At 50.5% G+C, this 60948-nt stretch overlaps 2 protein-coding genes across 3 annotated transcripts; both read left to right on the forward strand.

Annotated features, from left to right (window-relative positions):
- Nucleotides 1-9225: 9225 nt before the first annotated feature.
- On the forward strand, nt 9226-10985 carry TNNI2 (troponin I2, fast skeletal type). Its single transcript, XM_071428425.1, has 5 exons — nt 9226-9263; nt 9548-9676; nt 10075-10164; nt 10310-10486; nt 10793-10985. The coding sequence occupies exons 2-5, from the start codon at nt 9554-9556 to the stop codon at nt 10889-10891; spliced, it is 489 nt and encodes a 162-aa protein (XP_071284526.1). The 5' UTR covers nt 9226-9263; nt 9548-9553; the 3' UTR covers nt 10892-10985.
- Nucleotides 10986-11733: 748 nt separating this feature from the next.
- LSP1 (lymphocyte specific protein 1) lies at nt 11734-60130 on the forward strand. 2 transcript variants are annotated; one of them, XM_071427743.1, is made up of 11 exons: nt 11734-11884; nt 36325-36477; nt 38595-38684; nt 42224-42407; nt 43353-43481; nt 46439-46482; nt 46654-46735; nt 47088-47228; nt 48022-48102; nt 48976-49090; nt 58762-60130. In XM_071427743.1, exons 1-10 carry the CDS (start codon nt 11805-11807, stop codon nt 49063-49065), a joined length of 1074 nt encoding a protein of 357 aa, XP_071283844.1. In that variant the 5' UTR covers nt 11734-11804; the 3' UTR covers nt 49066-49090; nt 58762-60130. The 2 variants fall into 2 exon arrangements, with proteins under 2 accessions (XP_071283844.1, XP_071283845.1); XM_071427744.1 differs by lacking the exon at nt 11734-11884 and adding an exon at nt 23400-23669.
- The last annotated feature ends 818 nt before the right edge of the window (nt 60131-60948 follow it).

The raw sequence follows: 60948 nt of genomic DNA on the forward strand, positions 1-60948 counted from the left end.
ACTGCCAAACCTGAATGAGAAGCACCTCCAGAAGAGCTTCCAGAGCCCCATCTCCTTGCAGCTGTCTTCTCCAAGGCTTTCTCAATGTGTGCAGGTAGGTGAGGCTGCCAAGGGTCTTTGCAGCTGACAGCTGTTATTTTTGTAAAATGAGGTGTCTGGGGTCACGCAGCATTTACAGAAAGCCGGTGTGCTTGGAATGGATAAATTCTGGAGAATCATTCCTTGCATGGCTACTGGTTTGTAGAGCAATTGCTGACCTTGGGGAGAGAAGAGCTTTGTGATTGATCAGTTTTTCTTGAGCTCTGTGGCCTTTTTTTTTTAAAACTAACACCATGTTCTTGCTGCTGCTTTGTCTTGGCACAGAGAGCCTGGAAGACCTTTTGAGAGCAAAGACATGTTTCATACTCCTTTGAGCACACAGAGGTCTCAGCTTGTTCTCCAGACACGTTCTGGGCCATACCCCGGTCTTAACCAGGCTTTGAGGATGTGCATACACATGAAGGATTGTGATCAGGTGTTGGGTCACTTGGGTAATACTATCCAGGGGCAAGCTGGGTGGAAATTCCAGCGGGATCACCTCCTGTACACATTAAATGCTGAAGGCCTGGGCACGGACCCGTGCCTGTCAGAGGTGTTCACTTTCCAGGGGACTGCCAACTCAGCCTGGGGTCATGGAGGAAGGGCCACACTCTGGAAGAGTCCAAGGCAGAAGTGAGAAAAGCTCCTCAGAGGAGTGAGGTTTGTACCCAGGGCTGTGCTGGGAACCGAGTGATCCTAACCCTGGCAATGCCCACAGACTCTCCATCACTGGAGACTGAAGCCCCTGTGTGCTACCATGGTCAGAAGGGATTTCATCCAGAGGAGTTTCCTGGTTTTTGCCCTCTCCCTCAAGCCTCTCTTCACCCTTTTGTGTTTTCATTTTGAAATGCCACTCTTCCTCCAGGCTCCAGCTTGCAGTGAGCTGCAAACTCTTCTGGAAGCCCACACCAAAGAGTGTCCCTTTGGAGTGGAAGGGATCATTAAAATGCCTTGTTTCTCTTCAAGGCATTCAAGTTTATATTGAAAGCAGCCATGTGTGAGTACTTCTGTGTGTCCATAGGGAGTTGTTCTGTTCCACAGGCACTTGTCCAAAGTTGGTGAGTACAAAAGTGAAGTGAATGAAGAGAAGGGTGGGGATGTGGTGTTCATAGTCCTGCAACGTGGCAAGATACCCTGGTCACTCTTGTTATCACCCTCAGGAGGCAATGACTGTTTCAGCAAGATTGGTCTGCATGTCTCCTTGCTTGTGCAGCTGCGGAGATGAGTTTTTGTGGTCTCACCAGTCCTTTTTTTAATACTGTTTGGCAGATGGAAGAGGCTGAGAGCAGAGGGGCAGTCCACAACATGGGGTCCCTAATGCAGGCCCACAGATCCAGTCCCACCCCTGCTCCTCCCCTGCCTTCTCCAGGCCTCTCCTTTCAAGGCCAAGCTCTCCTTTCACTGGTCCCTCTTTTTGCTGCTGTTGTGAGCCCAATTTCAGCCCCCTGCACCACATGCCAGCTCCAAGAAATCCCTCAGGAGGAAGAAGGAAAAGCCACATGCCAAGGAACCCACTTTTCAGAAACTTGTGTGCTGCCCCTTCACAGGACCCATCATCACTCAGGTAACTGACTGCAGCCCCCTGGGGCACATCAACAATGGGCAGGGCTGTGCCTGTACAGCAGTGACAGCTTCAGCAGTGACAGCTTCAGCAGTGACAGCTTCCCTGACATGAGTTGACTGCTCAGCGATGGCAGCCTGAGTGTCATCCCCTACCTCTGCCACAGAGGGGGTTCTGCTCACACCTCAGGGCTGACATCTGGGCTCTGCTGCATGGGCACTGTCATGGAATGGGGCAGTCCTGGTTGTGGGACATCAAAGTCTCACTGGAAAAAGGGAATTGTGTCTTCATCCACTGCTGGGATGGCTTCTCCCAGGGTCCTGTGTGCATCATTGTGTAGCTGATGGTCAAACACAGCATGAAGCAGCTGTCAGCTTATGAATTTGTGATGTATCTGCTGAACATGAAGAGTGTCATCAGGACCTGCTGGTGGGTTTGGAGCCTAAGGGCATCAACATCATGTGCCTGAAGCACTCCCTGTCAAGGAAGACAGCATGGAGCTAAACAGACAGGGTGGCTGTGTTGGTTGGCAGCTGCCCTGTACAGGAACAGCCAAAAACCTTAATCCCATTGCATGGGCAAATGAGGTGACTGCAGCTGTGGGATGTAGGACAGCACTGGCACAAAGATGTGAAAGTGATGGTAGAGTTCCTGGGTGTTGGTGTCAGCAGAAGCAGAGAAATGGGGCCACATTTTAGGGACACACTGCAGGGGAGTGGGTATGTCCTGGGCAGGATGGGAGCCATGTGCTTTGCTTTGGTGCGATGGGATTTTGGGAAAGCAAAGGGCAGCCGAATACAGATTTCCCCAGTGATCTTGCCTGAACTTTTACTGTGATCACCATTGCTGCTGAGTAGCATGCTTGTGTTTTCTAACAGTGTAATTCTTGGAAATAAGGCACAGCATCATTTGGTGTCATAGTGCCTTTCCATTTGATCCTTGTGGGATGCTGAAGAGGAGGCAAGGTGTAAAGTGTAGGAGAATGTCACGAGGAACAGCTTGCATGGATTCATCAGCCTCATCCTTCCAACACATGGTGATTCCATGGAAGAACCTGGCCCAAAAAAGCTGCACCTGAGTCTCTAAAACATTGTGCAGAAGCTCCTGTGTATGACAGGTCTTCTCTCTGTCTGACCTCACAGGATGGTGGAAGTGCTCTGGGAATGGTGGCCCACACCCATGGTGCATTCCTCTAGCTCAGGTGGGGGGAAATGAGGGAAAGGAACAAGGTCAGATGCTCCACAGGAAAGTACCCAAGTATGAACAGTGCATCCATTCCTGGCCCCTGCCTAATTACCTCACTAATACCTAATATTCAGAGGCAAACACCTCTTTGAAGGATGTGCCTGGAGCTCCCTTATGCCTTCATTGAGCTTTTTTGCAAGAAACTTGTTCTTTCATCACTCAAACACTTAAATAATTCCTTTGGAAACTTCTGTCTTTCCTAACGTTAACCATGGCTTCAAACTTTGTTTTTCTGTTCTTCCTTCTCCTCATTGGGTTTCTTCCTCATGCCATTTAAGTCTGCTGCTTCTTTCTTTTTCTGGGAGAGCTGCCTTACAGCTTAACCCCTGTGCAAGGCAGCTCCATGGAAAGCCTTCTGCAGACTTGCAGACTCGACCTTCTGCTCATGTTATTACCACACCTCACCATCCACCCCTCCTGTATGCTACAAACACTCCTGTTGGCCGGTATTTTGGTCATGGGATTCTTTCTTTGAACTCCATTCTTCCACTATATCAGGCCAACGCTTTCCTGTCACAAGGTGATAACCACACCCTTGAAATTCTGAGCAGATCTCTTTTGCTGTGCTGCATGCCTGGACTCCAGGAGGCCCAGGTTGCCTTCCTCTCACAGAGCTGAAGGAAACTCCCTGCCTGTGGGGAATTTTGAATGGAGAACTCCCCCAGTTTGATTCCTCCACCAAGAGCTGAGCAGCTCTCTGGAGGACGGATGGGCCAACAGAGGCCAGAATGTGTAGCAGCAGCATTTCAAAGGGACATTTCCCAAGAGGGATATGTGGGTCCAAGCAGACCCAGCCTTGCCCACGATGGGGGTTTTTCCAGGCAAACTCCTGAGAAACACCAGCCCCATACCAAGGACTTGCTCGTCCTTCAGCAGCACCTGCAGCACTACTTGTGTGGTGCTGAGCATGGTGAAACAGGAAGCCTGCAGCAAGGGATTTGCCACTATCTCTATAATGTCTGGGAGGTGCCTGCAAAATACTGTCAGGGCCATGTCTGAATCAGCCTAAAAAGCCCCGGCTGGAAGAGGAGGGAGCGCCTGGCCTGGGGGAGGAGAGCAGGAGCTGTTTGGGTCCCTGTCTCCATGGGATCCCCTACACACACGCTCTACATATGCTGTGACAAGGGCTGAGGAATATTTCCAGCCACGTTTCCACCTGCTTCTCCTTCAGATCCATGGAGATATGGGTCTGGGTCATCCCACAGAGGGGATTACCCTTCTTGCTGTCAGCATGGGGCTGCTCCCCCATGCTTTGCTGCCTCTGCCCAGCCCCTGGCTGGATTTGAGGCTTGAGGCTGCCTGCAGCAGATCCACAGCTCGTTTTTTTTTAAAAAAAACCTGAATTGTGTTGAAATATTTCACACAGGGAAGAGCTACAGGTATTTACTGTGTGAGGGAAATAATTGAGGTTTAAAAAGCGTGCTAGTGCTGGATGGCTTATTAAGGGATTGCTCTTGCCTATGCTGTTGGCAGTGGATATTTGGGGTGCAAGCTCTTTCCTGTCTTCCTTCCTGAAGGGCAGAGTTGCTCCCAAGCCCTTGAAGGCAAATTGAGTCATGCCCTTGTCCATGGATAAGCCACTCTGTGTATCCAAGGGGAAATTTTAATTAGAGGCCTTGCAGATGGATGGCTGTGTGCAGGGAGCCTGGGCACCCCACAGATTTGAAGCCATACCTATTTTGACTGGTTTTGGCAGGAGAAGGGAGAGGAAGGCTCCCTACTTGGCACTTCTGAGGAAAAACACCTCCCTGGCTCCTCCAGATCCCACGGGTAGAAGATGTTTTCCTCCTCCTCCTCCCCACCCCTCCTTCCCTGGGGGCTGCCCTCTCCTGTTCTCCTGCTGGCCTGGCCTGCCCCAGCCAAGGGAGGTGCACAGTGGACTCTTGCACATCATTGGTCTGAGAAGGTCTCCATGCCCTTAAAGAGAAGGTGGATTTTCTGCTGAGCCACCCGAGAAGCCCTTTTATACCTCCTTACTCAGCCAGCTGCCTGTGGCTCGTCTGTCCATCCGTCCAGCCAGCACTACTCTGATTTCCTCCAGACTTGGGTGAGTCTTTTTGTGTATCTCCTTACGACCCAGCTTGCTCTTAGGGAGTGATGGGGGAGCAGATTTACTTACCAGAGTATTAAGGAGATAAATACTAGGTGGGGGTGGCCTGTGGGAGAAACAGGAGTGCGAATAACACTTTCTCCATCCTTTGCTTATTGGAGAGGGTCTGTGCATTGGAAAGGTTTGCTCTGTCTCTTCCAGTGAGCTTTTCTCTTTGTGATTTCATGCTTTCCCCTGCCTTGGCCGGTTTTCTCAGCTTGATTGGCGAGGGCAAGTGGTGCCTAGCGCTGACCTCCGCGGGGCCATAGGATTCAGGATCCTTGCCTGCTGTGACTCGGCTATGCTCGCTACTCACACCCCTTCCTCCAGCTCCCTACCCGGCCCTTGCAGTGCCTTCCTGCCCAAAAACACCCTCGGACAGGCACCCACATCCAAATTTATGATGTCCCCCCTGCAGAGCAGGTGATTCAAAGCCCACATCGTGGGCAGCGAGCTGCAGCCTGGCGCTGTCCCCTGGCTCCCCGGCGCCGCTGCGGCCGGAGCGGGAGCGTGTGCGGGACAGGGATGGGTGTCAGTGAACATAGACCGTGTTCCTGTGTGTGCGGGACAGGGATGGGTGTCAGCGAGCACAGTCCGCGTTCCTGTGTGTGCGGGACAGGCAGGGATGGGTGTCAGTGAACACAGCCCGCGCTCCTGTGTGTGCGGGACAGGCAGGGATGGGTGTCAGCGAGCACAGCCCGCGTTCCTGTGTGTGCGGGACAGGCAGGGATGGGTGTCAGCGAGCACAGCCCGCGTTCCTGTGTGTGCGGGGCAGGCAGGGATGGGTGTCAGCGAGCACAGCCCGCGTTCCTGTGTGTGCGGGGCAGGCAGGGATGGGTGTCAGCGAGCACAGCCCGCGTTCCTGTATGTGCGGGACAGGCAGGGATGGGTGTCAGCGAGCACAGCCCGCGTTCCTGTGTGTGCGGGACAGGCAGGGATGGGTGTCAGCGAGCACAGCCCGCGCTCCTGTGTGTGCGGGACAGGCAGGGATGGGTGTCAGCGAGCACAGCCCGCGTTCCTGTGTGTGCGGGACAGGCAGGGATGGGTGTCAGCGAGCACAGCCCGCGTTCCTGTGTGTGCGGGGCAGGCAGGGATGGGTGTCAGCGAGCACAGCCCGCGTTCCTGTGTGTGCGGGGCAGGCAGGGATGGGTGTCAGCGAGCACAGCCCGCGTTCCTGGGCCGTCCCAGCTGCAGCCCCGCCACCTGCGGTGGCCGCTCCGCATCGCCGCCGCCTCCCGAGTCACGGGGCTGGCACCGCGGAACAGCGGCCGTCCCAGCAGACAGCTGCAGCTCCTTCTGCAGCTCCCTGGCCATTTTTAGAAGCACTTTCCCCCCCCTCCTCTCTGAAGTAATGTGATGGGCCCGCACATTTTCCAGGATAAAGTTTCCTTGGCCCTGCAAGCTGTGCCTCCTGCCTCGGGCATGAGCCCCCATTAACACTTCCCCTCCTGACTGAGCCTCCCAGGCTGCGTTTGGGGTCCTTGTCTGCTCTGCAAAGGAAAGCCTTGCAGGAGATGCAAGTAGATATTGCTCTGATAGAAGACTAACATTCTATTTATGTGGAAATCATTTACAGCAAAGCAAAGGGGCTCTTCCATTTCTTCCCCAATACACTGTGTTGTATGTGTAAAATTTCCACGTAAAGCAAATGCAAGGGATTGCCTAGGGAATTTTTTGTGCTTGTATCAACCTAACACAACTTCCAGCTGTGCTGAGGTTGCTGCAACAGGCTCTCCTGTCCCAGAGGATGAGTGCACACACTGGCAGCAGCATCCTCTGAAGTCCTTCCTTGTCACCTGGGGTCATTTCCAACCCTTTGCAGGCTTTGTGATATTTCTTGTTTATGAAGTGAATTAAGGTTGAATGGCAAAGTAAAGCAGCAAACTGAAAATAGTCTTTGCCTTTTCTTCCCTCATTGAATAAAATGGTTTCGTGGGGGTCAGATAAGAAACATACCTGCAGGAATCACTGTCACAAATCACTCTTTTTCTGGCTCAACCCCATTTAGTCTTTTCCAGAAGTCCCTTGATGCTGTGGTTTGTGTTGCTATGAGGAGATGTTTGCCTCTCGTCTACAAACTGCAGCCTAGTTCCCTATATGATGAAAAATTGGTGAAGTTGGGAAATAAGAACAAAACTGTTCCTCTTTTTATTTTCTAGAGGAGTCTTGCTTTGTTTTTACACCCACAAAAAAACAAGTGGGTTTAAAACTCACAAAAGAGTGACCACAAGCATGAATAATTGTAAACTTTTTCTCTTGGTTTTCATTTCAGGCTCACAACCACCTAAACCAAGATGTCTGAGTAAGTTCCCATTTTTCTGTCTCTAATACACTGTTGGCATTTCAAAACTTTTGTTCAATCACCAACTTTTATGCTCGTTAAGATTCTTCTGCTTGTTTCCAGTTAGGATGCTAACTAACTGTCTTTTTTTCCTCTTTCCCCTTTCTCTTCCTTCCTTTCCTTGTCCATCTGCTTTTCCTGAACAGTGAAGAGGTAAGTGTGTTTTGCTGGGGTTTTTCCTTTAGCAATGCTTACGGCAGCAGTCCTGGCTTCACCGTTCCTCCCCAGGAAAATCAGCTGCTGAGCGTGTGTGTGGGAAGAATGGCTCATGGTTATTTTCTTGCTGACTCCTCCTGATAAACACCTGAAGGAGAAGAAAAATCCCTTTTGAAAGACTTTTTTTTTTGTCCCCTGGCTTGGAGTTGGATGCTTTTTTCCCTCCATTCCTGCTTCCCCAGCCGGCCACGAGATGGTGCTGGAAAGGCAGTGGTCCGGAGCCGCCTCTCCTGCATCATCCATCCACCATCCCGCCCTTGGCCTGGCATCCTCTCCTCCTTCCCCACATCCCCCTTCATTTTCTACCCACTGAGCACTGACAAATCCCTTCTCAAAGGCAGTTCAAAGAGACCTGGAGCCTGGGGAGTTTGAGCAGGGTGGAAGTTTCATTCTTAGCAAGTTTTCCCTGGCTTCTGGCAAAGCCAGGTGGGGCTGGGGGTGTCTGGAGAAATACAGGGGAAGGTGTGGGAGGATTGTTTGTGGCTTTGTCACTCCACATTTCCTCTTAGCAAATTGCTCCATCCTTCATTTCTGCTTGGCATCTCCCCATATGTCTGCAACACCACACCACAATCTCCAGCTTGTTCTCACTGAGAGAAAAGAGGATGTCAGGGACACAGAAATGCCACAAAATGGTGCTGATATCCACCATGTTCTTTTACTCCCCATCAAACCCAGACCTCCCAGAAGAGGCTGGGAGGACACTCTTTGCTAAGGTACCAGTTTTCAGATGGAGAATAAACCCTGGACTGACAGTCCTCAAGGGATCTGATTATCTGATGGTTAATAGTGTGCTGCATCTCTGAGCTGGGTGCCTTTTTTCTGCAGAGCCCTCCAGCCCTGTCAGGAGGGCCTTGGCACCATTTACATATGTGAGACATGTCAGGTTTTGTTACATTTCACTCTGCACATCCTTATCCCCTTCCTCCTCCCTGCAGCACAGAACCACACCCAAGTGCTGCTTTCTACTCCCCGCCCCTCAGCATATCAGATGTGTTTCCCCTGGGCCAGCCCAACTCAGCCATGTCTGTCTTCTGGGTGAAATGCTCAGGAAACAGCTGAAATGCAGAAGTTGTGGGTTTTTTTATAAATTGGAGTCCTGTGGCTGCTGGTCCAGCATGGCAAGGACAGAAGGGCAGCCTGTGGTCAGGTCTGCCCTCCAGCTGTGATGAACCTCTGCTTCAGCATCTCTTGGTCTTTCCAGCTCCAAGAAATTACTGAGCCTTCATGTTTTCACCTGCCTGGCTGTCCTTGTCCCCAGAGTGTCAGAAGGACACATGCCCTGGACTGCTCAGAAAGACATCCCACAGCTCCTGAGTGCCCAGGGACATGGGGTCATTAGCTTGAGCACAAAGTAAAGCACATCTGAGTGAAGAGGAAATTAGAGAAAAGGCTAAAAGTCCCAAGAAGCCAAGTTGGACACCATATTTTATACATATATTTCCAAGTTCATCACCCTTGTTATCTCTTTCTCTGGGACTTTGTGGGTTTTAGCTACCTGAGGTTGGCAAAGCTGGATTCAGCAGGAAGCCTCTTCCTTGAGTGCTGCTGGTTTGGGGACAAACTGTGTGTTGAGATGGAGCCATCTCCCTGGCAGGGCTGCAGGTGGACTGTGCCATTGCATGGGGGAGGGCAATGGAAAGGGGAATGGGCACCTGATAACATTCTTTTGTCTTTTCTTCCACTTGCAGAAAAAGAGGAGGGCAGCCACTGCCCGCCGGCAGCACCTGAAGGTACGTGGGTGGCACTGCCTTGGCTCTGGGATGTGTGTCCCAGCCTTCCCACCTCCCATCCCAAGCCAGCAGCTCTCAGCACTCTCCCTGCTAGAAGAGGCCATGATGTACAGTGTAGGGGCCTCCCACCCCACTCCTTACTGGGTCTCTACCTTATCCCTTGCTTGAAAATGGTGGGATTTAGGGGAACTCCCCTCTCCATCAGGACTCCCACTCCCCTGATGACCCCCTACCCTCCTTCTTTGCTTCCACTCTGCACTGACGCTTCTCCTGCTGCCTTCCAGAGTGCTATGCTCCAGCTTGCTGTCACTGAAATAGAAAAGGAAGCAGCTGCTAAAGAAGTGGAGAAGCAAAACTACCTGGCAGAACATTGCCCTCCTCTCTCGCTCCCAGGATCCATGCAGGAACTTCAGGTACAGGCTTCTTTAACCCTTTCAGTGCTGGAGCAGAAAATATTTGACTCCATCAGTCAGCCTGGTGGATCTAGACTGGCCTTCCCATCTTGATCCTCTCCTCACCCTGTGTTACCCTGGAGCCAGATGAACATGCAGCTGGCTTGAGATGCAGGTGGCGTCTCTCTGCAAACAAAAGGGGTCTGGCTGGCAGGAAAGATGTGTTTTAAATTATTTGTTGAGGCAGCTTTTGTGTGCAGCCAGTAGCATGGAGATTAGGAGCTGGCTGACAAGCCCCTCTTCACCTCAATCCCATCTAGCCTTCTGGACTGAGGGCTTTCAGAGCCAGAGTGGTCAGGAGAGAGGAATCATGTGTGGAGGGTCCTAGCAGTCAACATCCCTCTTTGCTTTCTTCCCAGGAGCTGTGCAAAAAGCTTCATGCCAAGATAGAGTCAGTGGATGAGGAGAGGTATGACACAGAGGTGAAGCTACAGAAGACTACAAAGGAGGTGAGTTTCCTCTGGAGCCATCCTTCTGGGGAGTCTGCAGCCTGTTCCTCATGCCTCCCTGCACTGCTCGGGTCCATCTCATTAAACCCATATCCCTCTCTCTCTCTCTCTCTCTCTCTACCCCCCCATATTTCATCCCCCCCAGCTGGAAGACTTGAGCCAGAAACTCTTTGACCTGCGTGGCAAGTTCAAGCGGCCGCCGCTGCGCAGGGTGCGCATGTCGGCTGACGCCATGCTGCGCGCCCTGCTGGGCTCCAAGCACAAGGTCTGCATGGACCTCCGAGCCAACCTGAAACAAGTGAAGAAGGAGGACACTGAGAAGGTATCCTTCCCTTTCCCTTTTTTCCCTAACAGGAGTTGCCCCCACCCTTCAGGGCTCACACCTCGCTGTAAGACAGACAGGGTTGAGAACGACTCTTTCTCCATAAGGTTCTTCTTCCTGCTCAGTGTTTCCCTCTCTTGGCACCCATGATGTTGAAACAGGAGGGTGCAGTTTAAAAAGATGTGTAGCATGGGTGGAACTGGGCTCCTCTAGCTGACATGGGGGTTTCCATGGGTGGGCTGGTGTGGGGCTGGGTGGGTTCTTACCATGGCACCATTCACACCTATGCAACCATCCCTCCCCCAGGAGAAGGATCTGCGTGATGTCGGTGACTGGAGGAAGAACATTGAGGAGAAGTCTGGCATGGAGGGTAGAAAGAAGATGTTTGAGGCTGGCGAGTCCTAAGCACCTGTGTCTCCACAGCTGTCCTCCTCTCCCTGCTGTCCCCACTGCCCTGCTTGGCTCAGGGGCACTGACTGGGTGCCATTTCTCTCTAGTTATGCGAAGAGCTGCATCATGGCAGCAGTGATGTAAATAAAGCTTTGGTGGGAGAGGTGGGTGTTGCCTGCCTGGGTGGCCAGACCCTGATTCATGCCATGGTGCCAGCAGGGACTGCCTCACTGTGGCAGTCCTGGTGGGGATGGGGAGGCTTTGGCAGGGGCTGTGCTGAGGACGTGGGGGACCTCTTGCTGTTGGTCCCTGTCCAAAGCTGCAGATGCTCATGCCCTTCCCCAGTGGTGAAGAGACAAAGAGACACCCCAGGAGGTGTTGCAGAACTTCAGCCCATGATGATCAGCAGGAAGCTGTGGGGAGGAGCTGAGAAGGGGGGAGAGGGGTGGCATGTGCAGGGCAGAAGCAGACCCTTTGGCCCCGGTGGGATTTGAGAGGTGCAAAGTCAGGAGAACCTTGGCAGCACCTGCAGCAGCACCCTGGGACTGGTACAGGGTAGGGTGCTGTGGTTTAGAGATGATGGCTGTCACCAGAGTGGCATGGGGAGCTGGGGGGGACAGTGGGTCACTCCTTTCCCTGCCATGGTGAGGATGTCCATTCTGCCCACTTTTCTTTTGGGTTAGCTCAGGATTTCCAAAATTTTTAGCTGCCGACAAGTAAAATCTTAAATCAGTCTCAGTGGTTTTTAAAAGAGAACAAAACAAAGCTCCAAATTCACCTTCCTTCTGCCCTCTCCCATCCCCCCAAACCCTCAGCCCATGAAGTTTCCGGCACAGCTCACTTCTGCTGAGCACAGGAAAAGCGAAACAGTGGCAGCACCCTGGTGCTGGAGCTGTCTGTGGGGCTGCTGTGCCAACCAGGGGAGAAGATGTCAGACTCGGAGGGGTGCCAGGAGGGTGCAGAAGGAGTGACCCAAGTGGGAGATGAATCCCCTGAGGAGAACGAGAGGTGAGGCTTGGGGACACCACAGCTGCCTTCCAGTCCCAGGATGCTGGGAAGCTGGGGAGCTGGGGGGGCACGGAGGGAAAGGAGGATGTGCAGCCAGAACAATGATGACCCACGAGGCTGGAATAGGTCAGATGTTCCATCAGGCTTTTGGCAAGCTTCTCCAGCTAGGATGAGACTTAGATTTCCTAAAGGTCTCATCCCCTTTGAACTTCAAAACCCTTGGGAAGGGGTTGATGGAACCCCAGCTCCAGAAGCAGGAAAGCTCAAGAGAGAGGTCTGATGACCTGGAGCTGCTCTGCTGCTGAAATCAGCCCCATATCTAAGACCTCTCTAATGTGATCAGCTGCCTTCTCTCCTTGCTGGGCACATCTGATTTCTTGCTGCATCCCCTATGTCTCCAGCAGAATTAACCTGGCAATGTTTCAGGCTGGCTGCTGTAAAATTATATATCTCCCTGTGCCTCTGCTCTGCTTTATTGCTTTATCAGCAGAGACTGTAAAATATGGGGTCTCTTCACTTGAATACAGACAGCTTTCCATGAGGGCTAAAAGAAGACCACATCTGCAGATAGATAAGCTTGGCCAAAGTGCATCACCCAGAAGTGCTCAGATTTGGACTGGATTCAGGCTGAGCATCCAGGGAGCTTAGGAGGTTGCCTGATTTTTCACCTCCAGCTTCAAAGCTCACATTAGCATTTCTCCCCAAGGCTTCTGAGAGCTGGCACAGCTAATGTTGATGGGAAAAAAACCCCCTTGAGTGACAATGAGAGGAGAAAGGTGTGTCATCTCCTGTCATCAGTGGCTGCAGTAAGTGCTTCGGCTGACACCTGACAGCAATTAGCCTGGGCTGAAGATTTGACTGGAAGCTTCAAAAGGTGCTGGAAAGCTCTGTACATGACTGGCTGCTGAAACAAAGGGGAAGCCTTGGCGGCTGGGGGAGCACAGGGGTTTCCTCAGCACCAGGATCGATGTGATTCCCAGCACTGCTCCTGGCTGTGCCTGTGCTGCAGGCTCAGCTCACCTTGCAGCAGCAAGGAGCAGGTGCTGTGTGTGGCCCAAGGCAAGCAAACCTTCCTGCTCCCCTCTTGCTGCAATGAGTGCAGCTACTTTGGTGCATGCAGGGCCATCACTGGGGTCTGCTGGTGGGGCTGGGTCAGCTTGTTCCCTTTTCTGTTTCCTGCTGGAGTTTCAGCTAAAGAAAAGGCTGTTTGGAGGAGTCTGTTCTGTGGCACGCAGACCCGTACAGCCTTGTTTAAAAAGAGTGTGAACGCTGACAGCAGGGTGGCACATCCTTTCCTCTCGAGCTGTATTTTAGAATCTTAATGAAATATGAAAATTGAGGGCAAAAATAGTGAGCAGAAATGAGTTCCTCTTTGTTTCAAAAATGTGAAGAATTACTTTCCCTTACAATTTGTATAATAGTTTCATCTGCACCTCTAAACTTCTCTTGCTTTTCCTTGTACTGTTTAAACGCTTGCTAGACTCTGGTGATTTCCACGCCCAAAATGGAGGAAGGAAGTGTTTATTTGCTGTTTGGGTCTACCTTTTCTCACCCTGTGGCTAGCTTATCTCCCTGATCTCCTCTCCTTGATGAAAAAGCTCTTTTCAAGCTGACCCATGGATGGATGGAGGCAGGACAAAACTCTAAGGACAGCCTAAAGCATGATGGATGTCAGTGCAACCAATCTTGTGATGGAGCTGCCAGCAAAGTAAATCCCAAGGCTCCTGGGTATAATGCACAGTGGGAGATGTCAGGAGAAAAATATTGGTGCTGTGTTTCTGTAGACAATGTTCATTGTCTATTTAACTATGCCCAGTGTATATAGGAGCATGCATTAGAAAATGGCCCAGAAATATTAATTTGAACACAGCCTACCTACTCAGTTTCCTCATACAAATTGGGACATACTGGTAAAGTCCTGCTGATGCTGGTGTAACTCTGCTTAAACCAGACCACTGTTATGCTCTCTTCCATGAACTGGAATTGCTATATGGGAAACTGCTCTGGCGTGAGCCTTCCCCAACAAGTGAGAAGCTGGGGGGAGCTCTGGAGAAGTGGCTGCTTGGGTTGTCCTGCCTTGATGGGGAGAGGCTGGGAGCCCAGCATGCACAGGGTCTGCTACTTAGAGCTCTCTGTAGAGCTCTGGAGGCTTCAGGTGACTCCTGCCTTCAGTTCCTACACCCGTGGCTGGGCACGTCCCCTGGGCTGTGCTCTGCAGGATATCTGCACCTGGGAGGCAGATTGGCTTTGGCTTTTCCCAAATTGCCCAGTCTCTGTCCTCCTGGGGCTTCCCTCCCTGTGAGCTGCAGGGCAGGCAGCCCATGTATGGTCACTGCCTGGGGAGAGGCTCTGCTGTGCCAGCAAGCCCCAGGCTTTTCTTTGCCACGTCCATCCCCAGCTGTCTTGAATTCTCCAGATCCTTGGAGGAGTCTCAGTCTTTGCTGAAATGACTGCTGTTGCTAAGTATACCCATGGTTGGAAGGAAGTTGTTTGGGAAAACTGATACTTGGAGAGTTTTTGGACTCCTCGGTGCACCAGATTCCTTGGGGGTGGAATGGAGGGATGGCTGATCCCTGCTGAGGAGGACCTGGTCACAGTTTGACCCAGCTGGGCTCATTAAAGTGGAAAAATAGTAGGGAAATTAACAGGGGAGGACCAGATGGATTATTTAATGAAGCTGGGTTATACTTCTGGTTTCCAAATTGGATATAGGTGGTCTGGTAGTGGCATTAGGGATAAAGAACTGTCTCTAATTATAGGAGGTATCAGGTGCCTTCACTGTCCTTTTCTCCTTGAGGAAAAAAAAATAAATTAAGCCTGGCTTGCCTCGCCTTGCCTCCAGGCTTATTTTGCTATGTAAAGCTATGGGTTTGGAGGAGTGTGTGTTAAAGCAGGGGATTGCCCAGCAGCCTTCATTTGAATTGCACTTTTCTTTTTAAACCACAGAACACTCTCTGCTGGCTGAAAGGCTGGCTTTTTAAACACTCTTGGTGTGAAGTCTGGCTCTGAAGCTGGTGGGAATCCCTTGCCCCTGGATTTTGTAAGGTGAACTTACTTCAGAGGGTTTAGGGCTTTTCCCCAAATCTGAAAACCCTGTGATAACTGGAAGGGCTGGCTGTGCAGCAGGGAAGTGCTTAACCTTGGTGTGTCCTGGGGATCCTGGGCCCCTCTGCTCTGACCTTCACTGACCTTGCTAATCCAGCCCTGACTGATGCTCTGCCTGCATCCCCCTTTGCATCTGTCACCCTGTGACCCACATGCCCAGCTGTGGGGTCTGCCTGGGGGCTGAGCTGACTCCTTGCTGCCCTGCTGCTCTCTTCAGAGCTGGGCTTGATCCCAGCTAGGCACTCATCCAGCCTGGCTGCTGCCTCTGTCAGGACACTGACTCACATCTGGACAGACCACCTGGCCAGGAGGTGCTCCAAGACCTCCTCAGTGTCATGTTTTTGTTGGGAACAGCTTTTTCTTTGAGGGGGGTGAGAATCCTGACCCAAACAAGGTTGTTGCTCAGGCTCCAGGAGGCATTGGCATGACCACCAGGCTCCTGAGAGTGTAATCTGGCTGTGAGTGACTGCAAACCTGCAGTGGTGCTCAGGGGCTCAGAGGGAACACCACAAGGATTTGGGGCTCTCACTGCATCCTCCCCCTGCTGCCCTCCTGGGCACTTTGCACACCTGCCTGGGAGAGACGGTGCCTGCCTGGACCTCCTGTAGCTGCAGTTCCTCTTCTCTTTATGAGTCCAATAAACTCCTGATCAGGCTGTCTTTGGGATTACTGAGGGGGTGCTTTGGCATCCTTTGAGGCCAAATGCACGAGGAATGGATCTTCATGGTGTGGTTCTGTTCCAAAGCCTTTCGTGAGGAGAAGCCTTGGGGATGTACATCAATGAGAGGAAGACACAGGGGTGTGTGATAGGGGCTCAGGCCTCTTTACCCAGGTCGTGTTCTGGATCATGGCCATCTGGTATGGGGAAAAAACATGTCCTAGGAGGTGCTGCACACTCTGGAAAGCAGCTGTCCTGCATGACATGAGTTTGGTATTATCAGTGCTAGAGGAGCACCCATGGTGCCCAGCCAAGGTCAGGGTGTCACCATGGTGGGTGTTCTGTGGCTACTGCCTCAGGGATAGAGGACAGGTCATCTCTGCTGCAAGGCCAGACAGCTGAGCTTGAGATGCTCAGGAAGGGGAAGGGTTGCCCTGATGCAGAACTTGCCCACTGTGGGTTTGGTACCCAGAAGAGGTGGTATCCTACCAGACCTGTGTGACATCTGCCAGGCTTGGCAGCTCTCTTAGGTAACCCAAGGCATCCCACACTTGACAGCTGTGTTCAGGCACCTGAATCACTCCCTGATTTCCCAGAATCAGCTAGGAAGCACAGGCCACTAGTGAGACTTGAGTCCAGCTCTCCTGAGGCTTGGCCAGGTGTCTCGCAGTCCTCAGCCTGTCCCCATGTTCCACAGAGGCTCAGTCATGAGTGGGTTAACCAGTCCCACTTGGAGCCCATGGATGTTTTCCTTGCCAGTGCATCCATCCTAACACACACCAGATGTGTGAGGCAGCCTTTGAAGTGTCTTAATCCCAGGTTTTGGCACTCAGAGTTGTCTTTCTCACGGGCAGGTCTCCAGTGCCTTTCTGGGGGCTCCACTCCTGCAGCCCCCATCCCCTGCAGGAGAACTGGCAGCAAGGCAGGACAAAACATCTTCTGCTATTTGCTACTTTAAGCAAGTCCCTCCTGGGATGGGCTGCTGGGGCTGGCAGCAGAGCTCCATATTCAGTCCCACGTGGGAGTGTCAAACCCAGGAGCTACTTGGGTTCAGCCTGTCTCACATGAGCAGTGGTGGTGCCCAGCAGCCTGGTGCATCTGGTAACTGTCCAAGAAATACATGGATAAAGAGGAAGATGCAGGAGCAAACCCAGCTGGATTTATTAATGAATGGGAATGGCAGTCAGTGGACTTCTGTTGGCTTAATTGGTGACTTCCATCCAGTCTGAGAACTTGGGGCAATCTGCAAGCAATTGATCTGAGAAGTGCAAGACTCAGATTAGCTGGAGCTCAGCTCATTTGGATTTCTCCTGCTATTGAGCAGACATGTAGGCCCAAATGCTTTTGCTAGTGTATGTCAGCACCATCCCTGTGCCTGCCATAGAGAAAGCTCTGCCAGTTTGCATCAGCTGGAGCTCTTTGGTTCTTTTGCTTAAGTGCTCATTTTGAAAAGAGATTTTTTGTTTGTTTGTTTGTTTGTTTTGGTTTTTTTTGTTAGGGATTCATTCTGCATTACCAAGGAAGCCTCTCTCCCAGCTCTAGGTATCTGTTGCTTGCTGCAGCTGACTAGACAGTTTGTGCAGTGCCTTTTATCTAGTCCTTGCCAGATAGCTTGGAAAATATGATCTCTTCTTCTGTGCTTGTGCATGCTTGTGTTTTTCTGCTGCAGAAGCAGTTTCCTTTCCAGTGCAAGCTTGCTTTGGAGCCATTAGCATTGACAAATTCTGAATTATTGACAGACCTCAAACAATCACGGCTGCCAGCTATTTAGGAGGGGCAGAGTTCTCTCCCAGTAAAATTGATGACGATAATAATTTCCTTTTGAAATAAGTGCCTCCTTGCAGTTGTCACATAGCTTCCCATACCAGGAGCTGGCAGCATTGTGCCCAAGCTGAGCTGTCTTGAAGGGCAGACTACTGTGATACACAGGCTGTGCACCCCTGCTCTGGTGGCACCTCTTCCTGGGGGTGGCATTTGTCTCCTGCTGCTTCTGCACTCCAGTTGCCATCTTCCTGCATACAGCATTAGCTGCCCTTTGTGCAGAAAGGCTCCTCTCAGCTTTTCTTTGGGCCTCACTTTGGAGCATTAATGGCTATTCCCCTTTTCATGGAGCCATGTGTCCTCAAGCTCTCTGAATACATGATGATGCTTTTGGGAGCCCTTTCCAAACAGCTCCTGTCTTTTGCCCAGCTTAGCGAGGGAAGCATGGATGCATATGGGCAAGCTGATCTTAGATGCCTTTCCCTGGGACGAGGAGCAACTTGAAGTGAGGGATGCAGGAACTGTCTGATGGTGCTTGGGAGTTCCTTCTAACCCACCTGGTGTCCCCTGACCCCAGCTGGAGTGACAGCCCAGCAGCATAAAGCGGAGATTAATGGTTGCTAAAACTGCTTGTGTTGCACAGCACAGTGCTGCATCAGAGCCTGGAGCCAGCTGCAGATGAGCTAATAAGTTTATATTGGGCAGAAGCTGTATTTTACTCCTTGAAAGCTGTGTGGTCAGCTGAGCAGCATGGCTGGACACAGGGCTGCACTCTTGCAGTGGAACTCACCGACAGGCCCATCCACAAACCCTGCTGCACGGCTTTGGGCGCTGCTCAAACGTGTCACACAGGTGCCACCTGCTGAAGGAAGGTGGTGCCTCTGTTACTGGTAGTGCACCTCTTATAGCCAGCCTGGGAGGTGTCTGAAGGTGTCTTCAGCTGCCCAGTGTGCATCTAATCCACCTAATGAAAGCAAAGACCACTCCATTTATTTTAAAGAGACATTCAAAATTCAAATTCATTCAGCAGCTTTCCAAACCTTGGTGAGCAGAGACTCGTGACAAAGCAATGTGATGCTATAAAAAGGCCTTTTGAAGATTTTTCCTACAGTGTCTGCTGGGGGAAGACAACCTCTTGGCAGCAGCTGCCTGTATCTTATCCATCCTGGCTGGAGTCCTTTGTCCTGCTTCTTGGCCTTGTGGTAGACAAGCAAGGCTAAGAGATGGAGCCTGCCTCCTCGGGGCCAGCAGTTCTCCTCTTGTCCTGTAATGACCCTCCTGTGTGGGATGGGAGTGTCTTATCTGCAGCCATTGTTTTGTCTTCCTGTCTCTTTCCCAATGGCTTTGTTGATTTAACATATTATATAGATAGCAGTGCACAGTGTCAGTAATGGCTCTGGCTCGACATGCTGGACCAGCTGCACTCCTCCAGGGCTTGGCTCAGTCTTGGCCTTGGCCTTGGCCCTGCTCTGGGAAACCAGGATGGTGGCTCACTGCAGTGCCTCAGGTGGTCTCGTGCTGTTTGCCCAGCCCTTGGTGCAACAGGAGCCCAGATGTCCTGTAATTGTGCTGGGCTGCCCTGGTAATGCTTCTCTCCATCCCCTGTTTTTTAAATCCATCCTTTGTCCTTGTGTGTATCACCCCTGGGGCAAAAGCATCTTCTCTTACAAGGCTTGTGAACTTGCATCTTCCCCTCTCACTGATAAATGAAGCAAACTGCATGATGGAACCTAGTGATCTTAGGTTTATGGATGGAACCTAGTGATCTTAGGTTTATGGATGCACCCCTTAGGTTCCCCAGGGAGTGCCCATTTTCCATTCTGTGTGAGGGTCAGAGGTGGCAGTGGGGTAGAGGAAGAAGAATGCTCCTTCTAGATCCAGTTTCTGATTCCCTCTCATTTCTGCCTCTTTGGATATCAGAGGAAGAAAGTCATCACTGATCCCATGCCAAATATTTCAGACTTAGTATGACACAGTGTTTGTTGGCTGTTTAGACCCACAATTATACATGTTTCTCATGGTGCTCCTCTGAGCACATCAGCCTGGCAACAACTCTGAGCCAACAGAGCTGGCTCTTGCCTACAGCACCCCCTCTCTGAACCCGCATGGGGTCGTGCATTGCCTTGGGAATATCCTCTCCTGACTCATGCCAGGACAGAGGAAGGTTTGCAGGGGAGCACCACTGGGACTGGACTCCTTGCCCTGCACCCTGAGCTAATTGCAGAGGTGGGGCGCCCTGCCCTCCTGGCAGCACACTGTGGTGCTTGTAAAGAGCTGCTCTGGGGGGAAGGAGACAATGTGCTGCTTTTGGCTGCTGGTCCTGCTGTCTCCTCAGGATTATCTCTTGTTTGCCTGTCTTGGTCTCTGTATTTGGCTGCCTGAAAGTGAGTGCTGGCAGAGTAAGGTGGACTGAGTTGAGTGGGAGTTGGGTGAAAGTGAGGTGGGCAAACCCTACCCTGCAGGCCAACATGTAAACCACACCATCTGTGCAGCTGAGGTACCAGTGAGGTGCCCTTTCCCCTGAACTGGGGCTCCTGGGGAGGAGCTGGGCAAATGCTGATGCCTGCCAGGCTGGTTTCCAAGTGGTGGATGCATGTGCCTGGTGAGGAGAGGCTGCTGGGATGTCAGGACACAGGGAAAGGTGAGGGAAAGATGCATCATTTAAAAGGAAAACCAGAGACCACCCCCCAGCTATTCCATTGTCCTAGGGGCTGCTGGTGGAGGCACAGGGTCTGAGATAGGGCTCTTAGTCCTTGCTGAAGATGTGAGGCTGTCCCTGTGAGAACATCTTCTGGGGTGGGATCCCACCACTGCCATGCAGGCATGCACCTCTGGGAACCACGCTGGCAGATGGAGTCCTTGTGAAGGACTGGCCCTTGCAGTGACTGTGCTTTGGTGCTGGCAGTGGCTGACATCCCAGCAGTATTGGAGAGAAATGCTTGAGCTGTATTTAGCAGGAATAGGGTATTTTTGTTTCTTTTTTTTTTCTTTCCCTTGACCATGTGTGAGCCTTCAACTGATTTTGCAACTAGTGCTACATAGCAGAAGGATTGTGTAATTAACGGGAACTGGTGCAGCCCTATCTCTCTGGGACTCCAGCCCTCCTTCCCACAGGGATGGAGGCAGACCCACTCTCTCTCACAGCATTTCACCTTCTCTGCCTTCCCTGCTGCTGGGAAGAGCTTTGGGGAACTCCAGTGCCACACAATGTGCTCCTGGCTGCTCCAGTTCCTCTACTGGGCTGGTGTTTTGCTGCAGAGATTTATGGTGGTTCTCCCAGCTTAAACTGTGCCAAAAAAGAACAGATGAATTAATTCTTTTTTTTTTCTTTTTTTCTTCCTGTGTCCACTGTACTCCTACCCACTTCCTGGTGGGAGCAGGGGGGTTGTTTCTGTGAAAGGATCCAAGCAGCTGTGGGACTGATGCTGACCTTACTGCTGCTGGACACATGGTGTGACTCACAGTGATGCACGTGGCAGTGAGGGGCAGGAGAGGAGAGGGGGCCCAAGGTGCCTCTGCACTCCAAGACAGTGGTGTGGGATCTCTCCTGCACTGCTCTTTCTCTGTGGGCATGTCCTTTGTGCTTTTGAGTAGTGGGTTTAAATGCTCCCTACCCCGCAGAGATGGGCATAGTGACTCTGTCCATTCCCCTTCTTGCAAGCTGTGGGTCCTGCCCTGCTCTCCCTGTGGTCCTGCAGGACCCCGCTGATGCTGGAGGAAGGATGAAAATTTTCTTGTCATATTTAATATCTTTCTCAAAGATGAAAGCCAGGAGAAGGGCAGGAAACCTTCTCCAGAGGTCAAGTGGCCCAGCCACCTTGAAATATTTCTCCAGGCAGAGTTCAGTACCAGGAATTTCTCTCCCTGGGAGCAACACAGAGCTCAGCCTGCTGCCTGTTGCAGTTAAGGACTCCCTTCCTCACTGCCTCACTTCTGGTGTTTCCAAATTATCTTAGCACCTTAGACCAGTAAGAGCTTATGTCATGACCTCTCCCCAGTCCTACATTTCATCATCCAAGCATGGTTTCTGTCAGCTCTGTTCATTGAAAGCCCCATCTCTGAGAGGCAGCCAGTCCTGGAACTGGGGTGGAAGTCTGCCAAGTGCTTTCAAGACAAGGAACTCATGCTGGCATCCTCTGGGAGTCAAGCCCAGTGTGGAGCCAAGGCTCTCTTGCTGGGGGAATTAACAGCTTCTCCTCTGCCCATTTCCACAGAGACTTTCACCTCCCATAGGTAGCAGTGTGCTGTTACCTCCAGGAGGCTCCTGCCTTCTCCTGGTGACAGTGGCTGCATTCCTCCTCACCCCTCCTGGGCTCCCTGAGCATTGTCTGGCATCTCTGCCTGAATGAAGAATGCTTGCAGTGATTTCATTCAACCCCCAGTTGCTGCTGGCCCATGGCTGCTGAGCTACACCTCTGCCTGCCAGGGCTCCCTGAAGTTCCTCCTTGCCTGGCTCGGACCATGGGAGTCAGTGGCAGGTTTGGGCTGATTCTCTCCAAAATGAAAACCCTGTAGGTGTACACTTCATTTCAACTCTGGCCAATTGTGGTGAAGTCAATAGGAATGCTCACATGCTTAAACCTAATTACTCCTGCAAGCACTTGCAGGGCTGGGACAAGCTTTTTTTTTAGCATGAGATCTTTGGTGGTGGATCTCTTACATTGTCTCACTGAATTTATAAAGAAAAATATGCAGTGTGATACCATCTGAGCAGCCCACAGAGTGAGGCCAGCATCAATGTCTGAGCTTTGTGGATTTTGTTGTTCATAATCACTTAGGTGATGCTTACTAAATACCTGCAGGGGAAAAAAAAACAAGCTGTTTTGAAATTAAGAGACAGTGGAAGGGAGGGTAGGTACTTCCTTTTTTTTATTGAGATTTCTCGGTGTATTTCATGGGCAACTTCCCCATTTCAGCTTACCAAGCATCAAGAAACATTTCTGCAGGAGAAATTGAAAGGAAACGTGTAAATGAGATGAGAGGGACAGAAAGCAGAAGGAAGGTGGGGGTCTCAGCAGAGAGGTTCCATCATAACTGCTCCCATTTTGCAGACAGCCAGAGGAATATTCCCACTTTCCTTGGGGAACATGGGCAGGCCATGCCATGAGCACCATAATGTGCAAGTATAAGGCAGAGCTGGAACTTGCTAGGTACAAGTCCAGGCATCTGTTGGTTTGGCATACTAGTGGTTCTCTTTTCACCCAAAAAGCACACATGGACCAGGAGATGCAGTTCAGGGAGAAAGACTTTCTGTTTTTTCCTCCCAAGACTCCTCCCATGAGGAGGCAGCATGAAGAACAACCATCTGAATGTGTGGCAGATGGGCAATTTGTTTTAGCAGGTGACAATCTTAGTCCTTCATCAAACAATCTTGCACTTCTTTTATCTCCTGAAATACCAGTGTTTCACGGAGGCAAGCCAGATTTAGCCAATTTTTTTGCCTTTTTCCCAATGTGATGGCTGGGAAAGCTGAGGCACGCTGACTCGGTGAGGGGCAATGTTTGAGAGCAGAAGCAGGGTGTAGGCTGCTTGCCTGCCTGAGGCTGCAGCTCTGTGGCTTCCCCCAAAATCTTGCTGCTATCTCCATCCCAGGAGAACATTCTCCTCTGGTGTGGCATTTCCCAGTGCTAAGCCCCTTTCGTGTTAATCTGACTCTTGGCTCACCTTCGGACGTGCAGGGACTGTTTGGAGGTGAGACCTTCACGCAAGACTTCTGCTGTGAATGGAGCAGGAGTGATTTACAGCCCGTCGAGTGCAAGTTGCCAACCTGGATGTCTGCTCCCTAGGTGCTTTGTGTAATCAGAAAAACAGTGGTGAAGGTGCGAAAAAACAGAAGGGGAAAAAAAAAAAAGAAAAAAGGGCGGGGGAGAGGAGGGGGCTGGAGAAGATGAAGGAGGGAGAGCAGAGTTAAAGGCAGGAGAGAATCCCCCTGGCAGGGCAGCGGGGAGCGCCGGGCTTTGTGCTGCGGCCCCGGAGGTTCTCCCGTGACACTTCCACGAGGCAGAGGGGGAGGAGGAGGAGGAGGTAGAGGTGGAGGAGACAAGCCGGGGGTGTGGAGCAGGGGGGGCGAGCAGAAACAAAAGGAAACCAGCTGCAGAACTTCCTGAAGGCGGCGAGGGGGCCGCGGAGCGCGCAGTGCCGGGCGGCTCCTGCGGCGCGGCGCTGGGGAGGGGGCGGCAGCGGGACCCTGCCCGCCGCCACCATGGCCAGCGCGATCCTCAGGCGCAACTCCAGCAAGCAGGGCCTGCAGAACCTCATCAGGTGAGCGCCCACCTGCCCGGGGACCCGCTCCGGCTCCGGCTCCGGCGGGATGTGCCCGAGCCCAGGGGCGCGGTGGGGGACGCCGCGGGGAAAGGGAGCGTGTTCCAGACCGACCATCTTCGGGTCCCTTTAAACCGGCGGGATTTCCTCCTTCGCCTGATTTTACAGCAGATCCCATGCATTGGAAGGGAGAATAATAGATAACCCTCCCTCTCCTCCCCTAGAGCTGTATGAGAAAAGCAGATTTGAACTTACTGATGGCTTTTCCAGGAGCTCCCAACTGAAATAACTGAGCACAACTGTACTGTGACACTCACCTGAGCCGCTGGCTTCCCCTCTCCCTGCGAGGCATGTCTCAGTACGTGGCTTTTTGTGTCTCCCGAGTGCTGAACGCTTCTGCCTAGAAAAAGGGTTTTCCTTTTTTCCCCGCAGGAACTGTACGGCGTGCACGCTGTGATGCTCGTTTTTAATTCAGAGATCAGTACAGGGCTGGATCCTCCCAGGGCTGCGAGCTGACACCGCTCTTTTTTCGATTTAATTGATCACAATAGTGCTTTGAACCTTTCTCTCAGAGTATAATTGCCAGGGCAGGGAGGTGGATGGCTCAGTTGGGCTTTTCCCGTTTGTCAGCCGGCGCTGAGCCCGGGAGGACGGCTACATTGTCTGCTGGCTTTGAGATTCCCTGCCATGTGGTCACTGTGCTCTTCTTTCCCGGGGGCTGGAATCGCTGCCTCCCTCCATGAGTCTCCGGGACCCATCTCTGGGCGATGGTGGTGTGCCACGCTGATGGCCCTGATGGGCTGCACTTCTCCCCTTTTCATGTTTAGTTGAGTAGATGGATGGGTGAGAGGTGGGATCAGGCAGTGCTGGACTCACATTCTGCATCTCGGGTGCCTCTTGGCTCCCTTGTGCTCACTGTGAGTGCTGGTCTCCAGCTGAGAGGTGGAGGATGTCACGGTGGGGTTTATTTCACCAGGCATTTTCCAGTCAGGTTGGGATCTCCTCGGTTGGTAATGCAGCCTCTAAACCTCATCTCTCAATAAGTTTCTTGCCTTGGAAGGTAAATGGGCACCTACAGCCCATCCAGTCCTTGCCGCTTCCTGCCCTTCTGGACCCAGGGAAGTTGGCAGGAAAGCTCCCACTGGTTGCACAGGCCCCTGGGGTGGAAAACGGGCAGGAGAAGCTGACTCCTCTCGGTTCATCTTTTGTTTGGCCTGTTGGACCCATTCCCTGGTCTCAGCCCAGGGGGATGGGATCTGAGTTACACATCCCTTCAGAGCAGGGCTTTGTCAGCAGCTTGTGAGGGGTCGGGAAACCTCTGGGGTGTGCAGAAGGCAGGGATGAGCTCAGATTTGGGGCCAGCTGGTACTGAGGAGGGCCAGGGAAATGAACTGGGGTGGGAGTCGCCTGCTTACAGCTGGGTAGCAATTTATTTTGCAGGGTGACAGATGGGGGGAGCAAGGGGAAGCACATGTGCTTCATGCAGAGAAAAGGGGTGTCCAAAGGACTGTCCTCAGCACAGCCTAGACCAGGGGTGTTTTCCTGTCCTGAGTGACATTTCCAAGTTCCTCCTGCTTTGGATAAGGGACTTTTGGTGTCCCGGAGACTCACAGGGACTTTTTTACAAGGTGACATGTTTCCTGAGTAGGGTTATTACACTTAATTGATTGAGGTTTAGCTTTGTGGCTGTGTTTTCCAGTCCTGCTTACAGATGAGGAGTGGAGCGGGGTGTGAGGGATTTCCATGGTTTGCACACAAAAAGCCTCACTTATGTTCACAGGATTCAGCAGTGGACAGTCAGGGTCTGCTCCATGCACACCATAGCCAATTTTGCAGCTGTATTTTTCTCCTGGAGTTCCTGAGATCAGCTGTGGGGCTGGCTCTGCAAGTCCTGCCAGCTTGGCTGCAGGAAGGAAGGAGCTCCTTCAGTGAATGGCTCGAGGCTCCTGTCTTGAAGATATGTTGCTGTCAAGATTGCTGTGCTCTGCTTTTTTTCTGTCCCAAGGTGACTGCAACAGAGTGGCTACACTGTGCAGGTCCTGGGCTCTTCTGGTGTGTCCGAGTGCTTTGGAGACCTGGAGCACACAGTGAATACAGCAGCTCAGAGCCATAACCATGAGCCCTGGGGAGGTCAGTGTGGTGGCAGGATTTACCTGGCTGCTCCTGCTGCAGGGCAGCAGCAGGGATAACCAGGGAATTACCTTCTCTGAGCATTGCTCAGCTGCAGGAGCTGCTTGCCAGCTGCCCAACAGCTGGGTTAAGGGTTCCTGAGCTGAAACCAGTGTAAGTCTTGTGCATTTGGGGTTGAAGAGCTGAGTACCAATGCTTTAGGCATCCTGCCTTGTGCTTGATACAAAACCCCAGCATTTCAGACAGAGGGGCCCATGGGTGAAGCATCACCCAAATATCAGTCCCAGGAGTCAGATTTGCATTAAATGGCTTTTCCACTGACTGCTGACAGGCTTAGTGCACATGGTGCTCTGGTGTGGTTTGGTGTGCTTGGGATCACTAGGACATATTGGAGACGCCTGGAGGCTGAAGCATGGAGCCAGTACTCAAGGAAACATCTTCCACCTCTGCCCAGCCAGGAGGTGGGCTGGAAAAATTAGCTCTCCTTCTTCCTCACTGGTTTTGAGAAGGTGCAGGCAGGGATGTTCCATTGACATCTGAAAAGTTGGAGGCTGAAAAGAGCCCAGGGTGAGGCCTTGCAACTGCAGAGCACGAGTGGCTGAGTAATTACCTGGGAAAGGTATGAGAAGAATGGGCAATTGCAGGGCTATCTACCTTCCCTGCTTTGGCCCATGTGCCCAGGCACTCCCCTTGTCCAGCATAGTTTCTCTATCAGGATATCACTGGGGAAATATTTCTCCCTTTGTAGCACGCTTCCAGTGATGATCCCTCACACGCCCACAAGGCTTTGTATTTTTTTAAAGTCCTCTCCAAACATGAGCCACTTTATCTTGTTATCACGATCTCTTTCTCCTTATCCTTCTAATGAATTCCTATAAATAAGATAGGGATCCAGCACCTGTCATGTCGATTCATTCACTTCATTATCTTCTCCTGCTGGAATTTTACTCTCCCTCTATTTATCGAGCCTGAAGAGTTTCACAAAAGAATATGGCTGTTTAATTAACCTACAAATCAGCCTCTCTGTGAAGCAGCTGTGCTGCTCCTTGGAACTGGACTATTGGGCCCTGTGGTTGACACTGCTCCCACTGGGTGCTGTGGTGGCTTGCTGCAGTGGTGTCCCCATGGCTGGGCTCTGGGTGCCTCCCTGGGATGTGCTGCCCTGGGGTGCAGTGTGTGGGCATATGGATGTGAGTTGAGAGCCCTGCTGCTCTTGGCTCTTTTATCTGGCTTGTCAGATAAAGGAGCCAAGAGCAGCAGTGCTGCTACCCAGCTGGCTTATCACTGCTGAATCTGGGGTACCATTAGGAAGCGAGCTGTGATTTGTTCTTGGGGAAAAAGGACAGTGTTCTTACATGCTACAAGACCCCTTTCCCTCCCAGCACAATGGGGACCTGGTCCAGAGCAGGGGCTCCAGAGCATGGCTGCTCCAGAGCAACAAATAAACCAGTGTCTCTAATTGTATGTCTTTGCAATGCCATGGAGCTTGATGTACAAATACTCCTGTGGGAAAAGGGGGCTGAATCTTGAGGATGAAAAAGCTCAGGGGAAGAAAACAAGTCAGAAAATTTGATCACGGCATAGAGCTAATTATTTACTCTGTAGGATGAGATTTTTGCTTTGTTATCCCATTAACATGGGAAGCCAGAATGTGAGATCTGAAATGAATCTTGCACAGTGCTGTGTTTTGGCCTGCTGTATGTGATGAGATGACTGCCACCTTCAACACTCATGTCCTGGCACCCATGAGGTGCTGCGGGGCCCCTTCTTTCTCCCTACAAGAAGTTACTGCATTTCCAAGCCATACTCTTGGTGATTCTCAGAGTTCCTCAGCACTATGGTAGCTTTAAAATTCCCTGAACGTGAATTTTGGTGCATGTCATGAGTGTAATATTTAGTTTGATCAGGATATGGGGGCTCTGCCCAGCTCTGCAGGACACTTTCCTTTCTGCCTGCATTCGATGTTTCCCAAAGATTGCCAGGATGTGTCTCAGCAGGGAAGATGCTACTCCAGTATTTTTGTCTTGACCTCCTGAGTGCTGAGCTGGGAACAAGGAGCTGGAAGCACTTGGGAGGGCTGGATGGCTCTTTGAAGGGGAAGAACATTTTTTTGTGGGGTGGGGGAGTGTGTGGTTGATGCCAGGACATGGTCTGGGCACAGTTTGTTGCCTGGGAGATAGCTACTGCCTCCAGGGGCTACTGCAGCACCACTTTGCTTCAACTCCCTGGCACCTGGAGAGGTGTAGGGAGCAAGGATTTCTTGCTGTGGAGAAGTGGGGCAGCTCTTTAGGGGAAGATGGGGAAACGGAACTGTGTAGGAACGAGCCAGTAGCTGAGCAATTGTGTGGGAAGAGGAGGGAGGGATACCTGCATGGGGACACCAGGGGACGCAGGGCCTTCATCGGTGTGATTCATGCTTTGCAATGCTGCCTCAGTGTGTCATGAGCAGCCTGTGTGCTTCCCTTCTTGAATCTTCTCTATTTTGATGTTTTTATTAGTGGCACTCATTTCTTTATCCCTCTGTGCCCCGTTGGCATGGCCAGGACAGAACAGATGGGCACCTTGCTGGACCCCACAAATGGAGGGCAGATGGAAAGGGAGACGTGAGCACAGGCTGCTGGCAGGGAGGAGCATCCAGGAGACCCCTTTGGGCTGGACTGATGGCATTTCCACATCCCAGGGTGCCTTCTGTGGTGCCAGCTGCTTGCAGGGTGATGCCACCATATTCTGCAGCCCAGGAGGAGCCTGGGGATTTGCAGCCCAGCTGAGCTGTGGGGCAGGGTGAGGGTAAGGGCTAAGCCAGTGCGTGGTGGGTAGGTCCCTCCCTGGGTGCCTTGTGGGTGCCCACCCTCAGTTTTCACCCCAAGGATAACAGCTCATCCTTTCTCTCCAGTTGAAGCAGCTCATCCATCCCCTCTGAGTACTCTGTGGACCCATTCCCAGATTTTTTTCCAGCCCTGGGGTTTGTTTTGTCAGAACTCCACCTACCACTGACCTTTCCCAGAAACCAGTGCGTGGGTTTTGTTTGCCTTTAGCCTGGCCTGACCCAGATTTTTACCTGCTCTCAAGCAATTGGATGTTCAGGGCCTGAACTTTGAGCCCATGGAAATTTTGGGAAGCTCTAGTGAACCTTTGAGCCCATCAGGGCTGCAACCACAGGTCACTGGCATCCTCTGATGGTGTGGAGAAGGACCACCATGTGTATCTGAGCGTGGCTCAGCTAGAAAGGGCACTAGTTGGAGAAGCTGAGGCCTGAGACACCAGCTGGGATGGTGTGTAAAAACTAATTTTCAGCTTCCAGATTTTTTTGATTGCTCCTTCTCGCTCCAATTCTAACTCTTTTGATGGAGCATCAAATAGCATCAGCACCATCCCTCAGCTCTATGGTGGGCAAAGGGCAACTGAGGTTGCCAAGAGCCTCAGCAAGAAGCTGGGGTGCCATGCCCTCAAACACAGGATTTTGGGATCAGTATGTTGGGGCAGACTCTTTTTCCTCATGAAGATGCTCTGCCCTGGCGCAGCAGGGAGCGAGGGCTTGCTGCTGCCCTGGTTCCTGCTGCAGCACAGCTCCTCAGTGATGGCCATAAAGGAGGAGATCTCAGCTGTCCCAGGGCATGGAGCATCAGCGTTCTCACGGCCTGTGCTCAGACAGCAAACTCCCTCCTGCTGCTGGGGACAGACACCGCCTCGCCCCGGGGCTGCCAAGGGAGGGCCGAGCCAGCTGTGCTATAAAAACACCATGCTGATACAAATCCTGCTCTTAATCCCGGCTTGAAGCAGCAGGGATAAGGCAATTGCTCACCTTTCTAGGCTCAGACTTGTTTTCCAGCAGGAGTGTGTCAAGAAGGATGCTGGCTGACTGTAGCCAAGGCAGGGAGGCTGTGGAGTCCTGCTTCCCTCTTAAGGAGGAGAAAAATAAAATACAAAAGCTGGGTAAGGCAGTCTGCATCTCTTTGGCAAGTCTATTTTCTCCTCTGACATGCTTCTCCCTTGCAAAAACAGAGGCCAGACTTCCTGCCCTGTAGAAAAAACCCTCAAATTCCTTGAACCTTTGGGCTGAGATGGAGAGGCCATGAGAAAGGGCCGTGGTTCGAGGTCGTACCCAGCACTGATTTCTCACACCTACTGAATGCAGTGGAGTGCTGGGAGCGCTCAGGCTCCAGCCCTTTCCTCCCCCTGCCAAATTCCTGGCCGGTGATGCTGATACATGACTGCACCAGCCTATCTGTGTGCTAAGGACCATGGTCCTGGGGGTGCAATTCATCACCTTGGAGGTGATTCGTTTGGGTTCTGTCTGCCGTGATTAAAATCAATAATAATAGTAAAAAGAAACAGTTGTTCCCCCTGGTTGCCTGGTGCCTCTGTGAGGGGTTGTGCATCACCTATGGTGTCTGGAAGCATGGAGCATTCCATGCACCTTGTTGGAGCCACAGTCCTGGGAGCGGCAGGAGGGGACAGATGAAGCTCATGATGAAGGACCAGCCCTGCTTTCATCCCTCCTCCAGGGTTTGCTCCTACCATTTGCCACCAGCTTTCTCAAGTGTGTCTTGTTTTGCTTGTGGAAGCAGTAAATTACCATCCTGGGGCTTTCCCTGCCTGTCATGACACAGTGACAGGTCAATCTTTGCAGGGCATTTAATGAAGGCTAAACTAGGCAGAGTTTTATATGTGGCACATGCATGCGTGGCTGTACATCTGCACATCCTTCTCAGGGCAAAAAAGGGATGTGCTTGTGCAGAGGAAATCCAAGATCTGTTTAAAAAAAGAAGAGTTGCTTTTATTTTAAAAAGGGAGATAGGTCTCTGTGATGCTAAATGTGGTTTTCCTTCTATTTCTGCTTGATGAAAGTTTGGGATGTATCATGTTCTGTTCCAGATGCCTTGGTGTGTCCTTATCACCCCATACGTGCTGCCTCTCCACAGCCCCAGAGTTCTAGCAGGAGGTGGAGATGGGCTCCGTGGCCCCTCCTGGGTGTGAAGCAGCTCTATCCTGCTGTTCACATCCTGGAGGTGACCTGTGATTTATAGGAGAAATGGGGAGACATGGCCAAGACTGCACAGCCACGTGTGGGGTGGGGAAGCTTGGTATGAGAACAAGGCTGAGGGTGAAGCACATAGATGCATTTTTTCCTCTCCCCCTGCCCCCCTTCTTGTTCAAACTCTGTAGCCTGGGCTCTGAACGGAGCAATGCAGCTGAGGAATTACATGAATGTATGGGAGGGAGAGGCTTGTGGAGTATCTCTGGCTGCCTTTGACTGACACGCTGCTGTTTCAGAGCTAGAATAACTCTCCCGAGGCGAGGCTGAAATAAACTTCAGGATGTGACATAATCATCCTTGATTTTATTTCTTTTCTCAGTCTCCCTGTATTGTGCTGCTATCCTCCCCCTGTTCATTATTCAGTGGGATGATGACCCAGCTGTAATCTTTGCTGTCCAGCCACGTTACTCCTAAGGCATGGAAACCCACGACTTCTGTGGTGGCCTGACACCAGTGGTCCTGAATGACATGAGTGGAGGCTTTATCTGTGTATTTCAGCATACTTGACTCAGTCACACAGAGCCATTATATGCCTCCAATAAGTGATTAATTTGTTGGCAGAAGGTCAAGTGGGTGAGGGAGTTGTAGCCTTTGGAGGGTGTCCTCTTCCCTTTCGTGTGACAGGGTGAGCTGCACATCTCCTGCCAGCAGTCAGGGCCCTTTATAAAATGTGTGATAAATGCAATATGAAATAAAGCCTGGCAGATCTGCTCGGCAGCAGATGAACTTGTTGATGGTCCTAGGCCATATTCTGCACTGATGTGTTATCTGGCACTGTGACAGGGCAATGCAGGCTGCAGTGGATTGCATGGAAGGGGAAGGTCCCTTGCATTGGTTCTGGCATGTCCCTTTCCCAAAGCTCAACAGAGGGGAGATGGGATGGCTGCCCTTCCCAGTTCTCCTCTAATTCATGCAGCCCCGTGGCTCCCAGGGGATATTTCCAGCTGTGCTGGACACTGGGTTTTTCACAGGTGATGGGGTGATGTATCTCCTGGGGTTGTACCTGGCTCCTCCTACATCCTGTTCCCAAAACCTCTTCCTTCTTGTGCCCTGGCTTTGTGGGGGCAACCTCCCCAGGAGAGGTGGCAACCAAAGCTAACACACTCCTGGCCTGGTACCCCGGTGAACTCAGGAAACAGGAATGTCCAGTGTTGTTGCAGTGTGATGGTAGGGTTCCTGAGTTTTTCTGGCACAAGTCTGCAAAAGCCCAAAGCCTCTGGGAGGCATTTGATTTTCCTTTCTGGAATTAGCTTTAGTGCTGAAGGTTGGGTTTGGGCCAGCCAAGCTTCCTTTGAGCCGTCAACCATGCGAAAGACTCCTCGAGTCTGCAGAGTTTCCCTTAAACACTGCTCATCTGCTGCCAGAAATTCCCCTTGCCTGAATATTAAAATCTCCTCAAGTGCTGGTGAGGAATTGCCCAAAGGAAACGTGACCTTCCCAGCCATGCTGGCTTGTCTGGAGTGGGCGTTTGTGGCCATGTGGAGCAGGGCATCCAGAGTGTGGGTGCCTGTGCTGCTGTGCTGCAGGAAGAGGTGTTCTGTGGTGCAAACAGAAATAAAGCCCCTCCCTTGGCTGGGTGTCTGGAGGGAGGTGAGGTCAGGAGCTGGATCTGAAACAGGCAGCAGGGTCAGAGCAGAAATCTAAGCATCCCAAATGCTTGGCAGGCAGGGTCTCTGTGGGCACAGCTGAACCAAGGTGCTTTCAGCTCATCCTCACACCTGCAGGATGTCCTCAGAAGAGAGAAGACCATGCCACAAAGAGTGTTTGGCTCGACCAAGACATCCAAAAGCTGTTGGCAGAGATGTAGGGGCCATGTAAGAAAAATGACCCAGCCCTGTGATGAGCTCTTGCTGGAGGAAATCTTGCCACAGCTCTGGGCTGCTGGGGCCTCTGAGGTCTCTCTACCTTTTCTCCTCCCTTCTCCAGTCACACTAAAGTCTGTATGAGGGGGTGAATTTCCTTTCACATTGCATGAAAATCCCTCTATGGAGGGATTTTATAAAGGCAGATGGCTGGATTCAGGAGTGTACCATGTTGTAGCTCATCTTGCAGCTCCTCAAGCTTCAAGTCTTGCTTTCCATTTCCCCATCCTGTGATGGGTGAAATGAAGTTGAGAACTCTTGGTCCCACTGGCAGCTATGAATCTGCTTCTTCCCCAAACCTCTCCAGCCTGGGACCAACCTGGGGCAGTGCTGGCTGGAGGTGAAGATCCGTGGGATCAGCCTGATCCTGAAGCACTGGGTAATTATTTCTAGGATTGGGAAAGACAGTTGTGAAATACCACTGTGGGCTGAGCACGCTGAGTTACTGAATGTGGTTGTGAACAATTAGAGCAAATGGGAGACCATGGCCCCGTTTTAGTAAATGGAACCATTTGGAAATTAAATCTTTCCACCTTTTTGCTTCAAAAGGCAATTTAACAGCTGACCCCCTGCTCACACTTGTGCTTGTCCAAATTGAAATGGCACATTTTGTCTGGGGTCCAACAAACCCCTGTAGCTGACCCAAACACAAGGACTTTGGCAAGGCTTAGTTTCTCATTCGCTTCTGGTTTTTTTGCTTCATTTTGTTTTGTTTGTTTTTCACTAAAGACAAATATTTGTGCTGCTCGGTCAGTCTAAAAGTAATCATCCTTTTTCCTCTGCTTGTCAGTGTGATTACTGAACCCCAACACATCACTTATTAAACCTCCCTCCCCTACCAGCCTATTTGAGCATGACAGAGAGCTCAGAATCTGAAAATAAATTCAGTTTAGGTGTTTGCTGGAGTGTGCTGGTATCTTTGAATCTGTGGGGGCTTTATCTTCAGCCCTTTTTGCTGAGCAGAGGGATGGTGTTCCCAGCATCACAGCCTCCTCAGGATGCTCAGAGTGTCTGAGGCACATCCCAGCACAGCAGCGGGCAGCCTGGAAGCTGAGATTGCTCTGTGGCAAAGCTGGATTGCTCTGTGGCAAGGGGAGCTGGGAAAGTTATTTCTCTGCTTTTGCAGAAAAATCCTTCTCCCCAGAACGGTCGCCCCCGGCTCTGTCCTCAGCCTGCTCAGAGGAAAGGATGCAGGGACAGAATAGCGAGCCGGTGAGGTCATGGGGAGAGAGTTAGTCACATCCAACTGGGAAAGGGAGAGGGCTGCCAACCAGTGTTGCTCTCACACTGTGGAAAGCTCATGTGGTTCAGAAGGGATCCCCCCCTCCAGAGCACCCCGGCCAAGCTGGGGGTGTTGGTGGAGCACCGCCTCTGAAGCAGCTTCCCAAGGAACTGGAGGAAGAAGTGAAAGATTTTAATCAAAATCTAACTTTTTCTGGCATGAACGTGGACTTTGCTTCTCGTAACTGGGGCAGTACGGGACAGAGGGGGTTAAGAGCCTTTCCAAATTGGAGACTATCTGGAGCTGTCGCACAAGGGAGGGAGATCATGGCAGAGTTTAATGAATGACTTCATTTATATATTAAAAAAAAAAAACCAACAACAACATGGTGGCTTCCTGCCAGGTCCACAGACAAGGGTTTCTATGGGAACCTGAGGAAAAATAATAAATAGGAGTGTGGGATGAGTAGGGAAGGGAGGAGGGGAGCTCAGGCTCGGGTCTGGGTCTGCTTTGTTCCTCATGGAGACCAAGATGGCAAGGGGTGATGACGGGGTATAAAGGGAAAGAGCTGAATTTGGTGCTTGCAGAAAGACCCCACCCAAAATAAGGCAGGCAGTAACTACACTGCAGTGGAGCATTCTCTTGGGCTAGTCCTGGGGTCTGCTTTGTTCCCTGCTCCTCTGTGGGCACAGCAGGCATGGGCAACCTTTCTTCACTGGGCTCACAACCTGGCTTTGCTGCCTTGGGGCAGGGGGAGTTTGGGAGGGCAGTGATTTGGAGTCATCCCCAGCTTCCTGACAGGGTGGTGGTGGGACCACTGTGCAAAGGGATGCTGCTGGGGCTAAGCTCAACAGTCCTGCTCACACTGCAGAGTAAAATAGGCTCTGAGTGAGTCTTCCCTGGAAAGGCTAACAAGGTTCACAGTGTAATTAGAAAGGCTATGTTTTTCATCAATTAATCCCAGTGGGCTTTTTCCACCCCCTCCATTGCTAAGATAGGGAGATATCTGCCCTGAACTTTAAAAGAAAACAGCTTTTTGGTGAGACCCACGGTGAAGTGAGGCCCTCTCATGTGCTTCAGAGTCCAGACTGAGGGCAAAGCTGGGCAGGCTGCAGAGTGGCACTCCTGGGGCCAGCTGAAACCTGTCCCTCATTCACTCAAACTGGGCTGAAACACGTCTCAACTAAGGCATTTCTGTTTGGATTTTTCCCTCATTTTGCCTTCCACAGGTTCTTTGTTTCAGTCTGAATAATGTTGCACTGTATCTCCCACTGAGCAGGTTCATCCTCAGAGGACTGTGGTCCTCAGGGTGTGCCTGAGGTGGGGAAGTGCAGGTTGGTCTGGGTCCTGCTGCTGGTGGGAGATCGACTTCCCAGCTCCCATGTGTGTGCCTTCCTGAAGACATTTCTGTAAACAGGCTTGAAAATGCCAAGGGAAACAGCTTTTGTGTCTGCTTTGGACCTGGCTGAGCCAGACATGAGTGGGGTGAGGAGGCATCTGTCCCAGCATCAGCCCTGTGTACCACAGTCAGACCTGCCCAGCTCCAGCTGCCATCACAGGCCCTTTGGGTGAGTGGTGGCTGCCCCATGGCCTGTCCCTTTCTGCCTGAATCTCAGCTGGTGCTGCCAGTGGAGCAGGAGCCAATCCCACGTGGGGAGCGCCTGGACTGGCCTTATCACCAGGGAAGGAATGTGGCATCCGCCTTATCACTTCCTTGGGGATGCAGGAGGCTGTTCTGTTGACAGAGGCATTATTGTGCAGCAGTTGAGATGTCTGGGAGAAGCCAGGGCAGGTTTTTCTTTCCACAGGGTTGGCAGGAAGCCAGGCAGGGCAGAGTAGGGCAGGACATAGGTGCTGCCATCCACCACTGTTTCCTGTGGCTCCTGGTCAGGCAGGAGCAGCTCAACTGCCTAAGGAAGCTCATCCCCAGGGTACAGATCTTGCCTTCTGTGGGCCAAAGTTTGGGATGAAGGTGTTGGATATCTTGCAGCACTGCAAGACCCTTTACAAACCCTTCAGACACCTTGCAGCATTGCAGGATTACTTAGAAACCCTTCCAAAGTAGGGGTGCAAAGCTGTTTTTGCAGGGAATGGTGCTTTCCAGTGGGCTTCAGCCCTCAGGCAGGTGGGAGGAGGATATGTACCACATCTTCCTTCTAGAGATCCTGTGTCTCTCCCAGTTCCCGTGTCCCACCTTGTCCTTGCCCATCAGTTAGTCCCACGGCGGAGCTGTGCTGATGGAGGTGAGGATGCCACTTGGAGGATCACGGCTCGTGGTGGGAGGGCTCCTCTGCAGAAGGCTCCTGCTTGCTGGGGGGACCCCAGGCACCTCAGAGGATTGTTACCAGGTTTCACAGGACTGCCTGATGGCATTAAAGATGGGTTTTCCCTCTGGCTTGGCAGGCTGACAGCACAGTGGAGCGTGGAAGATGAGGAGGAGGCGGCGAGAGAGCGGCGGCGGCGGGAGCGGGAGAAGCAGCTGCGGTCCCAGGCAGAGGAGGGCCTGAACGGCACCGGCCCCTGCTCGGAGAGTGCTGCTCTGGCACAGCAAAACCAGTAAGAAATACCCGTGGATAAATCCTTCAGCAACACACCTTGTCCCTTCAGCAAACCCCTCCTGCAGCACCAAGTGTGTGTCCCTGGTGTTTGGGGAAGATGGGGAAGTGCTCTCAGGTTTGGGCTGGATTTAGTGCACACTAGCGAATACTGTGCTTTCTTCTTAGGGCAGAAAACCCCACGAGTCCTGCTTTGATTGTTTTCTTGGCTGGAGGCTGGAGGTTTTACTGCCCTGAGAGTTTACACTGGAACAGCTTGGGGCAGGCTGGGCTCTGGTAGGGAGTCCCCACTGCCAGTGATTTCAGTGCTTGGTTAAATTTCAACTTGGGAGTCATCCTACACCGAAAGTAATGGAGTTTCCTGATACGTGCAAAGACAGATGTGCCTGAGGAGGTGATGCACAATCCCAGGCAGATCACAGTGCAAGCAATCACCTATCCTGGCTAAGCTTCCCATTCCTCCCTCAGAGGATGCTGCCCTGGCACTGGGAAGCATGAAGCAGCACCTGAGACGGTGCCGTTCACAGCTCCAAGGATTAAAATTACCTTTGTGCTTTAATGGGGAAAGTCCTAGATGGGAATAGCTCAGGAGGCATTTATGGAGATGCTAAGCTCTCTGCTGTCAAAGAGGAAACACCTGGAGAAGGGATAGGATGACATCCCCACCATCCCACGGCACATCCTGCTGCAGCCTCCCCACGTCCATGGTTCAGCAGTCCAGATGCTGTGCAGCGCTGGGGCTAGCACAAAAACTAGTCTGCACTCTGAATTGCCAAATTCTTGTCTCAAGCCCTCAGTCTTACCACTATTTATGTGTTCAACTTATTTCTAAATCTATTGAACACAATGGAAAAGTGGTGGCAGGATTTGGAGTTATAGTCACAGAGAAGCAACATCTCCATTTTACTGGGAAAAAAAGCAAAAGTTATTTATGAAAACCTTTTTTTTCCATTAAAAGATCTTTTTCTTCCCAAGATACTTCCAAAATTATTCAGGACTTTTTTTTTTAATATAAAAGCATTTCAAGACACCTTCATAATCTTTTGTGGAAATACACACGATGATATTCTGCAGACAAAGCTGCTGCAGTCTGCTCTAAAAGCAAACAGAAGGTCTGGAAAGTAATAATAGTCATTAGCTTTTCCAAACCCCCCCTTCACGTGGGGGCTAGGAAATAATTTGAAAAGGTCTTTAAAACAGCAGATGAGATCTCTGGTCTCTGTTTGCTGGTTGGTGCTGTGAGCAGCCTCAGGCCCACAGCAGTGTGCAGTAACCCAGCCTGCAGGCTCCAGTTCTGTTGGCATGGGCACAGCACCATTGCCATTGCCCAAATTCAACCGAGTGCTTAAGAGGACAGTGACAAGAGCTCTTCAAATGAAGGGGTTTGCTCCCTGCTCCATGATGCCAAAGCTTGCTGGGCCAGGCTCAACCACAAGGATGTTTCTTCTCCTCTGGCCATTCCCTGGTTTTGTTTACAGCTGCTGACAGCCACCTGGGCTTGCTCATGCAGCCAGGGTCAGCCCTGGCTATTAATCTTCTGAAAAGCTTCATTCTCTCTTGTGTAAATCCTGCCCCCTCCTTCCTGTAGCTCTTCCCACGCTGGGACTTGTCCTATCCATGTCACTCCCCTTAGTTCAAACCCACCTTTGCATTTCCTTGCTCCAGAGGGACAGAGTGAACCTCCTGCTCTCCCTTACCCCACTAAAGAAAGCCAGAAATAGGAGAACAGAGGGTTTGCAGGAAAAAGACAGGAGTGTTTTTGGGAGCCAGAGGGATGGATATCAGCTGAAGTGGTGATGGGGCTGTGCTGGCTTTGTGCTTCTTCTGGGGCTGGGTTTGCAGAGGGACACTGGGAAGCAGCCAGTTTTCTGACAGCATTCAGCCAGTCTCCCTTGCTCCCTGGGAGCTTTTCTGTCAGCCTGAGCACACATTTGTGGCCAGGGCCACACACGCTGGGATGATTTTGCTGTGGCTATCTTCAACAGTGCAGCTCACCCAGAGAAGAATGAATGGAATAACTGAAAGGAGAAGGACTGTGTCAGGCTGTGGCTCTTCCAGGCCAGCTTTAGGCCTTTTTGCATGCCTCTCATGCTCATTTTCCTTCTTGCTGTGTTTCAGCTATGACTTTAAGCCATCTGGGACCTCGGAGCTGGAGGAAGACGAGGGGTTCAGTGACTGGTCCCAGAAGCTGGAGCAGCGCAAGCAGAGGTGGGTAGGACACAGATGCTCCAAGGGGAAGGGTTCCCCTGTCCCCAGCTAAAGGACTGTCCCTGAGGAGGGGTGACCAACCCCAGGTCAGGTCCAGCACGTGTAAGAATGAGGCCAGAGTGTGCAGCATCAGCAGGACAGAGCAGGCCCCACAGCAGTGGGACAGATGCTCTCTGCCTGCCTTTGGGCTGGCAGGGGGGAATGGCCCAGGGATGGCCCCAGGCTTTGGGGATGTTTGGATTGAGCTTTGTGCTCCAAGCAGTGGCAGCCTGCCAGGACTCCTGGGTTTGGAGGAGCGACAACAGCAGATTTAAGCCACCTGAGCTGCTGCAGGGGCTGAAATGGTCTCTAACATAATCCAGGCCAGCCTAAAAAGCTGTTCTAAGTTATTGCTGCTTCCTGGCTCATGTCAGCATAGTGGGTGTTATGGCCCCAGCCCACCTTGTGCCTGACTCCTCTTTGAGCAGGGAAAAACAGGCAGCAAAGAGCCCTGGGAGCCCTCCCATCACTCCTCCCTTGCAGAGCTAGACCAAACTCCTGCCTTAACCACTTCCCTTGGATACTGCCTACCTGCACATGAACTCTGTGACTCAGCTCTCTTGGCAGCTTGATTTTGTAGGGAATTTTTGACATAGCCTCTTCTTTGCCCTGAAGAATTCTTTGCACAGAGAGGTGGTGGATGCCCCTTCCCTGGAAACATTCAAGTCAGGTTGGATTGGGCTCTGAGAAACCTGATCTGATTGAAAAGGTTCCTGCTTATTTCAGAGGGATTGGAGTAGATGACCTTTAAAGGTCCTTTCCAACCCAAACTATTCTGTGACTGAAAAAATGCTTAAGATTAATATTTACTGCTGAATAAATAAAAATGAGCTCAGAGTTTTGTTACTTTTCTCCAAATGTTGTGGCTAAACCCCATTGCAAACTGTACCTTTGCAGCCCTGACCCCACAAGCACTTCTCAAGCACCTCCAAGGCCCAGCACAACTTAATTATAACATCTGTGGGAGCAATTAGAAATCATCTGCTTTTTGGTTTGCTGCCTCTTTTTCCAACCCCCCCTTGCAAAGAGCTTTTCTGGAAAGAAAGGCTACTGCTTTTCCCTCCTTGGCCTTCAAAAGGGAATTAGTTGGAATTAACATTATCCTCCCCAGGTGCTTCTTGTTGTGGTTTTATGTGTTTATCCTGTAGCTGGGCAGGGGAGGTGGTGTTCACGGCAGGTGAAGCCCATCAGTGAGAGGTGGTACTTTAAAAGCAGGAGCTGTAGGTGGAGGCTGGTAGGGAGAGGCAGCTGAAGGAGCTCAGGCTCTGTGGGCTTTTTGCAAAGGCTGGGCTTGTCCTGCCAGCAGGAGCTGTGCCCTGTAAGGTCCTTGCAGCAGCTTTCTGCTTCATCCAAGGGACGGCCTGGAGTGTGGTGGGAGCACAGGTAGGTTGTGTCTCTGCCTGTGCTGGGACAAGCAGAGCTGTGTTCAGGCTTTCCCAACTCCTTTCTCTCCTGCTTAACTGGAGATGGAGCAAATCCTGGGTTTTAAGTGGTGGCTGGAGATAGCTGCTGTCTGTTGGATGGCACTAAACCAGGTCCTGCATCCCCTGAGGGCCTTGGTGCTAAGGCCTGTTTTCTTTTTGGTCCTGGCTCTCCTCTTTGAGGTGGGGGATCCATGCTGTCAGTGGTGTGTAAGGGGGTGAAGCTGTGCCAGCCTAGCTGTCTCCCATGCAGCATTGCTGTGCTGTGAAAGGCATCCTATAGGCTGCACTGTGTTTGCTGGCCTTAATTTTTAATATGAGCTTGCACTTGAGCTGAAGACACTGCTGCCATCCTGGTGGGGAGCTGCAAGCTTCCTGGGCCTTCAGAGCCTGTTTGCTCTTGGTGAAAGGAGGGTGAGAAACAAGTCAAGTGAGCCAGCATATGCATCATCTTTTTCCCCATGTAGTCAGTGTGGAGGACTGGATGGTGGCTGACCTGTGAGCTGCCTTCCCAGCAGCAGAGAGCTGGGTGGAAAGGTCTTGTTGGAACTTGTTTTTGTGTTTTGGTGCTGCCTGTTGAGGGAGGGGCAGTGAGTCAGCCTTGCCCTTTGGCAGCTGCCTGCTAGCCAGCTCTCTAGCCCTGCTCTCTCAAGCCAGGTGATTTTCTAAGAACTGGGTGGGAGGAGAAAGCTCTTTTGGCTGGGGAAAGGAAGATGGCAACAAGTGCTTGGTGTGTGGCTGTGAGCCAGTGAGAGTTCTGGGGCTCTGTACTCCCAGTGTCTCTGTGCCCAAAGGCATGGGCTGCTCTGCTCTTGCAAAGCTGATTGCATAAACATGCTCCTGGGTCTCCTCCTGCAGACCTGCAGCAATTCTCTTGTACCAAACCCATTGTGGCTTTTAAGCCCCTAAGCCAGGGGGTGACCTCATCTGCTTTGGAGCTCCTTTGTTTTGCTGGGATATGAGATGAGTGTTGTGAACAGGGGTGCCATTTTTTCCAGTGGGCAAAACTGAGGCTTGGGACCCAGTGTCAGCACAGCATTGCTGGTCAAGCTGTGCCTTGCCCATGGAATGATTCCAGGGGAGTGGCTCTGCAGCCTTGCCCTGGAGTTCAGCTCCAGCTTGTGTTGTTGGTTGGGCTCTCCTGCAGCAGGAGACTCTGCTAATGTGAAAGATGAGTTCAGGGCTGTGTTTGGTGCCCTCTTATATTGGTGGGGTTCCCCAGACGAGGAGAGGAATGATGCATCTGACTCCATGTTCTCAGGAGGCCAATTTATTATTTTATGATACTGTATTATATTAAAGAGTTCTATACAAAAACTATACTAAAGAATAGAGAAAGAATACTTACAGAAAGCTAAAAAGATAATGATGAAAACTTGTGAATCTTTCCAGAGACTTGACACAGCTTGGCTGTGATTGGCCCTTGAGTCAAAACAGATCACATGAAACAGCCACCTGTTGGTAAAAAGCGTCCAAACACATTCCAAAGCAGCAAAACACAGGAGAAGCAAATCAGATAATTATTGTTTTCCTTCTTCTCTGAGGCTTCTCATCTTCCCAGGAGAGAAATCCTGGGCAAGGGTTTTTTTCCAGAAAATATGATGGTGACAGTGCATGCCTCATGTGGAATTAATGCTGGGAGCCATGAGGGCAGCACCAGATTTGTGTTTGAGTGCAGGATGTGCTGGTGCACCTGGAATTTTAGCTGTAGCCAGGCAGGGAATTGGGCCAGCATCACGTGATGGTAGCAGAGGCCTCTCTGGCAGGGGTTTGAGCAGAGGGCTCTTCTCTGCTTTCCTCTGGGTTTTGGCCATCATGATGCTGGTAACGTGCAGATCCCTGCAGCTCTGCCACAGCTCTTAGCTGGGCTGAGTCTTGGACACTCAAAGTTGGGGGAGTGAGGTGTGACTGCTGTTACATCTGGGTGCCTGGAACTGGCTGTGAGCCCTGGTGTGGAATACCCAGCATGCTGTAGGCTTGGGGAAGTGATAAAATTGGATTTCCAGAGGTGTGAGGTACCTCATGGTGTCTGTAGACTCATAACTGTGCTTTTATTCCTTGATCTCTCACCATCTGTAGGTCTCCAAGGCAGTCCTACCAAGAAGAGGAGAGTGGTGTGAGGGAAGCTGAAGGCAAACTGGAGCAGCTCCAGCTGGATCAGGAAAGCCCAGAGGAGAATATGGTTATCAGAGAGGAAGAGAGGCTGTGCCAGGAGGAAGAAGAGGTCCAAGAGCAGGTGGAAGAGGAACAAGCTGAGCGAGAGGTGGGATCGGGAGGAGATGACCTTCTTTCTGGAGAGCTGATGCTGGGGGCTGCTCTCCCATGTTCTGGCTCACCATTGCTGCTGGAAGCTGAGCCCATGCAGACATTAGATGTGTTTTCATGGCATAACCTGGGGCTGGTGCCACTTTTGCCTGTGTGCTGTGCCTTCTTGTGGTCACTGCAGGCAGCCTCTGCCCTTTTGCAAGGGGGGTGTCCTTGCTCTCAGAGTTCGTGGTGGCTTTGCCATGTCCCTGTCATACTGAGGAGGAAAGTGTTATTTCTTCTGTGGGCAGTGAGTAGCTTTACAGGAGAACTCAAATCTAAATTATACTGCTTGTTTTTCTCTCCCCAGCCTTTATCACACCTTTGGAGTACTTTGTCTTGATAGATCTCTTAGCCTTGCATTGCTCCCAGCTGAGGTGTTTTTGTTCTGATAATTCCTGGTTAAGGGGAGGGGGAGAGAGAGAGACAAAGCTGGAATTCAAGTGGTGTGCAAGTCAGGGGGCTGAGCTTCAAATATAATTTGTCATAAATGGACTTTGATGTTCTGGGGCTAGTAAGATTTTTGTGTTTGAGCTGTGTGTTAGCCTTTCTATCCCTTTAGAATAAAGGCAGCTTCTCTCTGTCCTTTTGGCCTCTAAATGAGGAATTAATGTTTTCCTATCTCAGGTGTGGTAAGAGATTTTTATAACTGATGCAAGGACCCCTTTTCATACCATTTAAGAATCTTGAACCTTCAAAATTCCTGATTTCTGCCCTCCCTTCCAAATGACATATGAGTGTCTTCCTGAATGTTTCCAAATTAGATAATGTTAACTCAAAGTTTTTGTGCTTTTGTGTTTATTTAGTGTCAAGCAGGAAGCCTGGGAGACGGGAAAATCACTGTTGTTGCATGAAAAGCAGTTTGACCAACTCACTTCCTGGCTTCTTCTTTTTTTGCACTCAGGAAAAGAAGAGAAGGCGAAATGATGGAGAGAAAGAAGAAGCACCAGAGAAACGCCAGAAGGCCCCAAGCGTTGCCAGCCTGGAGGAGGAGGAGCTGTGCTCTGACCACACTTTAGTGTGCTCCACAAAGGTTTGTGTTCCTGGGGCCCCTCTGGATGGGTGACAACTGTCACAACAAGGACCCAACCAACGATGAGGAAGGATTATCCAGGGTTTACAGCAATGTGGGGTGTGAATCCTGTTATCCATCTTGCTACCAGCTGAGACAAACCACCTGAGCAATTTGCCTCATCTTTCATGGCTGTCAACCTCCTCTCCTCCTCCTTTGCCTGCTTGAGCTGTTGGAGGCTGTAGCAGTCACTCTAAAAGTCTAAAGCTCATTGAGAGCTCCAGGGAATATTGTGATACTGAGATAGCTGTGCTTTCAACTTGTGTAGTCTTTAACAAAATTCACAAGAACTTAATTGTAATGAAATTTCCCTTCCAAAGGGAAAAAGCCCCAATAACTGAAACAGTGGCATTTCTCTCTTAATTAGAACAAAATGTATGACTTAAGTTGTTTAAACAGATGGGGATTTCTGATCTCTGAAGCATTGTGTCCTTCCCAATCACATCTGTTTGCATTGGTGCTCTTGTGAAACTCCCATTATTAACACCACCCGAATTGCCTCTTATGACTTGTGTTGCATTTACTGCAAATCCTCAGTTCTGTGTGTGCTTTTGAATACAATAGATACAGATAAGTGTTTCTGTACTGAATGTTTTTTTCTGCCTTTGTAAGCCCCAACCTTTTTGATTGTAGCAGTGGGGGAGATGGTGAGGAGTCCGTGCAGCCTGTTAATCTGCTATTAGAACTAGCTTTGCTTTTTGGTTTTTTTTTTTTTTAGTTTTGTTCTATTTGTGGCTTACTCAATATTTCCTGAGTGGGAAAGACTGTATGAGTACTTTCTTTTGCATCAGTAAATAGATGGCAAGAGGAAGGTTTCATCATCTACAACCATCAGATTCTTGCTCTTAGTGGAGAATCCATTTTATAGTCAAATTAAAAGTGGGGAGACAGTAGGTGTGGATGCAGGCTGGGTGCTAATGCCAGGTTTGGACAGTGGTGGGGGTAGCCAAAGCATATTCCTGAAGTGGGACTGGTGGGAAAATGCTTTCAGCAACTTTTATGTGGTGAACCTTCTGTCTTTACAGCCCCAAAACACACATAGCTTCTCGACCTCAGCTTAACTGCTGGGATTAGCCCAGGGAAAGGTTTAGAAATGCAGTCTCTGTTTTGTAGTGGTGATGTCAGAGCTCACCTGCACACTGAGCTGGATGTGAAACTGCTCAGGAAAAATCTGTGCTTGGAATCTTTCCAAAGGAAGGCTGATCTTTACACCCCAGCAAGCAGGGCTCTGTGAACACTGAGTACTAAGCACACTGACCACCAAGAAGGTGTTTTGGCACAGGAAGCTCAGCAGAAGCACTGCTTGTCGTGGAAAGGCAAAAGCACCTGCAGTCAGTGTTGTGTGTCCCTGCCAGATGTGGCTGCTGGAGGCTGGGTGCACACCTGGGGCTGGCTGGTGGTGGGTGTAGGCTGCTGGGGTGTTTGGAGTGCTGAGGGCTGAAATAGGGGCAATGGAGGCAAGGGGGAAGTCTTGTACCAGTCCTGTTTTGTCACAGGCTGCTAGTGAGCCCTGAGCTTTGAGGCTGGCTGAATAAGCAGCTGTGGTTTCTTCTGACCTTCAGAAAGTGCTTGGGACCAGGGAAATGCACAATTCTCACTGCAAGGAAAGGCCGGGGGTGGGGGCAGGTGGTCTCCAAATAGCACAGTGAAAGTTTGTTCCTCCCTAGACTGTCATACTGAGGTACATTGCCAATTGGAGCTCTTTCTAGGCCCCTCTGTGTTTAACCTGGTGCTTGTTCATAACCTTTCAGAAGTGCCTCTGTATGGTTTGCAGCAGTGCCCCATCTCCCTGGCAGGGTGGGCAAGGCTTTTTCCTTGCAAAGGAGTGAGCTGGCAGCAGGCAGACAGACAGCCTGCCCTGCAGACAGAGCTGCCTTCTGTTATGCTGCTCTGGGGGACCCTGCAGAGTGGCTCTCCCCAGGTCATCTCTATTAGCCAGGGCTGCACTGTTTGGTTGTTCTCTAATGGCCTTGTGCTCCTGGGCACAGCTGCTTAAATGCGTCCTCTGTGTGACACAGTCCTGTCTTCTGTTTAGCTGAAATTTAGCACTGGCATCCTGAAAGCATCTTAAAGGATCATTTAGTGTTGTTTTTTATCTGCTAACTTGGTAGGTGATTCCTGTGGCACAGGCAGCAGTTTTACAGGGGAGAAGGCTCCTTTTTACTTGGTTGCTGCTCCTTGACTCTGTGGGAGCTGGTGTTAAGAAAGCCCCCCTTTTGGCTGCAAGGTGATTTTTCTCTCTGTCTGCTTGTTTTCTGGGGCATGAAAGAGTCACAAGGTTTAGCAACATTTCAGCTTTCCTTCCCTGCAGTGGTTGTGAAGTGTTTGCTTGCCTTCCTGTCTTGGCCAAAGAGTTATTGCACAGGAGCCTCTGGTGCAAAACTTTTTCCTGATGGCTTGACATGAAGAGCTGCCTCACAGGTGTCTCCATGTGCTGATCTGCCCTGTCTATGTGCTTCTCTGGTGTGGACAAGTTGACCTAACCCATGCCTGTGCTGCTCCCATGCTTGGCTTCTCTTCTGCAGATGTGGTCTCTAGTTTTTCCCCTTGTCTTTCTGTACTTGCCATTTCCTTTTTTGTGTCTGGCTAGGAAACCAAAGGTCTGAGAGAGACCTTCTCCTTCACCAGAGGGAGTAGAAAAAATGGTCTTGGTTGGTGTTCCAGCTGTCATTCATTTTACACATGGTTGGTTTGCCCCTGCAATTGCTTGGGATTTTCTTCCCCTGCTTGGAAAGAAGGAAGAAAGGGAATGCTCACTGTCTCTCTGAGCTGTAGGGGAACATGGGGGGTTGAGTGAGTCACTTCTAACCAAAATATGGGTGAGAGATGAGGGCCAAGAAATGGTCAGCAAAGGTGACCTGCATCTATCTGAGGACCCTGGACAAAAGTCATATCTTTGTCTTCTTTGTCCCCTTTAGCTCACGGACAGAACTGAGTCGCTGAACCGCTCGATACAGAAAAGGTAATGCTGGGCTGGCCTCAGGGCAAGGCAGGTCACTTGCTGCAGAGGGAGATGGTCAGCAGGCCCTGCTGTGGGGAAGGGCAGCAGTGACAGGCTGCCTGTGCCTCACCAAGTCCTCCCTTCTGCCTGAGGCACTGGGGGAACACCTTAATCCTCCTCTCTGTTCTGCAGCAACAGCATAAAGAAGAGTCAGCCTCCTCTCCCTGTGTCCAAGATTGATGACAGGCTGGAGCAGTACACACAGGCTATTGAGGTGGGTTGCTGTGTTGTCTCTGCCCCCATGCTCCCAGAGCCCTCTTTGCTGGTGCTGCTCCCCCACCGTGCCTCTCAGCCTTGCCATCTGTGAGATGACAACTGAATTGTGGGAGTTCCCTTAGGTGGGAGCACTCCTTGCTCCTGTCTGTGTGTCCCTCCACAGCATCAAGTAGGTTTCTTTGGCAAGCTGTCCCATGCTCGTTTTTTTGTGTTCTCTGCTTAAAGAGTGGGAGTATCTGACAGGAACTAGTAGGACTCTACAAGTCTCCTTTTACACTCCCTTATCTGCAAGGATAAAAATAATCAAGAGGCACACTCTGATGGCAAAACTCTCTCCATTTATTTTCCAGACCTCCTCAAAGGCTCCAAAACCTGTGCGGCAGCCCTCTCTGGACCTTCCCACCACGAGCATGATGGTAGCCAGCACAAAAAGCCTCTGGGAGACTGGGGAGGTCACAGCCCAATCTGCTGTGAAGCCCTCAGGTTGTAAGGTACAGCCCTTGGAGGACTTGCCTTGCTTGTGCCAGGGGCAGGGACTGGTCCCTGGGCACAAGGTGCACTGTCCTTGTGTATCCTGTTGGTGCATCTTGTTTGTGGGGCTTCCAGACTCCAAAGGCATCAATGTTAGAGGTGTCATCCATTGTGTTCTAAGGCTTTGCACCTTGGAGGTTCCATTTTTCTGACAGGGTCCCCAGTTGTTCCTTGGTGGTCCATGCAGGGAAACCTCTGTGTTGCTGGTTGAAGCTCTGATTTGAAATGGGAATAAAATCAGCTGCTGGGGAAGAATGCATGTGTCTCCTACCGGGGCTGGGGCTGAGCTCCAGCTGTCAAGCATGACCTTGCATCTAGTACCAAGGTGATAAATCTTGTAAACTTGGAAAATGCAGAGAGCATTACATATTGCTCTCAGTGATTTCACTTTCTGGCTGTTGTGGGTGAGGCTGGTTCTGTAATATGGTGGTTGCAAGTCTGTTTATGAGAGCAGAATTCCTTTTGGTAGAGAAGCCTTGATGTTTACATGTCCTAAATAGTTAACAAACTTAAGAAAATAAACATCTTGGAGCTAATTCAGACTCTTGTGGAAAAGTGATAGGAAAACATAGGGTACACTGGGAACAGCAAGACATTTTCACAGTCATGGGTTTTAGCAGCAGCTGTTTTAGGTCAGATGTGATATTATAAATAAAAAAAGGAGGTCAGATGTGTGGGTTGGAAATGGATGTGAACAAAGACATGTTCAGCAGCATTAACAGCGAAGGGTAATGAAAGCATCATTTTTCTCAGGATATTGTGGCTGGAGACATCGTGAGTAAAAGAAGCCTTTGGGAACAGAAGGGGAATCCCAAACCTGAGAGCAGTATCAAGGTGAGTTGGTGTCTGTGAGTGTGAGAGCACTTGCTCTGCTGAAGAAGAGCAGAGCTGGTGGCTGGGCTGGCATTACTGAGAAGATGATGTTCTGTAGGGATGAGGGCTACCTGTATCTGTCAATGCAATTGCATGCTTAAGAGCTCTTCCTAGCAGTGAATTGCTATTGGTTCAGCTCTAGTGAAAATGGGGGCAAAAATACTTTTATATCCAGTAATTCTGAAAGGTCTCTTGAATAGCATGTTGTTCTCAGCCCATGAGCTGGGAGTCACAGCCTTCTAGGCTCAAATGGAACTGAAAATTTGAGCAATTTTGCTCTTGTTATGCTTTTTGGCACTGAGAGTAAACAAAACGTGCAAAACTAAGTGGAACTGAACCTAATGCAGTATCGCTTGCAGATGGATCTGGGGGTTTGTGGGAATGTTTGTGGAAATGTCTTCTAAAATGCAGCAAGTAGCTACTGCTCAAACTGTCTAGGCTGGGAGAGAAAGATCAAAGTATCTTGTCAGTTCCTGTGCTGAAGTTGCCAGTACCTGGTAAATCCCAGAGTCTCTTGTCAATGGATAAAACAACCCTGGCTTGGGGGTCTGGGCTCTTAGATGAGCCCTCCCTCACAATGCCTGCATTGCATTTGCTTTCCGATTGCATATCCTGTTCTTGTGTTGCCTCATGCTTACAGAAGGTGGTGATGGATCTGTGCAGAGAGTTTGTGTGAAGGGGGCAGGAAGGCAGTGCAGAATGGGCTGTCTCCGAGCCCTCTGGGATTAAAGGCAACTGTATCCTGCGCTCCTCTGGCTTCAGTTACTTGATTTTTGACTGCCTATTTAACAGAGAAAAATGCTGACTTTGGCTCTCCCTTTCTCTCCTGTTCAGTCCATTCCTTCTGGCAAGAAGTACAAATTTGTTGCCACAGGCCACGGCCAGTACAAGAAGGTGTTGATAGACGATGCTGCAGAGCAATAGCATGTCTGGAGAACTCATTAACCAGGTAGGTGGGATATGGCTCTGCTCTGTGTAACAGCCTCCTGGGCTGTTCTGGCAGCATGCTGGGCTTGTTTCTGCCAGCAGCACTTCGGGTGAGCTGGAAGGTGCTCTGTGGGAACAGCTGGAGCCTGGCTTCTGGGCCTGACTGGGCTGGAACAGAGTGGGTACACAGCAGGGGTTTGTTTTGGTCTCTGCCTTTCTGATGCTGCTGGATACCTCTGTTAGTTTAATCTGCAGGGCAGGTCCCTTAGCTACTGCTGTGTGGGTGAAGATGTGTTTGCCTTTGCTAGTTCAAAGGAATGGTCTCTATCTGCTGTCTTTCCTTATGCTCTCTTAAGTTGCAAGGAGTAGAGAGAGATAGCTGGAGATCATTCTGGCTGAGCACAGGGGCTGGTGCACTTCTGAAATTGAAATGTTTCTGGAGTTTAATTCCCAGACTTACTGAATTAATCAGGGAGAAAACTTTTAATGACTTCAGTAACCTCTTGGAACCAGTCTATAATAAGGATGTGAACATCTGCTGTACGGGGTAGAACAACAGAGCAGAAAGGACTGTTCTCTGGTGTGCAGCGAGGGTAGGGCAGAGCTGAGTTGTTGTCTCTCTGCTCTCTTGAAATGGCCTTTGGCTCTCATGTTCCTATTGTGTTTAGGCTCGCAGATATCCTGGTGTTATCTTGAGTGGGTGATAGTGGAGGGCTGTGGCAATAAGGAGGAATGGTGTAGAGGGAGGCGATAACTGGTTGGATCCAACGGGGCAGCATCTGGCACGATGAGTGGAGAGGAAGCTGAGGGTGAAAACAAGCTCATTCTCTTTTTTCCTACTATAAAAAAGAAGCTTTATTTCATTGCCAAGGTTAAAATAGCTCTGCCTGCTACAAAACACCTTTTGTTTCTGAATTCTTCTGGGGTTTGTGTTCCTTCATTCCCCTCCCTCCCACCCTTAAGGAGCTGGCTTCTGAGTGTTGCATATTGTTTTGTTTGTTTAGGCTTGTTTTTTTTTCCTTTTGTAGTGCCCATTTAGAGGATATGCCCTTTTGAATGCTACTTTGAGATGGGCAGCAGTACAAGCCCAAGACTGCCTGAAGCTCTGGTTTTAGTCCACAGAACTTCCATCCTCAACTTGCTTCTCTGTCTGTGACTTTGAGAAACTTATTATAGGTCTCCTCCTTCTCCTGAAGTCTGTTTCAGTGCAGCAGGTGGAACCTACTGAGCTTCAGTTCTCTGCAGCAAACAGGTTTTGCTAGGTTGTCAGCAGGTTTTGTTTGCCCTACCTGGGTTTCTCTGAGCAGCTCAAATGAAAGTGCCTTTGGCTCTGGTCTTTGTCCAGCAGCCTTTCTTGAAAGGCAAGCACTGTCACAGGATGTCCCTCAGGATCCACCCAGCACTCCAAACAGCCATGGCACTACACTGTTGCTCTCTGGGTTTGTTCATGTGGAAGTATTGGGGTTTTTTCTACTGTGAATAGCAAAATGGCTGTGATAGCTGAAGGAGCTTGGCTTGTTTCTGTACTTTGGTTCTTAGCTGTCTGTTTTGTATGCTCTGAGCTCCCTGGGGAGCTGCTCCCCAGCTCCTCTGCACCCCCTTGAACTATGTTCATCCTTTTTCCCTCCTACTGGATCACTGACATGACCTTGCTCCCAAACCCTTCTGGCTCACCGCTGTCACTTGCTTTACACCACCTTAGCAGCTTTCTAGTTGCTTAAACACAGGTGTGGCTTTTCTCCTTCCCTCTCTTCCTGGGCTGCAGGACCTCACTGCAGGCTATGGAACAAGGATTTTTTTTTGGTAGGTATCAGTTTGGGCATTTAGCAACTGCCTGATGCCATTTGGCATTGAGAAATAGGCAAATTCTGTGCCCAGTAGCATTCCTCTTCCTCAGCACAGCAGCTCAGGCTGGATCACACCACAATGACTTCCAGTGAGCAGCCATTGATAGAAGCGTGTTGCCTCCAGGGATTTGTCCTCCTGTCTGTGCTGCTCTCGTGTCAGGGTCTGTCTCTGCGGGACTTGCCATACTTGCTGTGTGCCTCTGCCCTTTATGGGGTAAAAGGGCTGAACCATGCACCCAAACCTACCTTCCTCTCTCCTGCTTGTGGGAATTCTCTCCCCAGTGGCATTTCCCCATTCTTCATCCATGTGCAGTGGGGCTGGGGTGTGAATGCAGCCTGACTGGAAGCCCAGCAGATGCAAAACCTAAGCCTTGGGTGAGTTGCTGGATTGTTCTGGGTGGTTGTCCTTGGTGCAGGACAAAAGCTGTTTTAAAGCATAAGTGCTTCTTAAACCACCTTCAGTTAGTCTCCCAAATGTAATTGATGTTGGCTGCTCTGCTTCATGCCAGTACTGTGGCTCTTGTGCATCCAGACCTTTGTGCAGAGGCATCCATCTGGCTGTGCTGCAGTGAGGTGCCATTTATCACTCTCTGGTAAGGCTGCCTTCATCTGCTTTATGTGTTTTATGCTGCACTCTTTAAATTTTTATGGTTGTGCTGCTGCATGGGTGTTTTCTGTAGCCTTCTCTTGCAGCAATGTTAAATTATCCTGCAGAGGCTTGCCTAGGATTCACATGTGATTACTGCACATTTCCAACCTCTTATTACCTTTTTCTTTGAAAACTGGGGGTTTGAGGAAATCCCCACCTTAGATAATTGGGTTATTCTTCCTGCTTGCTTTTTGCCCTTTGAGTAGGGAATGGGTTACAAAATAGACATAAGACTGGTAAAGTGAAAACTGAAGATTTGCTAAATGAACTGCTCTCACAGCATCACTGCAAAATAGGAAGACTTCAAAAAAGGCAAAAGGGACTCTTTGTTTCTAAGTCTGTTTGCTGCTTGGCCTGAGCAACTGTTGGTCAGTTCCATACCCTCTGCACATGTAAAAGGAAACTCTGTACACAGCTCTTTATATTCTACTTGGACTAAACATAGCAATCCTATATTAGCTGTGTAGGAACACCCCAGCACATGACCAAGTCCCTTGTGAAACAGAAATAACCAATCTCCCAGCTTTCATGCTCACAAGCCTGCTGGCAGTGGAGCTGCAAAGGGCAATGCTGGAAAGCCCAGTTGTCCTTGTGGGTGGGCAGAGTTGGGGAATTTTCCTTTAAATGCCCTTTTTTCAGGACATCAGGGACAAGCAGGTGTGCAACTGTCATGATGTTCACCCTGAAAATGAGACTACATGTGCTTAGCAGAACCCCTCAGAAACCAGCACCTTGTTAAATACAGAGTGGATACCCACATGCTAAAGCAGGGTCTTGATGGTTAATGTTTCCACTATAACAAACAACTATTGTGGAGAAAACATGGTAAAATACATAACAGAACTTGATTATTGAAACAAAATTATTCTTCTGTGCATTGTTATTTAGTGGACTGGCCTAGGAGGCTGTCAGATGATGCCCATTTTGATAGGCAGATGAGCTGCTTGGTGAGAGCAGGATAACTTTGTCTCTTGTCTGTGCCTTGGATGAAAGGATGAGTTTCCATTTTGTTCTCAGCGAATGGGCATGGGGTATGCTTTCAGTGGAGGAGTTAGAGGCTATATGTATCCTCTTCGAGTTTGGTTTCTAAGACACTCCCTAGAGACATGGAGCAACCCAGATTCCTTCATTTCAGATGCAACTGCTGTTGTTCCTAGGATCAATCTCTTAGATAAATGCAACAAAAAAACTCAGATTCCATTATCCTACTCTAAACTGGTCTTTTTTTCTATAGGCAGCTTGTCCTCTTCACTGTGTGCCTTTACTCTGTTACTGCCTCCAGTGATTGTTGTTGACTCTTCTTAAAACAAACATGTTTGTTTTCCTGTTACCTGTGGATGTGGTATTTACATTTGAGCTTTCAAATGGATGGAGAGTAACCCTTAAACCTGCAGCATGGTGCTGCTGGCTTGGAGGGGTTTTATTTAATTTCTTTTTTCCTTACACTTGGCTCCACTGGGCTTGGTGAGAGGCTGGTGCACTCCCAGAGGTGTGGAGCAGCCTGGTGTCAGTGCACAGACCATCCTGACGCCGTTCTGTTGAAGCTCTTGGTGTGCTCCTCGGCCCCTTTGGGCCGGAAGCGGCCCACCTCAAACATGGTGCTGATCTTTGTCATGGGCTTGGCCGCCAGCTCCTTCAGCTTCCGGGCGTCAAAGCGTGGCTTGTGCAGGAGGATGGGTAGGCGGCGGGGAAGAAAGACGCTTTCTTCCTTCTGAGGCTTCTTCTCTTCTGCTTGCTGCTTCCTCTCCTTGCCGAGTGCCACCTGGTATAAAATGGCATCCCACATTCTCATGGCTTTCGATTTAACCACCATGCAGTCTTGCTTGATGACCGCTTGAGCAGCGTCCACTTTATTCCCTTCCTCCTGTCCCAGCTTCTCTGGCTTGGACTCTGGGAAGTTGGTTGCTTCTGGCTGCACTAACAAGTGCTTCTTGAGGCGATGCCAGCCACTGGCACTGGTTCCAGGAGGTCTTGGTGCTTCTCCTGATGATGGTGCTGGCTCAGCCCTGGGGGGACAGCTGGTGTTGGGTAAACTGGGAGTCATTGGGGGTTCAGTGACGTGTTCTGCCTTGGTGTCTGTGGGGGTGGACCCGGTACCATCAGTTTGTGCTGGAGTTGCTGTTGCTGGGTGTGCATGCCTCCAAGGAGCGCTGGATGTTGATGGTTCTGGGATGTCTCTGTCTTGCTCTGGTAATTCAGGAGCTGCCTTGCATTCAGTGTCACTTCCATGGGTTGTAGGCTTATTGGTGTGGGCATCAGAGGTGCTGGGCTTCTCAGTAGGAACAGGCTTGGGAGCCTGATCAGGAGGCTCTGTCTCTGCAGCAGGAACGAGGGGAGGTTTTGGCAAGGGGGGAGCTGCCTTGTTGTCTTTAAGTGAGGTGGGTGTCTGCTCAGGAGGTGGTTCAGAGCTGCTTGTTTGAGGTGCTGGGGAAGTAGGCCGTTTGTCTTCCTGGCTGACAGTACCTTGGGTCAGGGTTGGTGTGGGAGTCTTAGCCCTGGGTGGCTTGACACTGTGGAAATAAGTGTTCACCTTGGTGACATAGGTAACCTCTGGTGCCCTTTCTTTGCTGGGTGTACTGGAAGGAGGCTTGGGGAAAACAGATACTGAAGGGTCAGATGGAGGGGGAAGGTGGGAGCCCATGCCCTCAGGCTGCTGTGGAGTCTCAGGAGCTTCTGGCCTCTGTAGCAGGGGCATGGCTGAGGAGGCCGTGAGCTTGACATGCTCGGCGATGCGCCGCTGTTCCGTGACCTTCAGCGTGAAGGGCTTCCCCTTCCGGAACGGGGAGGGGGCGCGGTGGCCCACGGGCCTGATGGAGAGCTGCGTGGGCAGGGGGGCTGCTGGGGCCTCAGGGGCCTCTGCTGCTGGGGCAGCACTCTCTGCACACTCCTGGTCGGGGCTGGCTTCGTTCACGGGCGACAGGCTGGAGCGGAAGGACTTGCCCTGCTCCGAGGTGAGGATGGCGTTCTTCCTGGCTGCCTTCTTCAGCAGCCGCTGCAGCCGCAGGTTGTCCTTCCCAGGCTTGGGTAGGGTGGGAGGGGGGGAAAGGGGGTGGTGTTTGGAAACAGGCTGGGTGGCAGATGATACTGTTATCAGCATTGTCATTTCCTGCAAGAAAAGACCAAGTTTACAGTTGGTGTGGGCTTAGCCTTGGGCTGGATTCTGAAATATTTATGTACGAGTCCTCCTCTTCCTCTCTTTAAAAGCTATGAGTATGGAGTCAGTATTGTGGGAGAAGAGCATCAGTGTTTGTATTGTTGCTCTCCTGAGGTAACCTCAGCCAGTCTTGAGGGTGGGTGTGGCAGGGCAAGAGATGTCCTGGGGGGAAGCTGTATTGCCAAACCTAGAGCCCTTCTGCTCCTGGCATTAGCACAGTGAGAGCTCCTGGGGACCCCAGATGTTCGTGTCTTGGCAAGTCCTAATGGGATTTGGAAGGAAATGTCAAGGGAAACAAAGTGGGTTTGAAATTTTGAAGCTTTGAAACCTCTCCAGAGGCAAAAAGCAGGAATGTTTCATGGCTTTCCAAATTTTGGTTATTAATTCTCTGATACAATGTTACATACAACAGAACAGCCATAAACCACATGTGTCATTTGAATCAAAGTCAGCGCTGGCCTTGATTCATTTCAGCTGGCATGAAGACACCCCTGTGAAATACAGGGCTTCTCAGGAGCTCTGTTTATCAGTGAGGAAGTGCTTTGTCACAGCACTGATTCTGCCTGGTCTTCTCTCACTGCATGAAGCACAGGGACAACATTTTCCTCCAAGATAAAACCAAGTTTTCTCTTTCCCTTGGGAGGCTTTGCCCCATTTTGCCTTTATCACTCATTCTTGAATGAAGCAGAAATGGCTTGTACTCTCTGTCAGGTCTGATCTCCAATGGCAGTTGCAGCCCTTTGGCCAATGCCGGGCTGCTCCTGCAGGGATGCATGGCTGCTTTTCCTGCTCTTTATTGCTAACTCATCACTGCCTCCTTTTTGGGGAGTGCTGGTCAGTGGAGCTCAGTGACCACTGGTCAGGTGGGCACAGTGGAGTTAAGGGTTTGTGTTGGGGATACAAAGATAAAACTCATCTCAGTTCCCTCTTTTGTTCCTGAGCAAACTGGGGAGCACCAAACAGCCTCTGACCTGCAATGACTCTGGCAGCCCCAGGAAGGAAATCTGACTCGATCCTGGCTCTTGCTCAGCACAAAGTTGCTGAGCTTTGCTATGAAATGAGGCATAAATCACTGAGCCCCTTAATCCCTGGTGCTGGATGTAACTGAGCATCCTGAAACAAGGAAGAGGAGGGCAGGGTGATGTGAGGCTTGCCCGGGGGGCTGTTTATTTTGTGTGCAGTGTTCTGCTCCCGGTGGCTCCCAGCCTGCTCTGGTTAGTGTGGGTGTGTAATGTGATACCTACTGTGCGGGAAAGCTATCCTGAATAGAACTCTGGGAAGTGCAGAACGCTATTTGTGCTTGAGTGCCCAGGGCTGCCTTTGGGCTTGCAGTGCTGCTGTCAGCCCTGGCCTGGGAAGGTGATCCATACCCAGCAAGGAGGTGGTGTGTCTGCCAAAACTGGTTGGGCATGGGGGGGAGAAGGATTAATTTTTTTTGTTTTTTTTTTTTTTAAATTATTAATAAAGGTGGCAGCAAATAAAAGCACTGAAGAGGTGGCATGTTGAGCTCAAAAGCTTCAAGGTCAAGCCCTCAGTGTGGTGGATGAGCTGGCCTCCGGAGCAGAGGCTGTGGTGGGCAGGGTACAGGCAGTGTCTAGCCTGTGCATTCAGTACCAGAGAGACAGGGATCTGTTGCAGCAACTCCTGAGGAGGAGCACAGAAATGATCAGAGGGATGGAACACTTCTATGAGGACAGGCTTGAGAGAGTTAGGGTTGCTCATCCTGGAGAAGAGAAGGCTCTGGGGAGATTTTATTGTGGCCTTTAAATATGTAAAGGTGGCTCATTAGAGAGATGGGGCACAGGCATTTTAGTAGGGCATGTTGCAATAGGACAAAGGGTAAAGCTTTTAAACTAAGAGGGTAGATTCACACTGGATGTAAGGAAGAAGTTTGTGTTTGGATCTTTTTTTTTATGATGAGGGTGGTGAAACACTGGAACAGGTTTCTCAGAGAGGTGGTGCATGCCCTATCCCTGGAAACATTCCAGGTCTGGCTGGATGGGGGTCTGGGCAGCCTGATTTAGTTGCACATGTCCCTGTTTATTGCATGGGTGTTGGATTAGATGACCTTTAAAGGTCTCTTTCAACCAAAGGTCCCATTCAAGCTATTCTATCATTCTATGACTTGCTTTAGCAAGTCTCTCATGTAGGCATGAGAGACCTGCTGTTTTCTGTGAGGGGGCTTGGAGGGGATTTGTGTCAGCTGGGGCTGACAACTGTTGGACATTCCCAGTGTCTTACCAGCTTCATTCCTTAGGCACAAGGCTGTCATTAGGATTTGCTTTGTTCCAGGGGCTACTCTTAGAGACAAGTCTGCACTGTTCCAAAAAAAGGCTGAGAGCCCATTCCTTTGTCATATACCTGATTTCCTCCCCAGCCTCATGGATATTTTAGATTCTTTCTGGGTCAGAAAGCCAAAATGTCTCAGTTGGAAGGACATGTAGGTACTTTTGTGTGACACTGCTTTGGCTCTGTTTGTGTAGGAATTGGTAATTGCTTGTGGGTTTTTGTGCCTTTTTAAAATCTGCTGAAGGGTGAGCAGTACCTGTACTTCATGGTAGGATTTATTGTGGAATGACTTCATCTGCTCCTGTTTAATGTGGTCCCATGGACAGCCTGTACTACAAGATGAGCTATGGTCCAGCAGCACTGGTAAACCAGATTTATAAGGTTGACCTGTTTCAGGCTTGTGTAGGGAATACTAAAGAGGCAGGGCAGTGAACTTCCCAGCTACTGATCAGCTCTCTGAGTGTTTTCCTTGTCCTATGGACTGCTGCACTCCAGAAAAATGCAGCTCCCCACATGAGTCAGAGAGGGATTTTGCCTGGGATTTGCTGTAAACTGCCAGATGCAACTGAGGAGGGCATGGGGGCTCTCAGAGTTTAGTGTGCACACACCAGGAAAATCCCTCTGCTCCCAAAGTCAGAGGCTGCTTCATGCTGTATAACCTCAAGATTTGTTGTCTCTTACAAATAGTCTGTACTTTCAAAATTGCTCTTGCTGCTATCTCAGCATCCCATCTGACTTGAAACCTGCTGTGCTGTGGGTCTTGGAGTCCTTATGGGTGGTGACTTCCATGGCATGTGACTGTACTGGAATCTGTGTGCTTGACTAATAGAGCAGTGAGATGCTGAGAGACAGCAAAAGGAAATCAGCTGTTAATTTATTTGTCTTCCCTGTCATGCCTGGCTTTGTTTTGAGTCTCCTTCAGGGCTTTGTGTGCTCAGGAGAAATTCTCCACAAGGAAGATTTGTCTTCCCGCTGCCGCCTAATGAAGCAAAAATAAAGGGGCAGACAAATTTGCTTTATTGCCAGTGCAAAGGCTGGAGCTGAAAGCCTGGGGACAATAGGGGGAGCACTGCCTGAGAAACTTGTGTGGGTTTGTGATAAGCTAGAAGGAAGTGAATCTAGAAGTCAAGAGGCTTTCAAAGGGTTAAATTTGTCTGCTGCTGGTTGAGCTCCCATGGGTGGATGGATGCTCATCCACTCTTGGGCCCCAACTGTTCTCCTGACTTGGCTCCATTTGCCATCAGCCCCAAATCAGGAATAGTGGGGAGAGTATCAGCATGCAGGAGTCATTTATCAAGTGATGGAAAAGTCATTTGTGTGCTGGAGCCCCTTGGCTGCACCAGCTGTCGTGCGTGGAGCAGATGGAGAGCTGCAGGAACCCAGCACTGCTGCAGATGGTCCCAGGCAGGGCTGTGGGGACACTCTCTGCTTTAGTGGGCTTTAGTGGCTTGCTTGGGCTTGGGAGGAGGCCTGCAGATCTCCTTTTTGGGGTGGGAGGCAGCGTGGCAGGAGTGCAGCCATGACTCTGTGGGGCATGCTGCCCTCAGCATCTCCTCTGCCATGGGCATGGGCATTTCCAGCACGGTTCACTTGTGCCAAAGCCTTAGGGGTGGGCTGATTCACAGGGCTTTGTGAAAATGGGTGGGAGAAACCCAGCTGTAATTGCTAGAGCAGATACAATTTCTGTGTAGCCCAGGGTGTTGCTCATGAGAGGCCAAATGCTCTCCATAACATTGTGTTTTCTTGTCTTGCAGCTGAGCTTGATCCTGACTCAATGCAACCCTCCGTGCCACTATTTCCTCTGCTCCACAGAAGATAATTGAAGGATGATTCTCTTCTCCTGACTGCTGTCAGTCTGCTTTGGTACAGCCTGACTCCCCTTGGGGTTTGAGCAGTACCCCAGACTGCCTCCAGATGGATGAAAGGAACTAGATCAGCTGACAAAACTCATCCCTGTTTTAACTTTCTATGTGACTCTTTGGCTTTTGTTTTCCTCTTTTTCCTTTTTTTTTTTTTTTTTAATCTGTTTCTGCTATGGAGATGAGAGGCTCTGTTCCCTCACCTTAAGTGTTGGAAGAGAGGGATCTGCTGCCCAGCTGAGCAGGCAAGGCTTTTGTTATGTGATTAGGAATTTCTCTTTTTGTGGCCCTTGGTGGATGGTTGGTGGCAGAGAAGGAGCTCAACAGATATCTGGTGAAGAATTGATGTTTGAAATGAGGGCAGTGGGCAGGTCCTGAGTGTAAAAAGGCTGCAGGGAGAGTGTGATGAGAGTGCAAGGACCACTTGTCGCTGTTGGTGCCAGCTGTGGTAAAGTCTTGCCCTGTTTATGATGCATCCTCCATCCCCCTATGTCATCTGCTTGGAGGGACTTCTGTCGCTGCTCTGTGTACATCAAATTGCATTCAATTTAGTCTTGGTTTCTTTTAGTTCCCAGATCATTCTTTAATCAGTTATGTACCCATGCCAAAATGTTCCTGCTGCTTTTCTGTCTCAGCAGGGCAATAGCAGCTTTGTTTCAAATAGCTGCTGCCTTCCTCTCCTGCCTAAGATGGATTGGAGATCTCCTTTCCCAGGTGAGGAGTGCTGGCCCCTGGTGTTATCTTCCTTCTCTGGGACAGGGATTTGCTTATTCTCTGACTTGTGGGCTGCAGTGCCAGTGACTGAAACACTTCTAAAAGTCAGATGTGGTGGCACCTTGATACCTTGCAAGCTGTGTTCCTGAAGCTGAGCAGGATATCTGGAAAATGGCTGCTGCTGGAGGCTGGCTTGGTGAAATGGCATCCTAGTGAACTGTCTGGGGAGACCAAGGCTTGCTGTGAACTTGAGGAAGCTCAGTCCCTCAAGAGTGGCATTTCTGCCCTTGGGCCTGGGGGTTGTTTCTGAACTCTCCTATGTCTTCAAACTTCATGGTGTTAACATGTCCCCCATCCCCTCTTTAGTCTCATTCCTACCTTCTTCCCATGGCAACATAATTTTGCAACTTGTTTCTACCCTCCTGAAGGAGGGGAGGGCACCTTGTTTTTCTTCCTGCATCATTGTGCTTTCTGCTTAAAACTTTTTGCCCCCTGGATTTTCTTTTTGTTTTTTGTAAGCATTTAATAAAATTTGAAGATGATGTTGTAATGATGGCAGCTCTGAGAATTTTGTTCATGTAGAAGTCTGCAGCAAAGCTGTTTTCCTTGAAACTCTCTGCTTGAATGTGAGGTGGAGGAGAAAAAGGCTCAATCTGAGTGGCAAGAAGAAAAGGAGCTTGACATATGCAGGAAAGGGGTTTTCTGTGTGCCTGCCCCATTTACATCCATGTTATTCTGCTGTACTTTTCCTTGGGAGTAATTGTAATTCCCCCCTAAAAGGGGAAGGAGTAATGCTTGGGTGAGCAATGGAGCAGCCTGCAGAGACTCCCTGGGGAGTGTGAGCAGCAGGAGAAGCACAGAGCTGAGCTCCCCAGGTAACAGACCTGAGCAACATCACAGGCTTCAACCAAAATCACTGGTGATATCAGCTATAAAAAAAATTAAATTCCTCTGTATCCTGCTCATCCAGCTTTGATAAGGTCAGTATAGCTGTTCTGTACTGGAACCCAGCACACTAATGGGCTGATGGCTCTATTTGGAACCATCTCCCTTTTTATGGAAAAACCTTTTTATGGGGGTGACCTTCCAAGTAATAACACTTTTATGGTGTAGAGACAATGAAGAGTTTCTACTATCCTAACACTTTAGAAAAGTGTAGGAGAAGAAGGAGAATTCCAAATATAACTTCTTGCTCTTATCTTTCTGCTGATTGGTACCCTTGTTCTCCCCATCCTCTGCTTCAGTTCCGGGAGGTAGGAATTTGAGCAGTCCTCAAAGCACTGAGCAGGATGGCCCCATTTTCCTCCCTTCAGCCCTCCCTCTGCTGTGCTGGGATTTTCAAGTGGGGCTGGAGCAGTGGCAGTGAGG

The sequence above is a fragment of the Agelaius tricolor genome, unplaced genomic scaffold, assembly GCF_023055355.1.
Source record: "Agelaius tricolor isolate 1412-34295 unplaced genomic scaffold, bAgeTri1.0.p SCAF_5, whole genome shotgun sequence".
Taxonomy (NCBI): domain Eukaryota; kingdom Metazoa; phylum Chordata; class Aves; order Passeriformes; family Icteridae; genus Agelaius; species Agelaius tricolor.

Excerpts from the sequence above, each read along its gene's own strand:
- LSP1 (XM_071427743.1), top strand. The coding sequence starts at position 11,805 with ATGTCAGACTCGGAGGGGTGCCAGGAGGGTGCAGAAGGAGTGACCCAA. Across the intron at positions 46,483-46,653 it reads AACCGCTCGATACAGAAAAG|CAACAGCATAAAGAAGAGTC; the intron begins GTAATGCTGGGC and ends TCTGTTCTGCAG. Across the intron at positions 46,736-47,087 it reads AGTACACACAGGCTATTGAG|ACCTCCTCAAAGGCTCCAAA; the intron begins GTGGGTTGCTGT and ends TTTATTTTCCAG.
- TNNI2 (XM_071428425.1), top strand. The coding sequence starts at position 9,554 with ATGCTCCAGCTTGCTGTCACTGAAATAGAAAAGGAAGCAGCTGCTAAA. Across the intron at positions 9,677-10,074 it reads GATCCATGCAGGAACTTCAG|GAGCTGTGCAAAAAGCTTCA; the intron begins GTACAGGCTTCT and ends CTTTCTTCCCAG. Across the intron at positions 10,487-10,792 it reads AGAAGGAGGACACTGAGAAG|GAGAAGGATCTGCGTGATGT; the intron begins GTATCCTTCCCT and ends TCCCTCCCCCAG.